The following is a 72,089-nucleotide window of genomic DNA, read 5'->3' as shown; positions in this document are numbered from 1 at the left end:
CCTCTCTCTCTCTCTCTCTCTCTCTCTCTCTCTCTCTCTCTCCACACACACACACACACACACACACACACACATATATATATATATGTATATATATATATATATATATATATATATATATATATATATATACATATATGGATATATATATATATATATATATATATTATATATATATATATATACATATATGGATATATATATATATGTTAAATATATATACTGTATATACACACACATATATATGCATATATATATATATATATATAAATATATATATATATATATATATATATATATATATATACAGTATACATTATGTATTTACATATACCATAGATATATATATATATATATATATGTATGTATATATATATACTATCTATCTATCTTACTATATATATATATATATATATATATATTCAAGTATACACATATACATTTATATATGTATATAGATGCAGGAGTGTGTGTGAGAGAGAGCGTCCGCGTTAATGAATGTGTTAAAATGAATTATCGACACTTTAATACCACAAACAAATTTTTTAATGAAAACAGGAGAGGTAGCGCCTAGGTCTTCCTAACAAACCAATCCTCAAAATAATTTCAAGTGTCAAGTATGACAACTCGTACACATGTGAGGTATGTTTTACGAGATGATTGTTATCAAGCATGTTTGTTTGTGGTACTGTGAACGGTATCCGGTTAGTACTCACAACTCATTCGGTTGAAATACTATTTATCTAAATCGATTTATATTAATTAGCTTATCTACAGTACCATTCATCTAAATGCAAATTGTGTGAAATACAATTTGTCTAAAACCCCTAATCAGTGTGATACAGAGATATTAATCTTTTATCATACATTATGGACTAAGTCAATATCGAAATTGTTATTGTTACTGGTGTACAATGTTTTTCCTAATATGGATTATTTTGGGGGGATGGATGACATTGAAGCAGATCAAACCCCCAATGAAAGATGTCTACAGAATTTATTGAATCAGGAAAATGTCGTAAAACGCTGAAAGTGTTTATTGGAAATGTGAAGTATCCTAACACTAAAAGTGGTGTCCGTTTAATTACTATGAACGGAGAAATTGTGAATATAAGTACGGGTTCAGCGGAAACGATAAGTGAAGAATCACATTGGAAAGAACATAAAGATAAAGTATTCTTTCATGTTTACGTAAGCAGTAGCAACCGCTTTGACTGACTCCGGATACGCTTAACTGATAAGATAGAGACGCCATTTAAATGTGGGTCGAAGGAAATACTGTGTTGCCTCAGCGTATCATCTTGGAATCATATCGCCGGGAAAATTATTCTTTGATCGTTTTCCCATGTCCACGAATCCATAATGCTACTGATATCCCCGCCACCAGGAGGCTTTATGTAATGTAGTCTTCCACTCGCTATCGTTTGCTAGCGAGGTTTTTAAAAAAGCTAAACTTCACGCCACTGTTTGTATTAGCAACCTCTCTCTCTCTCTCTCCTCTCTCTCCTCTCTCTCTCTCTCTCTCTCTCTCTCTCTCTCTCTCTCTCTCTCTCTCTCACAAAACAACATCAACAAATACAGCCATTTCTAGTCCACTGCAGGGACAAAGGCCTCAGAAGTGTCTTTACTCATGTCTTGGGTTTGGCCAGTTTTAGTCATTACAGTGGTCAGTGCGGATTGGTGATGGTGGAAGATTTTTGTTTGATCGCTCACAGCAAACTAACCTAGTATGGATGTCTCTGGCTGGTACAGCTTTACTGATCACAACGAAACACAAACCCTTTCACCACGTTAAGGCTTAAGGTATAACCACTCAAGATACTGTATACACCTTGGGGGGAACATTATTCCTCTAAGGTATATACAAGCATTAACACACACACACACACACACACATACACACACACACACATATATATATATATATTATATATATATATATATATATATATATATATATATATATACAGTATATATATATATATATGCAGATGATGCTACTCTCTTTACATCAATTCCATCTCCTGAATGTAGATCTGGGGTTGCTGAATCCTTTAATAGAGATCTAGCTAAAATATAGTACATGGTGCAAATTATGGGGTATGAAGTTGAATCCTAACAAAACTCAAAGTATGATTGTAAGCAGGTCAAGCACAAAGGCTCCTCATCATCCGGATCTCAGCATTGATAATATTTCTTCAACTTTGTATGACTTAGAATTTTAGGTGTGATTCTTGACAGCAAATTTACTTTTGAGAAACACATTAGGTCTGTGTCTTTTTCAATGGCAAAAAAAAATGGCTTATTGAGAAAGTTTTTTAAGATTATCGGTGATCAATTTATTCTGAAAAAGTGTTTTGATTATTTCATTCTACCTTGTTTCGAGTATTGTTCTCCTGTCTGGCCTTCCGCTGCTGATTCTCATCTTAATTTGTAGGACAGAAATTTACGTTCTATTAAATTTCTTATTCCTGATCTACATATTAATCTTTGGCGCTGTCGTTCAATTAGTTCATTATGCATGTTGCAAAAGATTTTTCATAATTCTGACCATCCTTTACATTCAGATCTTCCTGGACAGTTCCATCCTGTTCGTAATACTAGGCATGCAGTTGACACTAATAGTCAGGTTTTCTCCATCATGAGGCTCAATACTACACAGTGTTCTAGAAGTTTTATTCCAGCTGTGACCAAGTTGTGGAATGATCTTCCTAATCGGGTAGTTGAATCAATGGAACTTCAAAAGTTCAAATTTGCATCAGATGTTTTTAGGTTGCATAGGCCGACATATGTCTGTTTATAGTTTATATATAACATATCTGTTTTGATGTTACTGTTTCTAGAATAATTTATCGTAAAATTTTTCTCATCGCTTATTTATTTCTTTATTTTCTTTTCTCACTGGGCTATTTTTCCCTGTTGGAGCCCTTGGGCTTGGAGCATCTTGCTTTTCCAACTAGGGTTGTAGCTTGGCTAGGAATAATAATAATAATTTTATGTTTATATATATATATTATATATATATATATATATATATATATATATATATATATATACGTATATATATATATATATATATATATATATATATATATATATATATATATATATATATATATATCTCATGAAGCTGGTCTTCATAAGAAGAGAATATTTTATTCACATATTTTATTTGTGTATTTAAGAGGTGAGTTCTACTCACGTAGGATTAAGTAATGTATGTAAATGACATAAGACTTTCGTCATTTCCTTAGTTGTATTATCATTCAGTTTTGTATATGTAAATCTACGTTATTTTAAAGAATTAGATTTTTATTTCACGTAGTTTTGTTACCAAGTCTTATGTACACTTGTTAAAACGTATGCTGTATGATGCACACACTAGGGATTGCATCATGTTTCCACGTGGTTGGAAGTTGCGTGAAGGTTCTCGACTAGAATTTTTTCTTTTTTTTTTTTAATGTTACGAGAGGAGGTGGGCAGAGTAAGCTGAGAGAGAGTTGCCTCACAAGCAATGTTAGTACCCCTTCTTCAAATTGCTAAGTTGGCAATCCTATGCCACTAGAGCCATGCCCCCACGCTACGAGAATGATTTACTAGAAATTTCTAGATGAATTAAGTTAATATATATATATATAGAGCTTAGCAATGGATAGGAAGCAGAAGAGATCCAGCCTATCCCTTTGAAAGAGCCAACGTCTGCCAGCCCTCTCTCCAGCCACTACATAGTTCCTTTCAAGTGTGAATAGTGTTTTCCTCTCAAACGTGAATAATGTTTCTCTCCAACGTATACGGTGTATAGTGTTGTTCAAACGTTGGTGATATTATTGGGTGATTAATCAAAAGTTAAGTGTGTTAATGTAAGTACATTTTATAGTATAAGTTTTTGTAACTGGCCCTGCGAGATTTTGGTTGAATAGTGAAGTGTATTTATATTTGCTTGACCTTTCGATAATCTTGTGTAAGCCAAAGGACACGAGATTATCAGTAAAGTATACATAATCGTAATTCTGATTTATTTTCTATAAGTTTTAAAGTGTCATTTATTCATTAATTGTCAAAATTGAATATTTTCATAAATAAATTTCCAGTGAAACAAATGATTGTATAATTTTTCATAGAGTATATTTTTTTTTTTTTTTGTATTAATCTAAGGTTTAGTTCAGATTTAATATTTCAAGTGATTTAATTTTGGTGTTAATTTGGAATTGTTAATTTTTTATAGAATATATTTATTTTCGTAAAGTGTGTACTATTTCAATCATCAATACTTACTTTGCTCGTATCCCCTGACTAAGAACCGAAGTAAGAGGTTGATTTAAGAATAGTTCCCGTTGAAAGTAAATTAATAACCCAGTTTTGTTATGAGTGTAAAATAAAGAGACCTTTTAGATATTCATTGTTCATATATATTATTGTCTAGGAGTTTCGTATTATTCTCAGAGCTCGGAATTTTTCTATTGTGTATCAAATTATGTAATATAAGGAAGCAATTGAATAATTCTTAGCGATTCTATTGAATTCTATCATATCTAGTTTTACAAAGGATATGTATAAGCCATATTGTTGAGTTTTGGAGCTCGAGAATTTATGTAATTCGCTTGTCGTAATAGTATATATATATATATATATATATATATATATATATATATATATATATATATATATATATATATATATATATATATATATATATATATATATATACAGTATATATATATCATCATCATCATCATCTCCTACACCTATTGACGCAAAGGGTCTCGGTTAGATTTCGCTGGTCGTCTCTATCTTGAGCTTTTATTTCAATACTTCTCCATTCATCATCTACTTCGCGCTTCATAATCCTCAGCTATGTAGGCCTGGATCTTCCATCTCTTCTAGTGCCTTGTGGACCCCAGCTGAACGTTTAGTGAACTAATCTCCCGTGGGGAGTGCGATGAGCATACCCAAACCATCTCCATCTACTACTCCCCTATCATGATCTCATCCACATATGGCACTCGAGTAATCTCTCTTATAGTTTCATTTCTAATCCTGTCTTGCCATTCAACTCCCAATATCCTTCTGAGGGCTTTGTTCTCAAATCTACTAAATCTATTGGAGATTGCTTCATATATATATATATATATATATATATATATATATATATATATATATATGTGTGTGTGTGTGTGTGTGTGTGTATGTGTGTGTGTGTTTGTGTGTGTATGTGTGCCTGTATTTGTGTATGTGTGTATAATTATATATTTATATATATATATATATATATATATATATATATATATATATATATATATATATATATATATATATGTGTGTGTTGTGTGTGTTTGACTGATGTGTTTGACAATAAGCAGAGTAATGAGAAAATTTATCTTCCTCATTTCGGTTTTCCTGAGGCTAAACTAACTAGTTTAGCTTTTCGATCTCGTGAAATTAAAGCTATCTTGGTGGACCTTGATGCTTATGGAGGTATAGACCCAAATGGTATTTTTCCTTTGTTTTTTTTAAAAAGACTGCAGATTTCTTAGCTCCTAAATTATCTGTTATTTTGCGCAAGTTAGCAAGAAGAGGAGCTTCTAGCACTTGCTAGAGATTTGGTAATGTTACTCCTCTATGTAAATGTGTTTGTGGTAGCTCAAGCCCAACTGATTACCGCCCAATTTTTTACACCTCGCATATCATCTAAAGTTGTTGGCAAAACAAATTAATAGATTTGCTAAGGGTAATCATCTGTTCCCTAGATTGCAATTTAGTTTTCGTAAAGGCCTTGGAGCATGTGATGTCCTTCTTACAATCTCCAATGCTGTACATAAATCCTTTGATTGTGGTAAGGAAGTTCCTATGATTGACCTTGATATTAATGCTGCCTTTGACCGTGTTAACCATGAGGCCCTTGTTTTCAAACTCAAACAGTTGGGAGTGGGTGGGTCGTTTCTTAGCATTATTATTAATTCTTAAGTAATAAATCGCAAAGTTGTTGTAGATGGGCACCAAAGTGAGTATAGGAATGTGATATCTGGTGTTCCTCAGGGTAGTATTCTTGGCTCATTACTTTTCATACTATATACACATGGCATGTGGTTTGGCCTAGAAAACAAGCTTGTTGCAAAAGCAGATGATGCTACACTCTTTGCATCAATTTCATCTCCTGAATATAGACCTGTGGTTGCTGAATCCCTTAATAGAGATCTAGATGAAATTAGTGAATGGTGCAAATTATGGGGCATTAAGTTGAATCCTAAAAAACTTCAAAATATGGTTGTAAGTAGATTAAGGACAGTCGTTCCTCAACACCCAGACCTCAGCATTGATAATGTTTCTTTAACACTGTATGACTCTTATAAGATTTTAGGCCGGATTCTCGACAGCAAATTTACTTTTGAGAAACATATTAGGCTTGTGTCTTCTTCAATTGCATAAATATTTGGCTTATTGAGAAAGTCTTTTAAGATTTTCGGTGATCAATCTATTCTGAAGAAGTGTTTTAATTCTTTTATTCTATCTTGTTTGAAGTATTGTTCTCCTGTCTGGTCTTCAGCTGCTGATTCTCATCTCATTTTGTTGGACAGGAACTTACAGTCTATTAAATTTCTTATTCCTGATCTAAATATTAATCTCTAGCATCGTCGTTCAATTAATTCGTTATGCATGTTGCATAAGATTTTTCATAATTCTAATCATCCTTTTTATTTAGATCTTCTCGAATAATTCCATCGTGTTCGTAATATTAGGCATGCAGTTAATTCTAATAGTCAGGCCTTCTCCACCATGAGGCTCAATACTATACTGTATTCTAGAAGTTTTATTCCAGCAGTGACCAAGACGTGGAATGATCTTCCTATTCGGGTAGTTGAATCGGTAGAACTTCAAAAGTTCAAACTTACAGCAAATATTTTTTTGTTGAACAGGCTGACATAAGTATTTTTATAGTTTATAAATGAAATATCTGTTTTGACGTTCTTACTGTTTATAAAATATCTTATTTTGATTCTTCATTTATTTCTCATATCGTTTATTTATTTCCTTATTTCCTTTCCTCACTATGCTATTTTTCCCTGTTGGAGCCCTTGGGCTTATAGCCCCTTGCTTTTTCAACTAGGGTTGTAGCTTAGCTGATAATAATAATAATAATAATAATAATAATAATAATAATAATCCATTATTTAATTAACGATTAACTGTTTCCGTACTGCAACCAAACCTTGACTTGTAGGTTGGCCAGGGCACCAACTACCCGTTGAGATACTACCGCTAGAGAGTTATGGTGTCCTTTGACTAACCAGACAGTATTATATTGGATCCTTCTCCCTGGTTACTGTTCATTTTCCCTTTGCCTACACATACACAGAATAGTCTGGCCTATTCTTTGCATATTCTCCTCTGTCCACATAGCCTACACCTGACAACACTAAAATCACCAAACAATTTTTTCTCTGAAGGGATTAACTACTGCACTGTAATTGTTCAGTGGCCACTTCCCCCTTGGTAAGGGTAGAAGAGACTTTAACTATGTTAAGCAGCTCTTCTAGGAGAAGGACACTCCAATATCAAACGATTGTTCTCTAGTCTTGAATAGTGCCATAGCCTCTGTACCATGGCCTTCCACTGTATTGGGTTAGAGTTCTCTTGCTATGGGTACACTCGGGCACACTAGTCTACCTTATTTCTGTTCCTCTTGTTTTGTTAAAGTTTTTATAGTTTATATAGAAAATTTTTATTTTAATGTTGTTACTGTCCTTAAAATATTTTAGTTTTTCTTGTTTCCTTTCCTCACTGGGCTATTTTCCCTGTTGGAGCCCGTGGGTTTATAGCATCCTCCTTTTCCAACTATGGTTGTAGCCTAGCAAGTAATAATAATAATAATATTAATAATAATAATAATAATAATAATAATAATAATAATAATTGCTGCAGAATGTGACCCTCTCTCTCTCTCTCTCTCTCTCTCTCTCTCTCTCTCTCTCTCTCTCTCTCTCTCTCTCTCTCTCCCCGGAGGTAGGCCTTAGCCTCCTTTCTTTCTACCTTCTTTTTCCATATTTTCTTTAGGCGTAGTCTACGTTATGGTACCAAATTATCCGTCCTTCATCCACATAATAAATAACCTGTACGTGAATGCAACGGCGATCGCTCGAAAGTATTCGGAAAAAGAATAAAGGATTTTGACGCATAGAATCTTTCCAAAGCAATAAGCCAACTCCTATTAACGTAGATGAAACTCTACTGTATAGCTAAAATTCGAAGCATCGTGAATCGCCTTATAATTGTGTAAATGAATATCTAAATAGATAAAGGCTTCCCCTAAAAGTATATGCTAAACGTAAGAGTAGACGACCCTTGGCGATACAGTCAATTATGCACAGATTGCAATGCAGTGCAACAGCAGGTCACGTGGAAACGTGGCATTGCGTAGATTGATTTATTGATTATTGGCCTACACATTTCTCTGGCGTTACTACCGAGTCACGTGTGATTACCGCGTCTTTACTTTGAAGAATGTTTTCCTTGTCCAGTGACACAAAGAAATGCCCAGCGCACACAAGAACTTACTCTATTTATTACCATATAGCGTAATCTGCGTTAATTATCAAATCTACGTCATCGCAGAACTTCGTAAACAAGAGAGTCTTTAATTCCTTCTTGAAAGCCTTTATATCACCAGTTCTTCTGATCGCAAATAGAAGATCGTTTTATAATCTCGGGTGTGCATATTTAAAAGGTCTATAACTCACAGTCGAAGTGAATCTTAGTTCTTAAGAATTAAAACCATCCGGAACTATAATTTTGTGACGTCACGATTTGTTGGCGACTTGATATCAGTGTAGCATATCTCTTAAATATTTTGAACGTCCATTTCTGATAACTTGATGAGTAATTGCACATCTAGATTTGATACGTAGTGAACATCGTTCAATCAGTAAATGGGGTAATTCGTTCTCGGGATGTAACACCCGTTATCAATACAGGGTATTGCTCTTTGCAGCTAATTGTACTTTTGATAGAGATGTAGTAAGTAATTTTGATTATAACACAGTTAATCACGTGTTTCTTTAAAGAACATTCACATAGATATTTCTCTACCGAAGCTATTTTCCTTGCAACATTATCTATATGAGCAATGAGCTACAGATTACAGAGTAGCAACACATCTAGATAACGAATTTTCCTATTTATCAGGACTGACTTTCATTTGGATGTCACCAAGGTTTCTTGAATTGCATTTCTTTCCCAACTTTTTTTTTAATTTAGTCTTGAATGCTTAAAAAGTATCCATTCCATAGCACTAGTAAAGACGTTAAATAAGTTATCATTAAAGTAATATATGGTGAATTAAAATTATGTATCATCCGGAAATAGGTCTAACTTTACTCCATGTCTCTGTAATACTTTTTAATAGACCAATAGTATAAATACAAAGTAAGAATTGGCTACAGATCTCCCTCTACTTCTTAATGATGGATAATAATTTTCAATTCGTACTTAATAATTTCTGTCAACCAAGGGAATTTTTTGATACACAAAAGATTTACCATTACTAACGGATCATAAATAATTTAGTAGTAGTTCATGCACAACTGTGTCAAAAGTGGCACTAAGATTACAGTAGAAAAAAGATGCCCCATTTATTCTCATCCATTTTTTACAACAAATAATTTACAATTTACAACAGAACGTACAGCTGTCTCCGCAGAATATAATCGTTTGTTTGCGGACTGGTTATCCGGTAATTATTTGATTCTTTCCAAATGACAAACCAAACATTCGAGAATTACACATTCTAACACTTTTCGAAGCAGACCTGAATGAATCTAAGACCTGATATTCAATAGTACTTTCAGAATTAGTGTAACCACTTTCTCAGATTTAGGATACTCGCTTATACTACCAGTATTTTCGTTTTTTTTTATGTTCGTGAGATTTGACAAGTTTTCTACTCCTAATTACTTCATATATTGACATCGGATCAATCGCTCAATTTGTCCTTGCCCCGTAATAATCCTGATAACATCCTTTGTTACATTGCTAACTATCGTTAACTTATTTGTGCACATGATTCAGCACCCATCTGCCTGGATTTCAAAAAGAAAAAAAAAAGATCAAATTATATATTTTAGATTTTATTTCTAAAGAATTCCTGGAAGTTTTCAGCTAATTTTTGGTCGCTATAATTATATGCAAGATTTTTTCTTCTCATTTCCAAGTAAAACACTTCAAAGGTGATATGATCTATTCATGCATGTTGCCGCATCATGGATATTTTGCTCAAAGCAAACATTTTATTTTGTCCTTTCTAAACTATTGTAATGGCACAAAACTGTTGCCCTTTTAGTTTTTAACCTACACTTCCGTCAGGTAAATATTACCTCGCAACTTGGTTTGATCTGTGATGGTACGCAAGTAACGCTTCGACCGTCATGCGTTCAGGGTATCGATTTAAATGCAATGAACGAATGAAACTTCGGAGTGCGTCGGCATCTTTGGTCGAGAATCTTACTCCATATATACATATGTGTACACATATAGGAATATGGTGAGTTAGCCTACATAAGGAAATGTCTATTCAGTATTCATTTGTCTCTCTTAAACGCTTGAAGAAACGTTCTTACACGTATCACACACACACACCCAGACACACACACACACACACACACACATATATATATATATATATATATATATATATATATATATATATATATATATATATATATATATATATATATATATATATATATATATATGTATATATATATATATATATATATATATATATATATATATATATATATATATATATATATATATATATGTGTGTGTGTGTGTGTGTATGTGTGTGTGTATACAGAGAGAGAGAGAGAGAGAGAGAGAGAGAGAGATGAGTTTGCTAATAAATTATATGCTTATAGGTCAATAATGAAAAGCTTGTGTATAGAAGCCAAAGCTACAAAACTTTAGTGTAGCATCTCTCTCTCTCTCTCTCTCTCTCTCTCTCTCTCTCTCTCTCTCTCTCTCTCTCTCTCTCTCATACACACACACACACACACACACACACACACACACACACACATATATATATATATATATATATATATATATATATATATATATATATATATATATATATGTGTGTGTGTGTGTGTGTGTGTGTGTGTGTAAACATATTGATACCATTAAATAATGGATATTATGGAAACCTGGATAATGATAATTAGAAAATTGTGCTCTGATAAAGAAAAATAACTTGTCGCTCTTTGTGCGGACTGTGAAACTTAATGTCTCATCTTTTCTGTTAGATTCATCTGGTTATTGTTGAATTGGGTTGGTTGTATGTCCCCCAAATGTTCTTGCTTTTATGTGCAACCCTATAAAACAAATGTTTCTAAAATGTTCTCTCTCTCTCTCTCTCTCTCTCTCTCTCTCTCTCTCTCTCTCTCTCTCTCTCTCTCTCTCTCTCTCTCTCAAGAGCCAGTGCATCCAAGGTAACGTACGTGTATTAGCCAAAAACGTGTTCTCATTTGTTATTCCCTCTGGGCATTCCTTTTCAGGATCTATGGAATGCAATTCCAAGTGAATAAAGTATGTAAAAATATATCTGTTAACAGAAAACAGACGCTCTGTACAAATATTGGTATGAACATCTGACATCAGTTTAATTCTGAAGTGCAAAGGATTTCTATTGAAAATGCATTGAAGCGAAGCATTGCCCTCGATAGCCTTTTTGTGCTCAATCACGCCTATCTCATCCGGTGCTGAAACAAAATGTGGCTCATTTTGATTTAGCCTACTCTTGTATCATCGTTATTTTCAAAGTCAGTAGCTTATTAGGCGGATGAAAAAAAATACGGAACACCTTCAATAGGCAATATGAGAATCTTATGAATAAAATCATCTATTCAGTATTTTCCTCTTACTTGGATTACGATTTTAAAAAAGAAAATACAATAATCCCAGATTAATCCTACGCTACTCAAAATGATCTTTTACGTTCAACTTTACAATTCACAGTCATGAGGAATCTATTGAAATATCCCTTTCTTCTATGATATTATGAGATTACAAATAACGCGTACAATGTTATGCAAAATGAAAAGAGGAAGAGGAGAAAAAGATCGAATGGTAATGTAGTAACTCAGTGCTGCGAGTGGGATCTTTGTCAATCAATTCACAAATACTTTTTTTTTTTCTTTTCATTTTGAAGATTCAAATAATGAACACGATACAGCGTGACTATAAACGTTTTTAAAGCTGCAATCGGTAAAGGAAAGTCACATGCATGAAAGTGGAATAGCTAAGTAAAGTTTAAGAATTTAAAGGAAAAGGTGTAGGTTACGTGATTTATCCTGTATTTAATGAATAACACGCATGCTTAGCAAACACATAACAAAATACTTGTAGGTATACGTACCAATTGTACATAATTATAATTACGAGAGATAAATTTTGTCATGGATTTATTTGGATTTCTTCAAGTTATAAAACTAGGTAATGAACTGTAGTCTTTTATGACGGCTGTAGATCATTTAGAATTAAAGGTAAGCCTAATAGGCCTAATTAATAGAATCATAATTGAAGTAACACGTTTCTTACCTTCAACTATGTATGAAAATTGTCCATGTAACATTCAGCATTGGGTCATGTCATTAACTTCTCCTTCGTATAAATGCGTTGATAGGTAAACATAATGAGAAGCAGGATTAAAGGGATCTGCACTCAGTGTGATGAACTTTGAAGAAAAAAAGTTGTTTCCAGTTTGCGTAGATGACGCAACATACCTTTCTTTTGATACACACTGCGAAATAACTGATATTAGTTCCAATCGATACCTATGGAATTTTTCTTTCGGTAATAAAGATTACCAAATATACCTACGGGATTCTGGGGGAATATCCCATTTCGACATAACCTCGACTTAATAATTCATTGACTTTACGGTTGTGCACTTGACACTTGCAACTTTCTAAAATGTTCCAAGAAAAAATGAGTAAAATTGTCTATATAACGTGCTCAAATTATCTAGCTGAGATCTTGCCATTTCATTTACTTATTTGAGTACATAAAATTTATATAACCTAATAAAGATTAACAAATTACATTCGAAAATTATATTGTTATCATTATCAAAAGAAATGTCCGATCAATGAGAAATCTGACAGAGGCTGCTCAGTTGGCAGGCCGCCTAACCGCTATTTTCCTCCGCGAACACACCAATTGCTCGAAAGTGTGACAACTTGACTTAAAACTGTGATAATTGAAATACATATAAGTTCATGTATTTTTCAAATGTACAATATTTACATATTATTGACAATTGTGTTCATTTATAGCAAAATAGGGGTAGGCGGAGTGATACACTGAAGGAACTAGCTGCACTTGTCACGGACATATTGGATAGTGTCGGTGTGGCTGCGAACTAATCTGGATGGGTCCAATAACAGGAAAATAACCCCTTGAACCTACGGTTTTTTTCGCCTCTTTACCCCTTTTGCCACCCATCATTCCAGCAAGATGTCTCAAGTATTACCAATACGGTTCCAGGAGCATTTGCAGGTATGTGAAAATAAGTAAACGATCTCCTACCCCGGGTCTGTGAACGCCCACTGGGCCGTCATATGATCAAGTTGTGAATGACATTTCCTTTACATTTCCCGACATCTTGTGCTTCTAATCGGTAATATTATACGTGCCCTGTGCCTAGAGAGTGAGTTGTAATCGTGAGTGACCTTAGGAACCATCTTTTAGGGGCTCAAATATTGTAAAAATTACACCGAAAATAGGAAGTCTATTGAATCGGGTCACCAGGTGGCCCTTTTCAAGACATGTTTACGTTCGAAGAAATTAAGATTTTGTAAGTGAACTGTTGCTGTGGTTATTTGCTTATGCCTATAGTATGTGGAAGCAATCTCCTGGTAAAAGTAATAAGCTTCTATTTGTGAAGAGGAATAGAATTCTGCGAAAACCCCTTAATCCTGGGTTGCAGCACAGGCGACAAGGCGTTCGGTGAAAGCTAATGACGACCCCTGACGAGATAGCATACACTCTGCCATGTTTCATAACATTATTGGAAAGCTTTCTCTATAAATTCCACAGAAGTAAAATTTTGAGGAGAAAGGGAAATTCAGTGTCCAAAAATTGTCCACTTTTGCCGATGACAGCCGGATGTTGGGGGAGACGGTTGCCAGTTAATGCTTTTCCTGTGAATTTAATAGCCATAGGCACACCCATCACATTATCTTAATTTGATAAACCCCTACTTTCAGGGCTTAGATTGTTTAAATGATAGCGTTGATGAGGTTTTAGGCCTGAGTTTTAGACCAGATATGTCCGAATTTGTAATATACTACCGGTACAAAGATTTGTTATTAAAAGGATGATGAGTATAAGGGTAATCATAACCTTTTATTAAATAACTGGCCCATCCTACGGGACTAGCTGGTTTGTTGTTCATAAAGGCTGGAATGAATGTTAGGCCTACTGATCATGTTTGAGGAAAAGATAGCAGGTGGCAAAATTTATACTAGGTCATATTTTGAGATAAACTAGCTGAGTGGAGTCCAGCTGAAAAATAGTCTAGCCTTCAATTTATTTTGTAGTTTTAGTTTTTGTCTATGCCAAGGAAGTTTTTCACACTGGAAATGTTATAATATACAGTATATATATGGCTAGTGAAGTTCCCAGATCTTGATCAGGTTAACACATCTTATATTAATTCCTAGCAAAACTGAAATTCGCTGAAAGAAATTTATCCTTGCTGGCTACCTTGACGTTTGTCACTATGATTAAAATGTGAATACTATTTGAGACTCCATTGTTTGCTGCACATGCATTGGTTTCAGTTGTTTTGAGGAACTTTGACAAAAATTGTTAATCTGTTTTAACCAATTAAGACAACAAATATTTATCTACAAGTTCCTGGAATTTTTTTTGTAACAGCCAATTTTTTCCCCACCCTTCCCTTCAATTTCAGCATAAGTACAGTGACAAGAAGTCATTGAAACTAAGTACGGTAGAATCTAATTTCATGTATTTCGTCAAGTGTTCTTGTTATAAATTATCTCTATTCAGTAAGAAGTTATTGTTGTTCATCTGAAAGTGAAAAATTCCCAGAGAATATGACCCATGTGATTGGCATGCGCAGCTCATTCATGTACCGTCTGTCAGACCAAAACTGTTAAATTGTTTATTTTGCTAGTGATGCGAACCAGGTTGGAGCAAAAATGACTAGAGGATTGAGATGAATTACAGTATTGGTTACTTATGGTACTCAAGTGACTCGCCAGGACGTCGTCTGCAGCAAATCCATGTACTGCTTAATAGTGACCCACGGGGTGGTGTACACAACACATCTATGTAATGCCTTTAATTATGACCCACAGGGATTGCGTGCTCAACACATCCATGTTCCCTCTCAATAGTGACCCAAGGGGATGGCTGCATAGCACATATAGCCTATATTCCACTTGTCAAAACAGACAAGTGAAATTGGTTATATTGCGAGTGGAGTGAGCCATGTCTGATCAAAAACTCAGCTGATATGAAATATAGGTATTATTCTTTAATTTCAAGCCACTTCCATGAACCCTGTAATTTTTCAATTGATTACCGGTATCTTCATTATCCATTTCTGATCATTATTATTTCTGCAAATCACTGGTTTCACACTGTGATCCCCGGTACTGTAATAGTTTTCATAAGGCAGGTTAGGAAAACTTGTGAAGGGGTGATTTGGCTCAATATTCATTGTCAGAAATTAATAAACTGTAAAATAGCGGTAATTCTATACAATAGGTCTGCCAACAATTTATCAAATTTAAGTATATACTTTCATTAAAAAGAGGCAAGTCCAAGGTTTTGTTAGATATATAAATTCAAGCTGCGCTAGGTCTAGAAGTGGTCTGAAAATCAAAATTAAATTTGACCCACCTAAGAAAAAACCTTGAGTCCCTGGAATTCATAACTCGCAAATTCCTCGTCAGACTGAGCTTTCATTTTTTCGTGGGTACGTTAAAAACATATATTATGTCATTATTACATTGACTGTATTCTACATAGCAAGACATCAACCAAACGTCATAGTTTTTAACCAATGATGATTATCCCCATTTTACTTGGGACTAGAGTTTTAACAAAACTAGAATCACATGACTTGAATACCCAATAAGGTGACAGTTTTACTAGGAAACTGAAAACTTCTAGACAATTTTCATATAATTTCCACCGCTAATTTTTCAGTCTTATGAAAGCCATGGAAGAGTGTGAACCTTCAATTTCTGGTGTGGTTTCTCATTTACCATCTACTTTGGCATCAATTTCTGTGGATTTTCTCCCAAGTTCGTCTCAATTATTTAAATTACAAAGATTTTGTTTTGCATTACTGTGGTAACAATAATAATTAAGTACTGCCAAGATCACCGTGTTGTTAAAAGTGAAAATGACACTATTTGCCCCAACTGCAGTTCTAAGTGCCTACTTGATATTAACAAAAAAGCATTTTGGTGTGCAGAAGGCATGTTTTGTTGAAAACAAGAAAATAAATAAAAAGGTAGTTTTCACGTATCCATTTTTAAGGGAACTTGGTTTGAAAAGTCTTTTAGATATAGAATCTAATATGTTACTTGCGAATAATTATAGTGGTGTTAAATTTAGTTATAAATTTTTTGAAAATGAATTGAGAATTCTCAACTATAAATGATTGGCTCATTCATTCCTAAGGTTATTGTGCACTGGGTATAGAGTCGGAAAGGTGCAGCTCACCTTAACCCTCCAACCTAAGTACACATAGGATTTTAGGTGTTTTATATTGAACATGGCTGTGTAAGGGGTGTGGTCGCAGCCTCCCTCCCGCTAGGTAAGGATACGGCTACAAGGTTAGGTTAGGTAGTTTGTTTACGTTAGTTATGTTTAGGGGAGTTGGTGGCCTTATTTATTGCTAATTTTTCATGTGCTATTATTCATATTTTTAAACAGGTTCTTCAATTCATTCTCCACCCAAAACCCCCAGTTTCCTGCTGGGGTCCCCCCTTATTGGAAAAGTTAACAAATAGGGTAACAATACTGTTCCTCCTAAAAAAAAAAAAAAAACAAGTCACCTTTAGATAAAGCACTAAGTAATTCATCAGAAAAAGAAAAATATCAAATTTAGTAGTGGTGGAGCTATTGTATAGAATTACCAAAATAGCTAGTGGGAAAACTATATGGTTTGTGTATTTGGCTACAAATTGAACTTGGTATCATATATTTACCAATTTTTTTTTATAGGAAAAATGTTGTTTTATCTTTGTCTGAAATAATTATGAAGCTAGTTTTACAATTTATAAAATATTAGGATTTAGTGTTACCTTGCCAAGAGTGGTTAGTTGAGTAGCAAAAAACAGGGTTGAGACTTAGTCTTTAGACAAGCTAAAGATACAGCTGTCTAAAGCGGGGTTTACACGGGCGAGCAGCTCGTCAAGCCTGGCTCGACAACCCTGTGTTTGAATTGATGTTCGAGCGTGTAATCGGGCTATTTGGTTGTCGAGCGCGCTCGTCGAACGGCTCGATGAAAGTCAGGCTCATCTTGACTTTTGTGGGCGGAGCTACAGTACATTGTTTGACGAGCGGTGTGAACGGGTGTCGAGCATCGAACCTCAGTTGTTATTCAAACCTGCTAGAGGAAACATCCTCAAAGAAATGAATAATGGCTGCCATTAATGAAAGCACGAATGAGAAGGAAGTCGTACTTTGATTTTATACATACAAATCGGGCTCATCCAGCTTTATGGAAAGTTAAATCCAAAGACTATTCCAATAAAGTGGCCAGAAACAAAGGAATAGCGGCTCTGCATGAAATATTGAAAAAACTAATTTCAAAGCCTTAATTTTGAAGCAATAAGCAAGTTGGTGTATGAAAATTTCTCTTATTATATTGAATTATATTGTAATTTAACATAAAAATTCATCCTATCAGCATAACTTGACAAGAGGCACAAAAAAAACCATATCTCTGAAATCTTATAAATTGGTTAGTTATAGAAATAGGAAATATGTATCTCAAATGAAGGTACTTGCGGCCACGGAAATTTGAAGGGCTAAAGTAGACTTGTCTCAACTTTCAAAATTTATTCTGTGAATTGGTATGATTACTTGAATTCTTTCAAAGATTGTCATTTTAAAAGAGCTGTTTGTTTGTATTTCTACTAGATAATTATTTTCTATTTGCCATTATCTGCAATACAGAAGGTAGATGAACAGATGCCTTAATATGAAATTCTTTATGCTATAGGCCATTTTTTTAGTTGCATTAGTTTGTATTGGCAGGCCTATTGCCAATTTGGCATCTTGGTACTGTACTTTGTTCTGGTTAATATAGAATACTGTACTCTAGTTTCAAGCAAAACTGAAATTTGCTATAGGAAACGGATAAATGTTGGCTCTTTTGGCCTTTTTCTCTAATGGAGTCTGAGGCATAGTGAATAATGTATAAATTAACTAAAATGTGGACATGATTTGATTTTCTAAGTTTGTCGCTTACTAATAGAGGTTAATTTTGGGTTATTGTGTATGCGTTGTTTTCATTCACTTATGCCAGCTTTCAAATATTTATGATCAAGTTTCTGGATGTTTTTTACCCATCTGCATCAGTTCCCGCATCACTACTATCCCAAGAAGAAGTCTTCCACTGGGGAATTCAATCTATTTCAAAATTTAGTGTATTTGCACGTACAGTATTATGGTCGTTGATTATATTTAAAATACACTATGCAGTTTATACTGATAGTTGCTGATGTTAGAGTAAAAAATATCCTTGAAATTAGGACCCACAGGATTGGCCTGTGCACCTCATCCATGTAACGCTTCCCAGAACATGGGTAGCATCGAGATAATGTTTATTTGCCACATCTAATCAGAGACCATTTAAGGGATTTGATATAGATTATAGATATGTTTTAATAGCGATCCACATGGATGTCGTGCGCAGCTCATGCACGTACCGCTTGCTAGAACAGAGCTGTAGTGAGATAATGTATTGTATGCAGTGTTTAGGAGCAAACCATTTGAAGGTCATTGTGTATCATGGGTTAAGATACTTTGATTTTATGCCATTGACACTACTAAATGTTTTTCTAACTGGTTATCTTGCATTTATTATGCATTTCTGACCATTACTGGTGAAATTACTTTTTTGGTATTTCATAACCGTAAACTTTCTACTTTCCATCTACATGAATGTAATTGATATTAGCAGCTTTACAGTGCACTTCTGAGTTTGTGCCTATTGTTGACTTCTCTTGTTTATCCTGTGTTGTTGGAAATCATGACTGCACTCCGGATAAGTTGCCTGTGTCCTGCCAATTTCTACCAATGGGTGTGCAAATCCTGCTGCATGGAAATTTTGTTCTCGTTTGATAAACCTTGGAAAAAGATTGCCAAAACATGCCACCAATTAAAGCTATATACAGGGGAAAATACAAACTCCAGATTTGTTTATGAAGTTCCTTTAAAGAATTACCTGTAATAGACAAAGTAAATTCTGTAACCGCAGGGACTGTCCTGTCCTTACAATATTCTTATTGCCATGAAGGGACCTGGCAAGGGGAACCATACTTACTTAAATCTCATCCAACATTGATGTGCCTTCTTATGACCACCCATAATGTCTCGCATCTCTACAGGAACCCCCTTATCTTTTGTCCATTGATGATGCCATTTATAGCAACAACTCACCCCTAAACCACTTAATAACACGCCCTCACAACGTACTCTTCTCCTGAAGTGCCTGACACCTCATCCCAACTTCAATTCCCATTTTCCATTGTCTGATTGTAGACTCAAACTTCTCAACCTCCTCAATGTCTCCAACACACACTCAACAGACCGATCCAAAGCATAGCCATTCCTACCACCATTATAGTAATGATAATACTGTAGTACTGTATTCAGTGCTGGTACAGTATGTGGTCTACCACCTTCATTCTTGGATGTCTTCCCTCACTAGAATATAGGGATTGATTTAATAATTGAAATATTGCTAAAATATTCGCCTATGCGGCTTAATCTTGTGGTGCAACATGTACCGTTTGCCAGAACAAGAGCAAGGAGATAATGTTAAATGTGAGCGAAACAAACCAATTGAACCTAGTGATTGATTAGATAATTAAAATATATCACTGTGATTCCAAAATACTATTGAGTTATTTAATTTGTCATTGTCACTTAGCTGGTTATCGAATAGGGAGCAATCAGTAGTCGTATTTTTGGGCAGGCCACTTATACCAGGCCATTGACTGAATATTGTAGGTCATGTTCAAAAGGTGGGTCACATTCTGTACTGGCCCCTAATGTTAAAAGTAATTATAATATTAATAACAATAACAAAGAAATTTATAGGTTTCTGAAGGGAGAAAATTGTCAGTATGGAATGTCGGTGAGGAATAAAGGGAATTGTCGTCATTATCGGCCGACTGAAATTTTCTAGATGTGATACCATATCTCTGTATGGGTATGTAATAGATTAAATGATTATCCTCTAATAGATACTACCTGCCATTTTACTTTCAACAGTCAATCAATGTCATGTTGTGCAATATTAGAAATTTTCAACATGTTCATGGATTTTGCACAAAAACTTTCATCTCTCTCCCTGTCTCCTCCACCCCTTACCAAACCCACTGCTTTCCCATCCCTCGGCTTGTCTTCCCCTACGCATAATCTTCCTCTCCAACTCTTACCCCATTCTCCACCCGGTACTTTCCCTTCGTTTTTCTCTCTCTTCCTCATAGTTCTGTAGTAGTAGTAGTAGAACAGCATCTTAGTATAACTGCAAGTGAACAACAATACTCCTAAAATGCCACCACAAACTCTTCTGGCATCACCCAAAGCAGAACCATCTTCCTCTACCATCATCAGCAACAAACCGTTCACAATTTTTCACCATTCAATCTCAAACTGATCCCACTTTCCCCTGCTTTTCCACTTTCACATCATAAACCCTCCTACCACCTTCCAACACACTCCTCCACATGTCTTAAGTTCATGGCACTGCTATAACATTTCTTAATAAGGATAATAGCTACCACAAGACACTAATCTGTAAAGCCTTTCTTTCTATTTGCAAACATTGGAGGTTTAGTGTCATAGAAGGGAAGAGTTGCAAAAATCCCAGTTCTATGAGAAATTTTGTGAAAGCAATTTTTTTTTCTCCTGCACTAAGAGGTATTGCACATAAAGGATTTAGAATAGGCAAGTAATTCATGCTTTTTCTAGAAATTCATGTAAATGAGCTAGACCCCACCATCATACTAGCATATCGAGAAGTCTGTTCTCGCCTCATGTCAGAACCTTGTCGACTTGAGGATGAGCATACACAGTCCAAGGCAGAGTTTCATATCACAGGACAGGCTACAGAGGTTGAGGAAGTCTCAGTGGACTTCTTGATATTTATTCAAATCCCCAGATCCTGACAAAACTCGAAGAGGTCCCTGTGGAGCAGAATCGGGGACTTTGACTCCGCTAGCTAGAGCCAATCATAGAGATATCGGAGGTCTTATTCCCATCACGCGAGCCCAGGTTGAAACCACCTCGTTCCCAAGACAAGCCAGTGGATTGGAGTTTGGAAAATGTTGTCCTTCAGGTCTATGACCAGTAAGATGATGTTCTGTCTTATTGCCTGGAGGACCATGGTGGGTCTCCATCTTGAACCCTTTCAGAATAAGGTCTTTCAGATGGGACAGGTTAATGACTGGTTTCCAACCTCCTGGCAGATTCTGTACAAGGAACAGGTTGCTGTAATAACCTGTAGACAGGAGAGGTCTTTGACGGATCCCCTCGAATACAACAAACCGCTCATTGCTACTGGAGTGAGAGTTAGTGAACAGGAGGCTGTATCAAATGCAAAGGACCTCTATTTTCCAATGTTTTGGAGAAGGCCAGGTCCTCTCCTTCCATCATGATGTCTGTGGTTTAAAGGGCTGGCCCTGCTTAGTCTTTATCCTGTATTGAGGTGGTTTGTTGTCAGTCTGCCTCGCTCTTGGAGGCCAGTTCTTCTGTTTAGCAGGCATTGTAGTAGGCTGCTTGAAAGTGGCAGTGCTCTTGAAAAAGGAAGCTTGACTAGCCTTTTCCCACTTTTCTACCCCCTAATGCCTCCACTTGTCAGGTGGAAAGAGGGAGGGACTATGTCAGTTGGGTGAACTTGTTGACCACTGCATCTCGTCCTTTTAGTTCCCAGTTGCTCTACTGATAGGCACACTGTTTTATCAAAATCTCCACCACCTATGCACGTGACAAGATGAGCTCCTTATATTGTTTGTGTATCTTAGGATCTGCAAGATTCTAAAATACCAAACCAGTGGTCGTTCTAAGCGGAAGCCTGTAAAGCTGAAATTGCTGCTGCCTCCATGTTCATGGCCACTGAGCATGAAAACTGATGTTTTTTGTAAGATGTAGGAGTCATTATCTTCGACTGAGTTAAGCCCACATTGAAATAACACCAGCAAATTGTTGCAGTCAGTATGAATACTGAGGACATTTTTGAAATGTTGTATTACCGTCATACTCTCACTTTAGATGGGGCTGATGAGGCCCTTTGTAGGTTACTGTTTCCAGAATCCAGCTAACTAATGTTCAGTACAGGGAAATGCAAACTGTTTCACAATATACAAACAATTTGCACAATCTTCCCTACTTTGATATCCTAAATACAAGGAGACGCGGTAGTGTCCAGCTGGTGTTGATACAGTAGTATGCCTTGTATTATTTTGTATCGTAACCCAGGTGAAATTACACATGCTTAAACCTTTGATCTTATAGCCTCTAATCTATGGAACACTTCTCAGTTCATCTGTACCATCACAAATCAGCCAGTCTATGTACTAAGATGCATACTATACATATACAAGGTCTTGGTTATTTACCTTGTGAACCAAGATGTAATACTACTGGCCATTTCGCAACCCTAACGAACAGCACAATTTGAACTCAATCTGGCTACTTGTTTTGAAGTCTGTAGTCACATCTAATATCAAGTATTATGATAGCTATGATAGTAGTCTCTCTCTCTCTCTCTCTCTCTCTCTCTCTCTCTCTCTCTCTCTCTCTCTCTCTCTCTCTCTCTCTCTTTCTCTCTTTCTCTTTCTCTCTTTCTCTTTCTCTCTTTCTCTTTCTTTCTCTTTCTCTCTTTCTCTCTTTCTCTTTCTTTCTCTTTCTTTCTCTTTCTCTCTTTCTCTCTTTCTCTCTCTCTCTCTCTCTTTCTCTCTTTCTCTCTCTCTCTCTCTCTTTCTCTCTCTCTTTCTCTCTTTCTCTTTCTTTTACTGAGATGCATACTAGACAAGGTCTTGGTTATATACTCTGTGAACCAGTATGTAATACCACTGGCCATTTTGCAACCCTAATAAACAGTACAATTTGAACTCAATCTGGTAACTTGTATTGAATTCTATAGTCACAGGTAATATCAATTATTGTGATGGTAGTATATTAGGGTAGAGAGGGGGGAGTCCCATCAAAGTAATCCCCCGCTCTGTATGTGTGGAACCGATCAGCGAATTGCTCTCTTTCTTCATATTTATAAATTTTACTGAACTTGCTTTAGTTTCTTAACTTTGGATACAAATCCTTTATGATCTTTGAAGTTTGCAAATGTGGTTAGTTGTTGCCTTATTTGATCAATGAATAATTTCAAATTTTTTTTTTTTAATGAAAACTTGGAGTTACTTTGGTATGCTACAGTTTTCACTTGTACAAAATGTAATTTTAACAATAAAAATTGGGGCTCTTGAGTTTATGCAACTTGGGGTTTGGAAGTTTAGTGGCCTGCCCTGCATGCTAGAATTTAGAGATGCCTTTGACATTTATGAGCAATGATTTAACTTTCACAAGGTTTTTGTTAAAAGATATTCACAACTTAGTGGTGTAGCACATTTTTTTTTTCTAATTTTGCTTAAAGTTTTCTGGTGTTTTTTTTTTTTTTTATCCATACATTTCTTGGTAATTTGTCAATGACTTCCCATATTATCCATTATTATTACTTATTTTTCCCTAATAATTTGGTGTGTAAATCCTGGAACACTAAAAGGTATAGTCTGGGTGGTGAGTTTTAGTTTTTTTTATAACAGCCCAAATGTGTAGTTGATACAAAGGATATTTTTCTCTTAAGTTAGTGTGTAATAGAGACCATATTAACCTTCTGTGATTCCCTCTGTTACAAAATCAAAGACGGGTCTCAACTCTTGGCCTGGGAGCAATGACGTCATGTGTCAAACCTACTTGTGATGACTTTTGTAGCATAACTAGCAAAGGAATAACACTATTAAGAAACTAAGTGGCAATAGAAAGTTGATTAGATTTTCATTGGGTTAATAATATATAGCATTGTAAACATTACAAACTTATATGCTTGATGGAATATTGCATATTTTTTCTCTTCTTTTATTAGAAATATAGTATGGTAAAATCCTTCTTGGTTCAATGTAAATGATTATATGGTAGTTAAATTCTTAAATTTCTTGGTTGCTGGAACAGTTCTTATTGATTATGGAACGTTGGATTTTAGAATTTATAATAATGTAAAGTACTGTGTATTGTCCTTTAAAATAATTTGCATATAAATGATTTTTATGTAGAAAACTAGGACCAATTTTGCCATTCTCCTAAATACAATTTATAGTTGTATGCATACCTGTTTGCGATGATGATATGCAGTGTGTAACCCATGATATAGGGTCATTGACTGGTCATAATGAGAGAAAATCTCATGTATTTTAATGGTGGTTACATTTTACCTTATTGAATTTTTAGAAAATACATGTGCAATAATTCCAGTAATTTTTAGAGGGTGTTAAGTCATCTTTCGTGTGGAAAGATTTGAGGTACTGTTGATATTTCTGGGTAGAGAAGCATATTGCTATCATATATAGAAAACAGAGTTTGTAGTTATGTAAATGGACTAGAAATAAGGTTTTCTTCATTTCATTAATAAATCTTTCTTTGAATACTTGATGTATGTTTTATATATGCTTAGTACTTTATTCATGGGTTTTATTTTGCAGCTCACAAATGTCGGGATCCAGACTTCAAATATCGGGTTTAATACCCTCACTATGGAAAGTGACAAGTTTATTTGCGTCAGGGAGAAGGTCGGAGAGTCAGCCCAGGTGGTCATCATCGATATGGGCGATCCAACAAACCCCATCAGGCGACCCATTTCTGGTGATTCTGCTATCATGAATCCTGCATCTAAAGTCATAGCTCTGAAAGGTGGGTCTTCGTCTTCCCTATTCATACATTATTGATGCCATAGTCTCTCATAGTGATGGACGACTTCAAGGAAGAACTGTTTGAGCATCGGTTGCCTTGTAGGAATAAAGTTCCATTATGAAAGTCATGGATTTGGTGGGAAACATTTTAGAATACCTTTCTTGACCTATAAGAAAGGTTTCAGTAGCTGCTTATGACTGAATTAATTTCTTTAGGTTTTAAATTTCCGGTGAAAAAGGCTTTTGGTTTCTACTTTCTGGTGAACAAGTCCATTTTTTGTATTCTATGAGTCCGTATTTTTTTTTTATTAGAATTATAACTCTATCCCAGTTGCCAAATCTGAATGCTTTAAACCTAAGTTTCATTAAGTAAAGCACACCAATATGGGAAATTTTTTTATAATACCGACCGTGAATTAGAAGAGAGAAAAACAATTGGTACACTATAGCAGTTCTTTAATTTTAGAATGAGTGCTCATCAGGAAAGATTTTGCATCCAGTTTTTTTTTTCAACTTGTTTCAAACATGTTATTGAATAGTAAAATAAGTTATCACTGAATGGCCTCTCTGATTCGTGGTGCTGGGCCATATTGCCCTGAGTAGTAAATACAAATCCAATTACTTGAAATTGAACGTGAATAGTCATACTTAAACAAACCTTATTAATATAATTAATCAATTTGGCTTTAAAATTATAGTTAGTATAGTACTTTAACAGCCTTTTTTATTCTCTTATTTGGGTGTTTAACTTGGCAAGATATTTCTTCTGCTGCTATGGTATTGGTGGCAACATAAGTTTCTATATTTTGATGTCGCAGAAAGGATTAAATACTACTTCTTACCAACATACAGCATGTAGTTATGAATTAGTTCTATGTTCTTATGGACAGTGTGGTTATTATTGAAGTTTTTTTAATACAATAAGGGATTGTTTCCTTTTTTAGAAATTGCCATCCCAACCATATTTTGTTAAGGGTTCTGATTTATATATGACTTGACAGTTTTTGTTTTCTTTCAAATCATAGAATACTGGATGTCTACTAATATTTTTTCATACCTAATTACCTTTCATTATTGGAGTTTTATTTTTTCTTTGCAGCTCAAAAAACTTTGCAAATTTTCAACATTGAAATGAAGACCAAAATTAAAGGTTAGTATTTTTTATTCATTACTCTTTATAAGAGTAGGTTTTATGATAGTTTTGCCTATAACATACTTTCATGAATTCCATAACATAATACTTTACAATTACAGTATACCTAGATGATAAAATTTCGTAGTTATATATCACAAGTGAAAATTAGAATATTGGTACATATTTTGAGATGGCATTTTAATGATGTATTGAACTTTTATGTTACAGCACATACAATGGATACAGAAATTCAGTTTTGGAAATGGATCACCACTAACAAGTTAGCATTGGTTACAGAAACTGCTGTGTACCATTGGAGTATGGATGGTAAGGAATTTTTTCTTTGTCTATGTAAGCATTTATCCAGTAATGGCAAGTAATTTCTGAGCAGTTCTTATACAAAGTAACTTTGACATGCCTTAATTGATGTCAATATCTTGAAATTCTTAAAAGAAAATTCTCAAAACAGTTCATGTGCAGTGTTATGGTTTCATTCAAGCAATTACTGTACAGTATTAGTATATGCAAATGTTAGTTATCTAAGGTTGTCTGGTGTTTTTTCACAAATTTAGTATTGGCATTCAAATGTAGGTCTTCAAGGTCCAAAATCCAAGATTTTTCATTTGTGTTTTATGCATTGTTACCTTTTATCCTTTCAACTATTTGCAATATTTTTACAGGTGATGCTCAGCCACTGAAGATGTTTGATCGTCACAGTAGTTTGAATGGTTGTCAGATCATCAACTACAGGACAGATACCAAACAGAACTGGCTATTACTGATTGGTATCTCAGCACAGCAGAACAGAGTTGTGGGCTTCATGCAGCTTTATAGCATGGAGCGCAAAGCTAGTCAGCCAATTGAAGGTCATGCTGCTGGCTTTACTACTTTCAAGGTTAGTATGATTTAAAGGTTTCAAATTCTGCTTAATCTTTTGAGGGTAGCTTTGAAAATTATTGTTCTGAATATGAATAGTTTTATTATAAAAGAATTAAAATGTTTTTGTTGGGTTAACTTTTCTTGTACTAATTTAATCAAGGATAACTTTTAAATTTTCAATCACTATTATAGTACCTTGGGTTATGAGTAACTGTTAATACGAGCATCCAAATTGGATTTGGTTTATTAGTATTGCCTTGGTCTGTAAGCATATAATTATTACCATATGTGCACTTTTTAGTGGACAATTACTAAAGAGACCGGCATGTGATGCTTCAAAATCATTTGCGTGGTGCTTATACGCCACTGGGAATACGAGCTTTCTAATTGGATTTGGGTGAGAGTTTTGCATTGGCCTGCAAGCAAATAATTTTCACCATATGCGAACTTTTAAAGTGTACAATTGCTAATGAGAACTGAATGTGACTTGCAGAAATCATTCACACGGTGCTTATACACCACTTGTGTAGTGTTCACGGGCTTTTTACCCCCTTTTGTTTTGTGCTTCATAGGAACTTTATTGCACAGTTGTGATAATGTGTTCTTCCTTGAGTTGTGGTTGTTCATTATTGACATTTTGTGCTGCGTTGTAAAGTTAACAGTATCATGACAATGGCCCCTAAGGTGATGGAGAGACGGTAAGGAGCAGGAAATATTACCGTAGAATTGAAAAAAGAAACTATAGGCCTGTACTATAACATCCACAGTTGGTACTGTTTTTCCAGACCATGTATAGGAATCATTTGTTATTCAGTTTTATATGCAAACAAAAGTGATATACTATACTTGGAGTTATTTCATTACCTTGGAAAGGGCTGATGCATTTGGAAATTACTGGTGTTATTTTTATTTGCTTGTGATGAAATTTCTGATATTTTTAAATATTAAAGCAATTCAACTTGACCTGAGCCAAATGTTGAGATTTGTTAGCTTGACCTATAGGATTCAAGTTTGAGTGAAGGCTTAAAGTTGAAGTGCCACAAAGTTGAAATTTTGATTGCCAGTTAGGGAGAAAGTAAAGTAGGATATAAGGTACCAGTCCGGGAGGTAAGGTTACTGTAAGGAATTTTAGCTGTTATTGAAGGATTTTAAGCAAATCGCAAGGTGTACATTTGAATTCACTCTTAATTGGGATTCTTATTTGACAGTGATATGTTCCCAAGCTTATATCTTTTGGCAATAGTATTTTACAATATTTGTTTTTCTCGATTACAGATGGAAGGTAACCCAGACCCGTCAACACTGTTCTGCTTTGCAGTACGCAATGCTCAGGGAGGAAAGTTACACATCATTGAAGTGGGTGCACCTGCAGCTGGTAACCAGCCTTTTGCTAAGAAGAATGTAGACGTTTTCTTCCCACCTGAAGCACAGAATGATTTCCCTGTTGCTATGCAGGTAAACAAATAGTTTATGAATACCATAAGAATTAATCAAATTCTTTAGGTATAGGCCTGAACTTTTATGTAAATTTTTTTTTTTTTTTTTTTTTTTTTTTTTTTTTTTTTTTATCTTGGGTTTATTACCTGACTTTGTAGCTTTTATGTAGCATTTTGATTTTAGTATCATTGATGAAAATAAATGCCAGATAATTGGGTTTTTAACCCTTTCACCCCCAAAGGACGTACCGGTACGTTCTTGCAAAACACTGTTAATTACATATTTTTTCATTTTTTTTTATAATTTTACGAGAAACTTCAGGCATTTTCCAAAAGAATGAGACCAACCTGACCTTTCTAGGACAAAAATTAAGCTTGTTAGAGCAATTTTAAAAAATTATTTAGCAAAATGTGCTCGAAATTTAACCTTATGGTGGGGGTAAAAGGGTTAAAATCGCAATGTATTGAAAGTGGTGGAATGTTGTGTAATTTTGGGTAATTAGGATAAGTGTTTTGAGGCTTTAATTCTAATCCTTAGTGAAAAAGCACAGCATACTATGTAGGCTACTTAGCAATTTAAAGATTGTACCTTAAGAAGCCTTGTAATGGGACTACTGTAGTTGCAAAATAATTTCTTCATTTGGTGAAAATTATTACTGTAATCATTTCTCCATATATTTATAAATTTGAAGGTTTTTTCATTTTTTGTATATGGGTAGGTGTTTAAATGAAATGAGAGGTACATGAAAAAAGTTTAAATGGGTAACAAAGAGGCCATACTGGGTACGATAAGAAATCTGCACTATCATGAAAGAATTGGTGATATAGATTGACATTGATGTTTACATTAGTACTTTTTATTTTGTTATTCAACTGTGTAAAAAAAGGCTAGCATAGAGACCTGTGCTCTTCTGACTCAAGTCATCTAATTTTTTTTTTTTTTTTTAAACCTTTGTTTATTCATGCATATGTACAGATGTTAGGAAGATAGAATGTTAATGACAGCCCAAAGGTTAGTAAATTTTTGCCCAAGTCTACTAGACATTTTTATTTTTTTTTTATAAATAATTTTGTAGAATGTTCATTTACAGTTTTTGCAGAAATATTTCTCTCCTTCCTGAAAATGAAATAGCAGCACCATCCTACTAACTGTTACTGTCGTCTGTGGGCATAGTAAAATGCACATCACAGTTTTACAGTATTATCCCTCATGCAATAGTGAGTCCTTTATGTACTGCCAATTCTGGCATGCATTGCACTTATTTGACAGCTTTTCTTATCCTTGTTGGATTCAAATTAAAATTACTGGATGTGTGAAAGTTATGTTTTTAGGAATAAATTAATGCTAAAAATGATAGCTAAATAGATAAATTGTATGTGGTTTTTGTGTAATCTAGTTTAAAGTGGGCTATGTTATAGTGGAATATACAGTATTGGATTTTACTTGAAGTATTTGCTTAAAGAGCCTTAATTTTATAAAAGGATTTTTATATACTGTACAGTATTCAATTCAGACTTGACGAGCCGAAGTAATTGGCTGTTTCAGAACACAATGTTACGTATGGAGAAAAGGATGTGGTAATGGAGTTGCTTATAGAATGACTCATTTCAACATCTGTGGGCTTTAACAGCTAGCACAGCATTTTTTCTTGACATAATTTTGGTTGGTTAGTGTTCTTGAATTTAAGGGCCTACCTCAAACTTTTTAAGTAAATTCTAAGAAGTTCATAACTTGAGGCTTTTTGGTTAGTTACTCATTTTGAATAACTTTCAAATAATCAAGTCTGATGCTATGATGTAAGATTGGTATGTACTAATATTTTATTTTTTATTTTTGCAGGTCAGTTCAAAGCATGATGTGATATACCTTATCACCAAGTATGGTTATGTACACTTGTATGACATTGAAAGTGGTACCTGCATCTTCATGAACCGCATCAGTGGTGACACTATATTTGTCACTGCACCCCATGAGTCGTCTAGTGGCATCATTGGCGTTAATCGCAAAGGACAGGTAAGCCCACTAAAGATGAATTTTAACGAGGCACTTGATTGTTCATTATGAATGGGTCAATCCAGTTGTTTCTTATTTTGGTTACTGGGAAAGTCATAGTAGAAACATAAAACATAACCAGTAGGTCACTCATTTTAAAGTCTTGAAAAATTTTGCAGGTTCATTGGCTTATTGGTTTGAGAAAATAAATATTTTCGGTAAATTTGTTCCTTGGTAACATATTAATTAAATTTTTGAAAACCAATTTTAACATGGCCTTTTGATGTTAGATATAAAGTAAATAAGCATAAAGCTTGTGGTTTTATATTTGGTATTTTAAAAAAAATTTGTTGTAGATTTATGACTTCACTAGCATGTGACTGGATACTCTGTCATAGGATATGAGATCTAAAATTTATATGTATCAATATTGGTCTTAAGCATTTTCATGGACGCTGTTAATATATTTGCTTTGTTGTGGATTATACACTGTAGTTTCTCTGCCATGCACAAACCTAAATTTTGTCTAGTGTGGTTGTTTTATTCCGGCTTTTAGAAACAATGAGTTTTGCGAGATTAAATTTTTTTTTATTTTTCACCCATGATACTCTAGATACGTACGCGGGCTAGTGATTTATTTCAAAATAAGGGGTTAATAGCCTAGTTCATATGAAAACCTGCATTGATTATTCATGCATGAGCACTTGTTGCACTTGTAGTGGAAAACTAATTCAACACTTTAATTTGGTGTTGAAACTGTAGCTTCAATTAGAATTGTATAATGTCCTGTATAAGATAATGCACCTATTATTATTAACCCAAATTAGATTAAATTGAAGCTTTTGGTAATTAGTTTTAATAGATGAATGCAACTCTGTACATGTCACTCAGAGCAATTTAGTTCAAAGGCTTTTAATATTTTTTGCCATGAAGTCTTTTTTTTCCAATCTAAAATTTTCCTTTTAAGTCAATCTGTTGGTTTTCAAATTACTGTTAGATATATGGGAAATAGAGATGAGCTTATTGAAGATTGAATAGTGACTTTTGGATAGTTTTTGATATGCAAAGTCTTTGGAGATGAAGTTTTTGATGTTTAGTGCCTTTACAAAGTTGCTCTTGGTTAGGAGTATCCTTGGAGGGACTAAAAGTTGTCATGGTCATTATAAGTAATTAGGGTTTGATAAGTGTATATTAGACAGGGCCTTTTGATAGTTTGCTGTTGGTTGGAGATGACGTTTAGTTGATTTTTGGTTGATAAAAGGTCCAGAGAAACTTAACTTTGTGGAGGGGCCCCTTGAGAATGTTGATTATTGGTATATAAGGGACTGGAAAAAGTTCTGATGGTTCAAGAGCGCCTTGAGGAAATGTGGTTTCGGTCAATAAGGACTAAGTTATTTGTTACAGGAGACGGAGTGAAGGGCAAGGTTTGGTTGAAAAGGATATTGAGAAGGTTGAAGAGGGCCTTGAAAAAGTTATTGGTTAAGGACCTTTAGAAAGTAGAGTATTGGGTAGAAAGGGCCTTGATAAAGTGTTCTTGGTTGAAGAGGGCCTTGACAAGTAGTGTTGGTTGAAGTGTCATGAGAAAGTAGTGTTGGTTGAAGTGTCATGAGAAAGTAGTGTTGGTTGAAGTGTCATGAGAAAGTAGTGTTGGTTGAAGTGTCATGAGAAAGTAGTGTTGGTTGAAGTGTCATGAGAAAGTAGTGTTGGTTGAAGTGTCATGAGAAAGTAGTGTTGGTTGAAGTGTCATGAGAAAGAAGTGTTGGTTGAAGTGTGCCTTGAGAAAGTAGTGTTGGTTGAAGTGTGCCTTGAGAAAGTAGTGTTAGTTGAAGCGTGCCTGGAGAAAGTAGTGTTGGTTGAAGCGTACCTGGAGAAAGTAGTGTTGGTTGAAGCGTGCCTTGAGAAAGTAGTGTTGGTTGAAGCGTGCCTTGAGAAAGTAGTGTTGGTTGAAGTTTGCATTGAGAAAGTAGTGTTGGTTGAAGTGTGCCTCGAAAGCAGTATTGGTTGAAGCATGCCTTGAGAAAGTAGTGTTAGTTGAAGTGTGCCTTGAGAAAGTAGTTAGTTGAAGCGTGCCTTGAGAAAGTAGTGTTAGTTGAAGCGTGCCTTGAGAAAGTAGTTGGTTGAAGGTTGCCTTGAGGAAGTAGTGTTCTTTGAAGGGTGCCTTGAGGAAGTAGTGTTGGTTGAAGCTTGCCTTGAAAGTAGTATTGGTTGAAGAGTTCCCCAAGGTAGAAGCATTGGTTGAAGCGTGCCTCGAGGAAGTAGCGTTGGTTGAAGCGTGAGGTGAGGAAGTAGTGTTGGTTGAAGCGTGCCTCGAGGAAGTAGCTTTGGTTGAAGCATGCCTCGATGAAAGTAGCTTTGGTTGAAGCGTGCCTCTAAAAAGCAGCATTGGTCGAAGCGTGCCTCGAAGAAGTAGCGTTGGTCGAAGCGTGCCTCGAAGAAGTAGCGTAGGTCGAAGCGTGCCTCAAAGTAGTGTGGGTTGAAGTGTGCCTCGAAAAAGTAGCGTTGGTAGAAGCATGCCTCGAAGAAGTAGCGTTGGTTGAAGCGTACCTCGCAGAAGTAGCGATGGTTGAAGCGTACCACGCAGAAGTACCGTTGGTTGAAGCGTACCTTGCTGAAGAAGTGTTGGTTGAAGCGTACCTCGCTAAAGAAGCGTTGGTTGAAGCGTACCTCGCTAAAGAAGCGTTAGTTGAAGCGTACCTCGCTAAAGAAGCGTTGGTTGAAGCGTACCTTGCAAAAGTAGCGTTGGTTGAAGCTTGCCTCGCAGAAGTAGCTTTGGTTGAAGCTTGCCTCGAAGAAGTAGCGTTGGTTGAAGCGTGCCTCGAAGAAGTAGCGTTGGTTGAAGCGTGCCGCGAAGTAGCAGCTTTGGTTGAAGCGTGCCGCGAAGTAGCAGCTTTGGTTGAAGCGTGCCGCGAAGTAGCAGCTTTGGTTGAAGCGTGCCGCGAAGTAGCAGCTTTGGTTGAAGCGTGCCACGAAGTAGCAGCTTTGGTTGAAGCGTGCCTCGAAGAAGTCACGTCGGTTGAGGCGTGCCTCGAAGAAGTCACGTCGGTTGAGGCGTGCCTCGAAGAGGTCACGTGGGTTGAGGGGTGCCTCGAAGAAGTCTCGTCGGTTGAGGGGTGCCTCAAAGAAGTCACGTTCGTTGAGGGGTGCCTCGAAGTAGTGGTGTTGGTCGAGGGGTGCCTCAAAGAAGTCACGTTGGTTGAGGGGTGCCTCGAAGAAGTAGTGTTGGTTGAGGCGTGTCTCGAGAAAGTAGCGTTGGTTGAGGCGTCTCGAAAAAGTAGCTTTGTTTGATGCATGCCCCAAAAAAGTAGTGTTGGTTGAAGGGTGCCTTGAGAATGTAGTGTTGGTTGAAGGGTGCCTTGAGAATGTAGTGTTGGTTGAAGGGTGCCTTGAGAATGTAGTGTTGGTTGAAGGGTGCCTTGAGAATGTAGTGTTGGTTGAAGGGTGCCTTGAGAATGTAGTGTTGGTTGAAGGGTGCCTTGAGAATGTAGTGTTGGTTGAAGGGTGCCTTGAGAATGTAGTGTTGGTTGAAGGGTGCCTTGAGAATGTAGTGTTGGTTGAAGGGTGCCTTGAGAATGTAGTGTTGGTTGAAGGGTGCCTTGAGAATGTAGTGTGGGTTGAAGGGTGCCTTGAGAATGTAGTGTGGGTTGAAGGGTGCCTTGAGAATGTAGTGTTGGTTGAAGGGTGCCTTGAGAATGTAGTGTGGGTTGAAGGGTGCCTTGAGAATGTAGTGTGGGTTGAAGGGTGCCTTGAGAATGTAGTGTGGGTTGAAGGGTGCCTTGAGAATGTAGTGTGGGTTGAAGGGTGCCTTCAGAATGTAGTGTGGGTTGAAAGGTGCCTTCAGAATGTAGTGTGGGTTGAAGGGTGTCTTGAGAATGTAGTTAGTTTAAGCAGGCTTTGTGAAAGATAGTGTTGGGTGAGGTGGTTTTGAGAAATTTGATTTTTGGTTGAGGAGGAGCTTGATGAAATTGTTTGGTTGAATGGCTGGATGGGTCCGTTTTTTGTCAACCCCCTTAATTGTTATTAATACAGTAATCTGTAATTTTAAAGGTGTCCCCTTATCTAAATGTATTATACTGTATAAAGCTTTTTACTATATGCCCAGTCTTGAGGTAATTTGCCGGTTTTTCTTGCTAGAAGGGAATTAGATAAAACATGAAGTACAGATTTCTGAATATTCCACTGGCGCTTGCTTTGACACTTGATCAGTGTGGTTAGATATATTGGTATTTAGTGTGTGAGAGAAGACTAAAGGAAAACTGGCAGGAAAGACCTTGCAAATAGTGAAGTTAGGGTTTTCATGAAAATATAAGCTTTTGAATTTTCAATTATTCATGTAAACCCTGTCAAAAATAGTGTTCTCTTTGTATTGTGGATAAGTGATGCTTTTTCATCAGTCTCCTCTTACGCCTATTGACTTGAAGGGCCACGGTTAGATTTCACCTGTCGTCTGTCTTGATCTTTTAAATCAATACTCCTCCATTCATCTCCTACTTCATGTTTCATAGTCCTCGGCCATGTAGGCCCAAGTCTTCCAACTCTTCTAGTGCCTTGTGGAGTCCAGTTGAAAGTTTGGTTAACTAATCTATCTCACTCGCGGAGTGCAAAGAGCATGCCCAAACCATCTCCATCTACCCCTCACAATGATTTCATCTACATATGGTAATCTCTTGTAGTTTCATTACTAATGTTGTTCTGGCATTTAACTCCCGTTATTCTTCTGAGGACTTTGGTCTCAAAGCTACTAAATCTGATGGATATAGTTTCATTGTCATGCCACGACTTGTGTCCATACAGTAACACTGATCTCACTAAACTGATGTTTAGCCTAATTTTTGTGCAATTTAAGATTTTATTTTCAAATTTTACTTAACACAGCCATTGTCTGATTTGACTTCTTCAATTTCATTAAACACATTCTAAAGATCCTGTATTAAGGGGGGCATTTCCTTCACACCCAAAGTTCTCGATACTCCATCTAGTTGCTCCTCATCTTATACAGTATAACCGTTGGCATTCATGGATTGCTAAAATATACCGCCTAGCACTTTTCTATATTTACTTTTGTTTGTTGATGAATAGAGTGCATTAGATACTCATTTTAGTGTAGCTAAGAAACTTTATATAACTAAAGGATATTTTTTATTTTTTACAGGTGCTAAGTGTTAGTGTGGATGAAGAAAACATTATTCCATACATCACAAACGTCCTACAAAATCCAGATTTAGCCTTAAGAATTGCCACCAGAAATAATCTTGCTGGAGCTGAGGATCTTTTTGTACGGAAGTTCAACACTTTATTCCAGGTTAGTTGAATATATTAATTATTTTGTGAAAGGTAATAAAGTATAATTTGAATTTTTTTTTTTCTTATAAGGGAGGTAATAACCTTATGTGGACAACTATTGAATATTTTGTCTTACTCTTATGATTACTTAGGCAGCGTTATATTTACATAGGCATCAGACATTTGTTTATAGAAATCTTTAACTTTAGGAAATTTAAGAAATATAAATGTCCCCAATTGTAAATATGAAATTTTTATGCTCGTTAAAACGGTAATGGTTTAGCTTTAAAATTTATATCTTAGAATATATGTTTTGGAATAAATAACAAAATTTATTTTATATTTGTAAATTTTCAGAATGGTCAGTACAGTGAAGCAGCCAAAGTTGCAGCAAATGCTCCGAAAGGTGTCCTACGTACCCCACAAACTATTCAGAGGTTCCAGCAGGTTACTGCTCAACAAGGCCAAACATCCCCTCTTCTCCAATATTTTGGAATTCTTTTAGATCAGTCCCATCTCAATAAATTTGAATCATTAGAGTTGTGTAGACCTGTGCTGGCACAGGGTCGTAAAAATTTGCTTGAGAAGTGGTTAAAGGAGGATAAATTGGAGTGTTCAGAGGAGCTTGGAGATTTAGTGAAACAAGCCGACCCAACTCTAGCCCTTTCTGTTTACTTGAGAGCTAATGTACCAAATAAAGTGATTCAGTGTTTTGCTGAGACTGGACAGTTCCAGAAAATAGTTTTGTATGCCAAGAAAGTAGGTTACACACCAGACTACGTTTTCTTGTTGCGCAATGTCATGCGTGTAAATCCAGAGCAAGGTCTGGCATTTGCACAGATGCTGGTGCAAGATGATGAACCAATGGCTGATGTAAATCAGATTGTAGACATTTTCCTAGAAAGTAATTTGATTCAACAATGTACAGCCTTTTTGTTAGATGCCCTCAAAAATAACCGCCCTACAGAAGGACCCCTGCAAACCCGCTTGTTGGAAATGAACCTAATGTCTGCCCCACAAGTAGCTGATGCTATCTTGGGTAATCAGATGTTCACTCATTATGATCGTGCACACATTGCTCAGCTCTGTGAAAAGGCAGGATTGTTGCAGCGTGCCTTGGAACACTACACTGACATGTACGACATCAAGCGTGCAGTTGTACACACCCAGTTACTAAACCCTGAGTGGTTAGTCAATTATTTTGGATCATTATCTGTGGAAGATTCCTTGGAGTGCTTGAAAGCCATGCTCACTGCAAACCTCAGACAGAATCTCCAAATTGTTGTTCAGGTGAGGTACTGTAGTGGGTTGACAACAGATTTGAAATAATTGTATGCATATCAGATTATCTTATGGTTGTTAGTGATGACTTATTCAAAAGTTCTCATTTTTGAGTTCAGGTAGTTTCATTATGTTAAGTAACATCAAGTATTGAAAGTTTGGTTTTACCCTTGTTTTAATTTCTCTTGTAGTAAAGCGTAAATTCAAGAGTGAATGTTTTAATCTTGATAATCATTTTAATTATATCCTCATGGAAAGATGGTCTTGTTTATAGTGAAATTAATAACTTGGAAGTTGTGAAATTTTTAATGGACCAAGTTCTAACATGTATGCGTGACACTGTAATTTTTCCATTTCAGATTGCAACCAAGTACCATGAGCAATTAACTACAAATGCTCTGATAGACTTGTTTGAATCATTCAAGTCTTTTGAGGGTCTGTTTTACTTCTTGGGATCTATTGTCAACTTTTCGCAAGAACCTGAAGTTCATTTCAAGTATATTCAAGCTGCCTGCAAAACTGGACAAATAAAGGAGGTAATGTTTTATGTTGCATGGGAAAAATTAGGAATTTATTTTGGTTAAAGTTTGACCTTCAAATCTTGTTTGCCATTTATATTCAAGGGTTTTTGAAAGTTTGAAAATCGGTACATTTCCACTGTAGAAAATTATTTCCAGGTTTACTATTGGTAATATGTTATTTAATGATAGGAAAAATTAAAATTATCTATTTGCAATAAAATATTTTAGATATGGCATCTTTGAGGTATTAATATATTGTTAATAATATTGTATGATTACAGTATGTTGTTGAATATTGCTTTAATTCCCGTAAGCTTTAAGAAAAAACAAAATTCCACCTCCACCATATATCACCACTCATAAATTACAAACACAAAAACTTAACTAACTTTATACATTTACTGAGTTCATTCACAACTTGGCTCGATGAACGGTCAGGTGAACGTATGGTTTTGATGTAATGGTGGCTGATGCAGTACTGTATTGCCTAACATCAATTTGGAAATAGCAATGAGCTTTGAACTGTTCCTTTTGTTTCTTCTATATCTGTGTTTTCAATATTTTACTTTATTTTTCGTGCTCCTTACCCAGTTTTCTCATAGTTCTCGATGAGGTTAAAGCTCCTTGCCATCAAAATTTTCATAAGTTGAAGATCAGCTAATTCGGTGTAATTGTATTTCCCCAATTAGAGTTTACGACCCCCTTTTAGCGACAGCATATCAATGCCAGGTCTTTTATATGCTCCTTAAGGCCTCTACACTTAACTTTAGAGCACTTAACTTTGGAGCAGTGTATATTTAACGCAAATCAATGCCAGGTTTTTTCTTGCTCCTTTCCAAGGCCTCTCTCTACTTTCCACTAGAGCAGTGCATGTGGGGAAAGTTGTAAAGCCCCAGGTGTGCCTATTGATTCTTCTTGTATACCGAAGATTTGGTGCCTGTTTCTTTTTCCAGTGTACTGTACTTGTTTGTTGACTTGGGCACTGCATACTGTTACAATCTTTGAAGGGGTGTAACTATGCAAGCTCTTTCACAAAAATATTACGTATTGGCTAAGAAGTATTGATCATGTTTTTGTAATAGGAAAAGTCAGGTGATACAAGTAAAATATTGTTTTAAAAAAGATACCTTTATTGCTCATTGCTCATGTTCTTTTGGTTAATGCCATCTTGTGTTTTCTTGCTGTGCATTCTTTGGTAGATGTCAAGCTTGTTTGCATTTGGTCCTTCTATCACCAAGTGTTTGAACTTGATCCTTCAGGGGTCGTTGGATGGATTTTGTGTCCTGTCTATTTCCACTCCTTCAGCACCAGTGGATGTCAAATTACCACTTTTTTTTCCATTAAATGCATATAAAAAATTTATATAACACGTTTAAGTGTATAACAATAGAAAAGAAATTTATTCAGCTATATAGGGAAAAAACTGCTAAGTTCTATCTCAAAATAATTTTTTTTGCTGGAATGAGTCAAGTGAATGTAACCAAGAAGTGCCTGTGGCTTGAGTTCCAATTGGTTTTTGGCATGTGTGGTGCTCAAAGGGTTAATGGACATTTATGCACCAACTCCTCTAACTGCTGCTGGGACTTCTCCTGCGCCTACCCTTAATTCTTTTGTCAGGTTAGTCTTTCACGTCTGCAATTGTATGCATATGGATCTTGTCCTTACTCCTGCTCCTCCCCCCTTTTTTTCTCTTTCTGTTCAAGAGGTGGAAGAATCTTGTCTTTGTCCTGTTCAGATTTATTTACAAGAAATATCCGTCTATGCCGTTTTGAACTGTTCCCAAAGTTATCCCAAGGATGGCGAGGTACTACCTAACCTAGATATATCAAATTTAACCCTTGCATCTGTGCCAGCAGCCCATGCTGCCCTCCCTTCATGAGAGATTCCTCCCTCTCTGAGGTAGATGTCGTCCAAGCACTGTAATTCTGGATGTTCTCAAATGAAGACTTTTAACTTCTAGCCTTATTCCTTTAAAGACCAAGTAAGGAACTCATTGGCCCAACCTTTTCTTGTAAGCAAGATTTAAGAGTTTGAATCTCAGACCATATGAAAATGGCCAAAACAACAGAATAACATTATTGCAATTTGTCATAAGTAGCCATTTTAACTAACCTTCCCTTGACTTGAGTTAGCCATTTCCATTAAGAAGTTTGAAAATGTTTTGGACATATTTTGGACTTGATTCCAGTATGAGTAGACCTTTTCTCTCTGTCCTCATCCCCTTTGCTTGCCTTTCGCCATTAATGCTCGAAGGGCTCTTTCCTTTACTTAAGGGACATTCTTCCTTTGACTCGCTTTTTTGACCAATTCTTCCTTCACATATCTGTTAGGCTTTGGAGGGCAATAGGGTCAGGGATCTTTACCGAGAAAACCTTCAGACGCCCTTTTGACCTGCGTAGCTATAGCTGCCTTATTTAGAGTTATTGAGGTTTCTTTTGCAGATTCCCCTTTAAGAGGTATTACCATTGTCTTGCCTGCCATCTTTTCTCAAAAGTTTACTATTCTAAGGTACAGTATTAGTTTTTAATATGTTGCTAGATAGCCCTTTATAAAATGGCACCAGTGGATGTATTAACATCTTTTAAAATTCTGAAAAAAAAGGTAATTTCGGGAAGTATTCAGAAATTAAAAGAAATTACCAGCTTACAGTTCCACCTCTGAGTCCTTTGTTAGACTATTCCAGTGTATGTCGTTTGCACAAGGGCTTCAGGTCCTGTTCTGAAAGCCAAGCAAACAACTCTTAAAACTCTTGAAAGTGTTCTTTCCTCTGCCATTTCACCCTAACAATAAAGATTTGGCTTAACAATAGAAGGTTGGGTTTGAAGATGTGCTCGCAGCAAGGAATCCCAAAAAACTACCAGGCCTTCAAGTTTAAGTGCAAAGCAGGCTTTTCCTGTTTCTATCCCACTGTCTTTGTTGGGGGCAGAACCTTTGAATAATTCAGTATTTAGTGGCATTAATTCTGTATAAATAGGTGCACACACACATTAGCAGTCAAAATCTGCTGGATAAACAGAAATAAAAAGAACTTTGTTTAATGTTAGAATCTGATGGATAAACATTAGAAATAAAAAGAACTTTAACTGATTAATTTTAAAATGTATCCAAACTAGTGGAGAAAAATTACTAGGTTGAAGGAAAATTAATTTTTTTTTTTAATACAGTATACAGCAAAACTGGTAATACCTGAATTCAGTGATTTTCATTCGAAAGTCACTAACTGGCAACTCTCACATGATTCACATTTCTAATGAGACTAGTTTAACGGGATTAAGTATTTTGAAACTCTGTTCAAAAAAAATATTCAGTTCATTTAGGCATTATTTAAAGAATTTAAGCTATATTTTTTATCAAAATATCAGCCAGATCATTATGGAAAAATTAACCCAATAATCTTTAATTATGATAAGAAAAAAAAATTATTAGTGACCTTTTAGCCACCATAATCATGTATTTAACGTACAGAACGTATCGGAGATGTAGTTGTCGGCGGTGTCTAACCGGACATCAACTGGCAGTCTCACGGTGGCAGTCTTACTTCAAAATCATTTGTGAAATAAGGCTAGAGCTACCCAACAGCTATTGGTTAACTCTAACTTTAGTTAAGCTTATTTACCGGGCTACTTATAAAAATCGTCTGAACATTAATGAAATAACTGTTTTAGATGGATAAATGATGCAATTGAGAAAAATTGAGAAGCCATCGTAAGAGGCAAGAGACACCGCTGCTGCACAACCGCAGAAGAGAACGAAAAGTTATAAAGCCAGTAGCATAGGCCTAAACTCTAAAGCCATCCTATCATCATCATTGTCATCACCATTATTATTATTATAATTTAAGATACATTGTTATTGTCTTTCAGTAAAATCTGCACTTAACACGTGTGGTTGAATATGTCTGACCTGATTATAGTCTTCTGTGCATAAAGTAAAAGTAGAATAAGAGAAAGTTAGAATTAATTGTATTTCTAATCGCAAAGATAACTCACCACCTCGCTTATTTGTTTTTCCTCAAACAGAAAAAAACTCATTAAGAGACTAGAATTATATAAATAGCATTGGCTATAGTCTTAAACTATAACTTGTAATAATTTATCGGAATTTTTGCAATCACGATGCTAACTAACGTTAGTTTTATACACAAAACGACATAAGCAAGAAATAACTTTGAAGTAATATCCCAAATGCATAAATTGTTTTAGACACTAGCACTGCTTAAGCTGTTCTCCATATAGATGCCCTCTTTCCCAGTTTGAATACTTCTATCCAGACAGAAAGCTCAGACTAGTCTCACTGACTCTCCCGGAGCCACGTTGACGAAGGGATTCGTGCTACAGTAACGTATTCAATTTTTGTTTTGAAGTATCGTTTTAGCATGAAATGGTTCTTTAACAATAACCTTATTCAATGATAGAATTATCCATAACAAGTGACCAATGTTGCCTCATACATACATGTTTACAAAGTAAAATATAAGATTTAATACCAAGTTACAACGTAAGAACGCTTTTCTGCAGCAAAAATGAAAAAGTATCACCAGTTTTGCTGCTTACTGTACATATACAATATATATCTTGAATTGAGTGAGCTTTTCCTCTTAGATATAATTTTTTTCAATCATTAGTATCACTACTAGCTAAGTTAAAATTTATATCTATGTGGAAATGAACTTCAGAGTCATTTATATAGGGTTTACTCCTATGTCGATTGAGTTAATGTTTTTTTATGTAAACAGTAGTTGCTAATTTTATTTGAAGTAATACCTGAAGTTTATTAGTAGATTTTAAGAATACTCATATTTAGCTAATGTTGATTTTGTAGTTCATTATGTATTTATAGATGCACAATTTTATGAAGTGATGTGCAGTATTATTATTACTTGCTAAGCTACAACCCTAGTTGGGAAAGTAGGATGCTATAAGCCCAAGGGCTCCAATAGGGAAAATAGCCCAGTGAGGAAAGGAAAAACAGAAAAATAAAATATTTTACGAGCAGTAATATTTAAATATTTCTTATATAAACTATAAAAACTATTAAAACAAGAAGCGAAATAAGATAAATGTGTCAGTGTGTACCCTCAAGCAAGAGAACTCTAACCCAAGACAGTGGAAGACCATGGTACAGAGGCTATGGGACTACCCAAGACAGTGGAAGATCATGGTACAGAGGCTATGGCACTACCCAAGACTAGAGAACAATGGTTTGATTTTGGAGTGTCCTTCTCCTAGAAGACCTGCTTATTTTAGCTAAAGTCTCTCTTCTACCCTTACCAAGATGAAAGTAGCCATTGTATATTTATTCTTTACAGGTCGAGAGAATATGCCGAGAGTCGAATTGCTACAACCCAGAGCGGGTGAAAAACTTCCTGAAGGAGGCCAAGTTGACTGACCAGTTGCCCCTGATAATTGTTTGTGATCGATTTGATTTTGTTCACGATTTGGTTCTTTACCTTTACAGAAATAATCTTCAAAAATATATTGAAATTTATGTACAAAAGGTAAGTAGCATACAGTATTATAACGTTTGTAATAATGTTCATATTTGTAACTTGGGATTATTGGCATTGAAAATGTGGAGTTTTGTCCAAAGAATTTCTTTAGGTAATGTTTACTGAATATTTGTTTTAAATAAAATGCCAAATGAGACAAATTGAAAGTTGTGATGTGGAAATTTACTCTGTCAAATATTTACAGGTCAATCCATCACGTTTACCTGTTGTGGTTGGAGGCCTCTTGGATGTTGATTGTGCTGAGGATGTCATTAAGCAATTGATCATGGTTGTACGTGGCCAGTTCTCCACTGATGAGCTTGTGGAAGAAGTAAGTGATGGATTAGTACCATGAATATACTGTATAATAGTAAATATTTTTTCTGTAATTGGAAATTTAATTGGAATTGTCCACTTTTTCAGGTTGAGAAACGTAATAGGTTGAAACTGTTACTGTCATGGTTGGAGTCCCGTATCCATGAAGGAGTGTCAGAACCTGCCACCCACAATGCTATTGCAAAAATATACATCGATTCTAACAATAATCCGGAGCGGTTCTTGCGTGAGAATCCAAATTATGACAGCAAAGTTGTTGGTAAGTAATGAGTCTCTAGTTACTTAATTTAGGGTTAAACTTGTATGAATCTCCCTGATGTTCTCTTCATTTCATTAATGTCAGGAGCTTGGTATGTCAAGTCAGCTGGAAGAGACAGGATGTGTAAGCCAGGTGGTTTTTTCTTTTTTTTTTTTTTTTTTTTTCGTGGGTGTGTACGGGCGCACACCTGCCTGCCTTACTGTTTTGTCTTAGAAGTATGGTTCATGGGTACTTATGAAGTTTAAGTTGAAAGCATAAAGATAGTTTTATTGTTCATTGTGTGATCTGGGGAAGACCAGTATAGTTGATTTTAAAGGGAAGAAATATCATTCAAGCCTTTGACTTGGCTACAAATATATAGTTTTAAGCTTGTAATGATTTTAATATTAGCTCCAAATTTGGAAGCTCAGAAGATTATAAGTCTGTTTAAGGGTTATTAGGTTCTACATAAATTCAAACCCTCGTTCTTTGATAGGATTATGATTTTAGCAAAGCTGGAACAATGCTATAGTATTTTTAACGAGGAGCTGATAGTTACTAGTGTTGGATAGGGAATTCCCACCTGCTCTGTGTACACGAAATAGCCACTTTGACTTGAGCAGTACGAACATACCCTTAGTGCCAAATTGGCATTAATTTCTAATAAAATAATTTTTTCTCTTCATTTTTTCTCTTCTGTTTACTAAACATTGTCTTGCATAGTGCTGTCACGATTGTAGGGCTTTAAAGCGTATAGTGATGGCAGGGAGTGTGATCTAATAGCATGGGAAATTGATTAATTTGGTAGATTATATTTTGGAGTTGTGGTCTTGTAACCTTTTGAATTCAATTGGTTGGTTTTTGAATAAATGTGTGTAGTTCCACTGTGATCAAGTTTATGCAAATGAACAAAGTGATTAAGAAATTTTTAGAAAGGTATATCTGGAATTTAAGTACCTGAAACCTTAGACTAATGGTAATAGGATATTTTAATTGATTATGGGAAACTAAATATCCCTCTGTTTACTTCTCTGGGTACCCACTACTAATAGAGGTAGGGAGTTGGCAAAATAAACATCAAGGTAGGTTCATAGGAATTAATGGAATTTTTGATAAAATTTATTTTTATATTCTTGATCCTCATATACATGCTCACCCTCTTCCCCGTTGATTAGTGGCATAAAGATGATTTGGAATTAGTTTGAGTGTGAGATTGAATTGTAGAACCATTAAGGCATTAGCAGCATGTTATTGGTAATTCTCATGGTTTTACTAGAGGTATTAGTTTATTGGAAAGAAAGAAAATAGGAAACTTTTCTATTTTTATGGGGTACCACTGGCAAATTAAGCATTATTAACGAAAGCAATATGAACGTCGGGAGAGGAGAGAGAAAACAAATTTTTGATAAAAATTTTTGTTGGAAAGGTGGCACTGCTATACAAGTATTAGTGATATATTTCAATGTACGGAAAGTTTCTTGAACCTCCAGGGAAGGGGAGTGAAGAATAGTCTATAGATTAGTTTAATTTTGGCATTTTTTTTTCTTAAACGATTAGTGTAACTTTTCAAATGTGCCATTATCAGGTAACTTTAAAAAGAATATTATGCAGATTATGATTCTGGAATTCTTTTAATTCTCCATTTTTTCACCCCCCACAGGAAAGTACTGTGAAAAACGAGATCCACACCTAGCTTGTATTGCTTATGAACGAGGACAATGTGATCGAGAGTTGATAAATGTATGTAATGAGAACTCTCTCTTTAAATCTGAAGCTCGTTATTTAGTAAGGAGGCGAGATCCTGAACTCTGGGCTGAGGTCCTGCAGGAGACAAATCAGTACAGGCGACAATTAATTGATCAGGTTAGTTTCATAAACTATTTCTTTTCAGAAATAATAGTGGATTATATTGTAATAAATTATTTTTGTAGATTATCTTCCAATAATTGGCTAACAGACTGCATATTTTATGCTGCTTTCAACCTAGCAAGGGGAAAGGGTATGAAAATGTCGAAATTTAAAGCACTGCTTTGCATTTAAGTGTTACAGAAGAAAGCACTTGCCTTTTTTACAAGTCACCCATTTAATTGCATGCCTCAATAACTCTTATCTTTGTGTGTATCCCATTACTTGAGATATGGAAGTGCTAAAGTCTTATGATTTCTTACAGGTTGTACAGACTGCCCTGTCAGAAACTCAAGACCCAGAGGACATTTCTGTTACTGTTAAAGCCTTCATGACTGCAGACCTGCCAAATGAGCTTATAGAGCTTTTAGAGAAGATTGTTCTTGATAATTCTGCTTTCAGTGACCATAGGCAAGTAGTTCATTCCTATTACTTTCCAGGATATTTATTGGGTGATACTGGTTAGGCAATTACTGTGAAGTAAAGATACATTTTTCTGTCATTGTTTTAGACTTACTAAATTGATTGGGTATGGATGGTTTGCCAATTAACGAGAAATAGAAAATGTTTCTTTATCAATGCTCCCTACATTATCTTCTCAACTGTTAATATTCAAGTCTCAAAACACATCAAGAGAATTTGGTTTGGTGTTGCATATTAGTTATGCTATTTTTTTTTATAGACTACTGTACAATTAGTTTCTATTGTTCAGCGTCAAGGTTACACAATAAACAGCATTGCACTGTGAAAAGTATTTAAGGAGCACAACTTGGCCCCATTATAACAATGTTGATCTGGTGTTACTTCAAGCTTTCCCCTTTTTTTTGTTTTCTAATGATTTCTTTCAATAAAAAGTACAATATTCAAAAGATAATTGTACATGCTAAAATTAAGAACGTGAATTTTATTAGCATTTTCATTTTTTATTAATTTATAGAATATACTTTCAATTGACTTTTTCATGTGGAAGTTTCCCCTTTTTTCGAAGTGATTTTCCAGAATGTAGGCTTTAAATTCCCTATCATTTCATATTTGAAATACAAAAATTGGTTGGTAATAGAGAAGTAAGTGCATATTTTCTCCAAGGATTTCATATTTAGTAAATCAGGCTGAAAAGGGTTGTTGAGATTGATGGAATGGACTTTAGAATGTATAATATGGGCTTTCAGTGGTAATTTTCCTTACTACAGTGGATCATAGGGACAACATCATTATAGTTCAGGGTTATTTACTAACCAGTGGTAAACCCTTCCTTTCAAATGCAAAAATATTGCACCCCAAAACGCACACGCGTTACAATTACCAAGTGTGCACATGAGCAATATTGGCTAACGTGATACAGTATATTCTTGTCTGTAATTTTCTGGTCTAATTTCTCAAAGTAGAAGCTGCAGAAGAAAATTTTTTTAACTTTTACTGAAGCTTTCATGAATGTTCATTATAATTTTAAAACCCTAATGTCCATGAAATAGGTTAGAATTTTTAAAGATCAATCTTTAAAATACTGCAGAAGTGTGGAAAAGATAGCTTAGTAGTAGCTTCCCTCAATTTAGTATTTTAACAGCACTTTCTCCCTTTAGGAACCTTCAGAACTTGTTAATTTTAACTGCAATTAAGGCTGATCACACCAGAGTCATGGATTACATAACTCGATTGGATAACTATGATGCCCCAGATATTGCCAACATTGCTATCGGAAATCAGCTGTATGAAGAAGCCTTTGCAATCTTCAAGAAGTTTGATGTCAACACATCTGCAATTCAGGTATATTTTGAGTGAAAGTTATATTTACAAATAAATGACAAGAAACTTTTAATGGATATAGTAGTATTCATGAAACTTAATGTTGATAATGTATGGCATATACAGTATAGGAAATCTGTTAGCTTAAGGTACCGCAAAAAAATTTTGAAATCACTAACCTGTAACTATTATTAGAATGGTTTTTTTTATAAATGCTATTGCAATCGTATCTTTTGATCTGTAATGTTTTTACTTTTATTTTATAGGTACTAATCGAACACATAACTAACTTGGATCGTGCATATGAATTTGCCGAGCGTTGTAATGAGAGCGCTGTGTGGAGTCAATTGGCTAAGGCTCAGCTTCAGCAGTCTCTCGTGAAGGAGGCCATAGATTCTTTCATCAAAGCAGATGATCCAACTGCCTACATTGATGTTGTAGATACAGCGCATAGAACAGGTTAGTCATTTTTGTTTTGTCATTTGTTAGTAAATCAATACATTGGTTTATCAATACTATACAGTGAAAACTCCTTAACTGCAATTTCAACCTCTCAGGCCACTACGCTGTTGAACAATGGATACCATTGTAAAAGAAAGTTGAAAATGTACTTAAACATGGCTGCCAAACTGAGAAGCCCTTGGAAAAAATACTGTTTGCCATTACATTACCACTCGGCAGAGTATGCTGCTAGAATATTATGTGGGTGATGGCCCTACCCTTTGCTATTCTCTCAATATCTGATTCATGGCCCTTCCCTCTCTTATTTTGTCTATCTGGTCAATGAGCTTACCCTCACCTTTTCTCTAACTAATGGTCCCTCCCTCCTCTATTCTGTCCATGTCTGATGGATGGCCATACCTTCACCATCCATCTTATACAGGCACTTCTAACCTTCACTTTAGTGTAGCTGCACGCTTTTCCCCTAGTGGCACCTTGTCACTGAGTGAATTCACCATGTAGCTTAAACTTTGAACACAATCATGGTGTCAACCAGTGGAGATTTGGAAAGTGTTATCCTGTCCACTGGTCTGTGGAAATACATAAATAAGCTTTCTAGTGCATGACTCCATTTGTCATTTGTAGTTGGGCTTAATTGAACTAGGCGATTTGAAGAGGTGCCTTTTTATTTGTGAGCAGTTTATTTTTTCAACCAAAAGAGCCTTGATTTGGACATGTATCAATAGTCTTGAAGACGATGCTGGTCCTGACAATATTTGTACGTTATTTGCATGCTTTTGAAGAAGGTCAACATTGTGTCTCCTGACCTGGTAAAAGTTTTTGAAGTAATCACAGGTCTTCAGGTATCCCAGTCTTCATGCTGATTGTGGTTTTTTTGCAGTTGTTGACCCAAATGATGGGTTGCCTAGACTATCCCGGCACTTTTTGCCATTTCTTCAACATTGAAGAAACTTTGGTTGAAGTTTAAAGTGAGACAGAACTGGTTTAGAACCCTCTCATTTCACTCGCTTTGTTATTTTAGTATTTCATTAAGGACATCAGTGATAGTTACACGATTGAATTTTAAGTTGTGGTAAGTATTTCTGATATTTCCAGTATTTGAAGTTTAGTTAAAATCTGTTCTCTTGGGCTTTTTACAGCTCACAGGGACCTAGTATGCTTTGTTATCCATTTTTCTTTTCGCTTGCTAGTTGGTTTGTTTTTCACTTTCTAGTTTGTTGAGTGTAGTTGGAAAAGTGTATGGTAGAGTAATGATTAATAGGATTAAGGGTAAAACAGAGAATGCAATCTTAGAAGTACAGGGTGGTTTTAGAAGAGGTAGGGGTTGTATGAATCAGATTTTTACAGTTAGGCAGTTATGCGAGAAATATTTAGCAAAAGGTAAGAAGGTGTATGTCGCGTTCATGGATCTGGAGAAAGCGTATGATAGAGTTGATAGGGAAGCAATGTGGAATGTGATGAGGTTATATGGAGTTGGTGGAAGGTTGTTGCAAGCAGTGAAAAGTTTCTACAAAGGTAGTAAAGCATGTGTTAGAATAGGAAATGAAGTGAGTGATTGGTTTCCGGTGAGAGTGGGGCTGAGACAGGGATGTGTGATGTCGCCGTGGTTGTTTAACTTGTATGTTGATGGAGTGGTGAGAGAGGTGAATGCTCGAGTGCTTGGACGAGGATTAAAACTGGTAGACAAGAATGACCATGAATGGGAGGTAAATCAGTTGTTGTTTGCAGATGATACTGTACTGGTTGCAGACACGGAAGAGAAGCTTGACCGACTAGTGACAGAATTTGGAAGGGTGTGTGAGGGAAGGAAGTTAAGAGTTAATGTGGGTAAGAGTAAAGTTACGAGATGTACGAGAAGGGAAGGTGGTGCAAGGTTGAATGTCATGTTGAATGGAGAGTTACTTGAGGTGGTGGATCAGTTTAAGTATTTGGGGTCTGTTGTTGCAGCAAATGGTGGAGTGGAAGCAGATGTACGTCAGAGATTGAATGAAGGTTGCAAAGTGTTGGGGGGCAGTTAAGGGAGTAGTAAAAAATAGAGGGTTGGGCTTGAATGTAAAGAGAGTTCTATATGAGAAAGTGATTGTACCAACTGTGATGTATGGATTGGAGTTGTGGGGAATGAAAGTGACGGAGAGACAGAAACTGAATGTGTTTGAGATTAAGTGTCTAAGGAGTATGGCTGGTGTATCTCGAGTAGATAGGGTTAGGAACGAAGTGGTGGGGGTGAGGACGGGTGTAAGAAATGAGTTAGCAGCTAGAGTGGATATGAATGTGTTGAGGTGGTTTGGCCATGTTGAGAGAATGGAAAATGGCTGTGTACTAAAGAAGGTGATGAATGCAAGAGTTGATGGGAGAAGTACAAGAGGAAGGCCAAGGTTTGGGTGGATGGATGGAGCGAAGAAAGCTATGGGTGATAGGAGGATAGATGTGAGAGAGGCAAGAGAGCGTGGTAGAAATAGGAATGAATGGCGAGCGATTGTGACGCAGTATGTATGTATGTAGTTAGTATAAAATTAAATATGAATGCCTTAGGGATTTATTTATTTTAGCCTAAAGTTTCCAAGAACCTTTCACCATATAAAACACATTGCTTGCTTGAGGCCTAAATTTGATAATCTATCCCATCATATAAAAGTAGTAAGAAAAAAATTTCATTAACAATGCTCAATTGCTCACTTCTCAACATTGCTGACCTCGCTGGATTTCTTATTGATCACATACTTGAAGGTCAAGGTTGGGCTTAGTTGTATTTGGGTGCTTTTAATTTTTTGGAAAAAAAACTGCTCCTCTTGTTATCTCTGTGGATGTTATATAAAAAAAAAAAATCTGTGGGTACTATTTCCTCACAGCGAGTTGGAAAGTGTTCATTGCATGGCGTGTTGTAGGCAGTACTAAAGGTTCCTTCAAGAGGCCGGTATATTGTCTATTGGGGTTTTAAGTCGCATTTGATTTTTTTGTTGTGCCTATTGTTTTCATTCGTGTTATACAAAAATGTAAGGTTACACTTCGCATTACCCTCTTGTCTTCTAAAGTTTTTGTATTAAAGTACTCTATTGCAATACTGTTACTAAATATTAAAATATGGATTTTATTAATACATTTTTTTTTTAATTAGGATTTTTACTAATACATCTTTGTTTTTGTAGGTCACTGGGAAGATTTAGTTAGATACCTAGCCATGGCTAGGAAAAAAGCACGAGAGTCATATGTTGAAAGTGAACTCTGCTATGCATATGCTAAAACAAACAGGTTAGCTGACTTGGAGGAGTTCATTGCAGCTCCAAATCATGCTGATATACAAAAGGTATGGCATCATTTCTTTTTTTATTACTTATGAAAAGTATTTAACATAATTAAATAGGAGTGAGTTTGGCTTGGTTTCCTGTATTGGCATTATTCTTTTACATTGTAACTTGAAGTTGGCAAAATAAAGTATTTACTGGCTGTAGCTTGCATTTTTTTTAATGAACGATGCAATTCTGACATTAAGAAATATTTGGTTCCACATCTTTATCTTATTCATATCTTTGGGTGCCTTATTTTATTAAGTTAATAACTACCTTTTGTACTATTGAGTAATAAGAATTTATGTGCTGACTAGATAATACCCTGAAAACTTTGTACAGATTCGTGAAAATAGAATGGTATTAAGTAGGCTTATTACTTTTGACCGACACACATTTGTGATTTATGTATTGCTTTTGAATTTTCTCCAGATTGGTGACCGTTGCTTTGATGATGGTATGTATGATGCAGCCAAGCTCTTGTACAATAATGTTAGTAACTTTGCAAGATTGGCCATCACGCTCGTCCACCTTAAAGAATTCCAGGGTGCTGTAGAATCTGCCCGTAAAGCCAACAGGTAATGAGTCGATCATATGTACTAATTTCTTGTAATTAGGTTCCCACAAGTTGAGATTAAGTTTTTGGACTTTTCAAGAAGTATTTCTTTCAGTATAAAATGCAGAATACACTAGAATATGTAATACCACACATTGTTTAATAGAAGGTAATATTTTCCTTTACAGTACAAGAACGTGGAAAGAGGTTTGCTTTGCCTGTGTTGATAACGAACAGTTCCGTCTTGCTCAGAACTGTGGCCTTCACATAGTTGTTCATGCTGATGAATTAGAAGACCTTATTAATTACTATCAGGATCGTGGGTATTTTGATGAACTTATTAATTTACTAGAGGCTGCCCTAGGACTAGAGAGAGCACATATGGGCATGTTTACGGAACTAGCCATTCTTTATTCTAAGTACAAGCCTGAGAAGATGAGGGAGCACCTTGAACTCTTCTGGTCCAGAGTTAACATTCCAAAGGTGAGATTTAATGAATCAGATGGTATTAAGTGCTGAAATTTTGTTGTAATTAACTTCATGTATTTTGATTTTGCACCACTAATACAATGCTTCTACTGTTGAAAGGTTTTACGAGCAGCAGAGCATGCACATCTATGGGCTGAGCTGGTGTTCTTGTACGATAAATACGAAGAATACGATAATGCTGTCTTGACAATGATGGCGCATCCAACAGAAGCATGGAGGGAATCACATTTCAAAGATGTTATTACTAAAGTAAGTTTTTTTCTAGCTGTATTGCTGATGTTTATGATGGTAGCTAAGTGTGACATTAGTTTGTAGCTATCACGAGTTAAATGGATTGAAACATAATTCTAAGATTTTTATAAATTTTCTTATAATTTTTTACAGGTTGCCAATATCGAATTATACTATAAAGCCATCCAGTTTTATTTGGATTTCAAACCCATGCTCTTGAACGACTTATTGATGGTTCTATCACCAAGAATGGACCATACTAGAGCTGTGAATTTCTTCTCTAAGGTAATGTTGAAGTAGTTTCTTGGGCATAATTGAAATAGTTCCATAAAAAGTGCATTTGACAGTTTACATGAATAAAGATTTTTATAGTGAGTAGTTTAGTGCTTATACTTATTTGGCTGGTTGCATTTTTTTGCAAGATGCTTTTGATGCAGATTTTCTAAGTACTCTTTAATTTTATTTCAGGTTAATCACTTGAAATTGGTCAAAGGTTACTTAAGGTCAGTGCAATCCTTAAACAACAAGGCTATCAATGAGGCTCTGAATTCCTTACTTATAGAAGAGGAGGATTATACAGGCTTAAGAACTTCAATTGATGCATTTGACCATTTCGACAACATAGCACTTGCACAGTCTTTAGAGAAGCACGATTTAATTGAATTCCGCCGCATTGCAGCATACTTGTACAAAGGCAACAATAGATGGAAGCAGTCCGTGGAATTATGCAAGAAAGATAAACTGTTTAAGGTAATTTTCTTTCTTTCTTAAGGTTAAGTAAAACTACGGATTTGTGACCTCGAGACACCTACAATGTGTCAAATGAGGTACTGAGGGTAGTATGCCCTTCCTTTTTTTTTTTTTTTGTGCCCTTTGTCATACTGTAGTTGCTTTTTTATAAATATTTCTCAATTGTTCACTTTCATACACATTTATTTTTCTTTCCACTGCCTTTACAGCCAGAGATACATTTTATTTTTCATCTTTTGCAACCTCCTAATTTTATTTTCATCTCATTTTTATTGTATTTTCTATATTTTTGCTCTCTCTGATCAAGTTTGAGAATTGGTAAAACACTCATTGGTAAAGTTCAAGTAAATGATAAAAATTTTTTTTAAGATATACAGTTACGCAGTTCTTTAAGTTGAACCAGTTCTAACAGCAAGTTTTCTTACTCTTTTGTGTAGGTACATGAAATTGGAATCCTACTCCCATAGGACTGCATGTATAATTGCTATATCACACACTAATACCAGTGAACATCAAGCAATTTTGATACTGCTACTGTTTACATGAAGGAATTTTCGATATCATAACACATTGAATTATTAAGCACTAACTTGTGTACTGCTGGATTAATTGTCTAATTTTATTGCCTTTTTCATTCTCTATTTTCATTAAGAAAGGTTACATATATTTGATTATACTATAACATGATGCATATTGAAGCTATACTTTTATCTGTAATCCTCTAAAAGATTTTAATTTTAGTCCCATTAGTGTATGAAGAAACTCGTATCATAATAGAATTCATTAGAATCTTGGATGCAATAATTTCAGTATTTTGACGACTGCTGATCACTGTTAAGTTACTAGTCTATTTATAGAAAATTCCACATTCTAAAATTATTTCTTTTAAATCTTTATTTGTTCTGCTTAAAAAACTGAAGTTTGATGAAAAGTATTAGTTTCAAGTCTTGAAAGACAATACTTTTTCTAAAGTTGCTTTTCTTTTCATAATGGTGAAGCAACCACAGTTCATTTAATGAAGGGACTATTATACATTTCTTTAAATCTAATGAATTGTCATAGCAAAGATCATAGATGGAAATGAAAAATTTAAGTTAGAGGATAGAGTTTATACTTGGATATTGTTTACAGTTTCATTCTAGTTTGCAAGTTTTCTGCCCAAAACAAACTTGAATGTATGTACAATTTATATCGTATATTGCATTTTGGTTTTGGTTAATTCTTAACAAAATACCTTTTCATTGAGACATGAATTTAATTTTTTAAGAGTAGGTGGAACAAAACAGTAAAATTATGGATACAGGAGTTTAGTTTTTGTTTAGATATGGTCTTGATATTCACAAAGTTATGAAATGTGTAACTGAATAAGGAAAGTCATGTCAAAATTAAAGTTGAAATCCTACCTAGGGTTGGTGTTGCACTTGAGTTACTTAATACACATTTTGCTCAAACCTCCTTAGATACACTGAAATTTTGTACAAATTCGTTCATCTGCGTTGTTCAAGTCAAATTTAGTTCAGTACTGAGAAATTTTTTTAATAAAGAACTAAAATAAACGGCGAGGTTCTTTTAACATACTGGATTTCAAGATGTAAAGAAAGGGATGTCAAGCTGCATTACGTTTTGTGAGAATGAAATACACAAAAAAAAAAAGTTTAGCCTTACAGTAGTTTTAGGGTAGGAATAACTACCGAGTGTTCGCTTGATTTTTAGTGATAAAATATACAATCATACTGTATATTTTTTTCATTTTTAAATACAGTATGTACATTTCTGACTAAATACATGGTTATTAATTTTGGATACTTAGAATTTTACAGTACTTCAAACAAATGAATTTAGCTTGTTCCAAGTTACTTGGTCTAAATTTTTATTGTTTTAACAGGATGCCATGGAATATGCCGCAGAGAGCAAGAACTCTGACACAGCCGAAGAACTCATCGCTTGGTTCCTGGAGAATGGCAACTTTGACTGTTTTGCAGCTTCTCTCTTCCATTGCTATGATCTCCTGCATCCTGATGTTATTTTGGAGTTGTCTTGGCGTCATAACATTATGGACTTTGCTATGCCATATTTAATTAATGTTATGAGGGAATATGTCACAAAAGTTAATAAATTAGAAGAAGTCGAGAGAAATAGAAGTGAAAATGAAACTCATGAAAGCAAACCTATGAATATGATTGGTGAGTAAATACTTTACACTGGCCGTTTTAATTTTATACTTCTTTGCTCTATTGCTTGATAGTCACCCTCCTTTTTTTTTTTTTTAATTGGTAAATTTTTTTGTGAGTGTTCATGCAGTTTTTTCTTCATGTTTCCTCTTCAGATTAATTTACTTTTAATTTTTCATTTCACATGTAAAAGTGTAACTTAGTACTACACACTCCTTGACTAAAGTCATATTTCTTGTACTTATCTTGTACTTCCATGTTAAGAATGTTTTTTTTTTCTTTTTTTTTTTGTGTGTAGCATGAATGCATTTCTTCTGTCACTACTTTTAAACATTTTACACATATTGCCAATGCTCCAAAGGTGTGTGTCCCTTGCAGGTGAGCCCCAGCTTATGATCACAGCTGGCCCGGGCATGATGGGACCAGGCTACCCCAACGCTGGATACGCTAACAATATTAACTACGGTGCTGGCATGCCCTCGTACCAAGGCTACAGCATGTAAGCAAATATCACCGCCATTCCCACGCCAGTGTAAAGTTTTCAGGTTTGTTTTCGTAAGAAGAAAGTGCAGTAGAGTTATTAGTAGGGCAAATGCTGCATCTAAAAACTGTTTATGCCAGTCATTTTTTTTCATAAAAGGTTGGTTTCACAATAAGTGTTAACTTGTTTCCTCAAAACTGCAGGCTTGACTAATAATGAGCCTCATAGACTAATGTAAGTTACACAAATATTGTAAAAAGGAAGTTGACTTATCCGCATGGATATGTGTCCAAATTCTACATAGAGGAATCTGTAAGTTTACAAGTGTAAATGTCAAGAGTTGTTTGGTAAAGAGCAAAGAAATAAGCTTATAGTGTGTGATAGTGAAAGAGCGAGTGAGTGAGATTTATGAGGCATTCGGGTATAAAGACCTGGCTGCTGCTATTCTACAGATTGTCCTGTTTATTCAGTAATGTCAATTAGCAGGACTATTTTTTTTTCTTTTATGAAATTTGTGGAGGTGTGGGGAAGACATGCTGCCTCACATGGTTATTTTTTTTTTATGTTAAGGAAGTTGTCTGAATGTGGAGGTATATGCCCATGTAAATGCTTTTTCATTGTATATAGTTTTTCTTGTGGCGATTCCTGCTGAATGTGATGTAGCATTTTTTGCCTATTCCTCTTCTGAGTTATAATTGGTTTTCAGGTGTAGACATGTTAATTCTGTAAGAATTACAAAGCTGAATTACAGTATGTATATATAGATTCAAATATAAGACATAATAAGTTATAAAAGAGTTTTTGATTTTTTCTTTGACTAGAGGATGAGATACTGAATTGCTTTATCGAACCATTCCTAAACTTATGTGATGGGCAAGTTCCTAGAATCTCATCTTCAAGCCTGAACAAACTGGGATTGAAAGTGGAAAAAAGCTTTGTCCATTGTGTGCCTTCAGACAGGAAAATAGAAGGCAGCTGCTTTACAGTCTACATCATGATTGTTAATCAGTGAGGTGATACTTTCCAAAGGCCACTAGAATGTGTTCAAAATAACTAATGGTTGTTCATTAGAGAATAGATTGTCACCAAATTGGTATGGGTGGAGCAGCTTTATATTTATAGACAAACCTTTGGATGAGTAAAACCTTGTTGACAAAGTAAAAATATTGTTGCTAGTTATCAAGAACTCATAATGCCATGATGCTTGCTTGAAGCACATGGTTATTTTTAGTTTTGAGATATTTTACACCCCCCTCCATTTATGATGTGAATTATGGATTATTGATAGCTGGCACTAAGGTAGGTATTGGGAGGAGAAGGAAATTTTTGTAGAACAGAAATTGGATGGTTAACTAGTTTATCATTGAAAAGTTAATTTTGACTATTTCCATTGTTTTGGTGGTCAAATTCAGGGATTGGCTGACTTTGTCAGTTCCTCTAATCTGTTGTATGACATTTTTTTTCCGTACAGCACTTATTCCGTGGTATGACTCCATGGCTTACGTATGACTGTTTGAGTTCTGGTACTGAACTATGCATTCTTCTCTATCACCTCCACTCATTTTGTTAGTCCGAAAGTACCATGGAAATGTTGGATTATTTTTCTTTAATATTTAATAATAGGATCATTTGCCCTCTGGGCAGTATTTAAAAACTGCTGATATAGATATTCATTGTATTTTATTAATTGTTATTGAGGATAGTAATTTTATTTTTAAGTTAGGATTTGAGAGTTTTAATGTATTTCTTTGTAAGAAATAGCATGTACATTTCCTTGGTGATGGAGCCAGCAAGTGCCATCTTCATCAGGCTTCAGGAGACAACTGTTGACTCCCCAGTGGCTGATGCCTCTAACTTAGAGCAGATGTACTGTGGCTACATGTCAAATTTAAATAAACACCTCCCACATGATTGCACTTTTATTGGATCCTTTGGGAAGAGAATGAACATTATAGATATTTCATTTGCTGATTTTAGTAAAGGAACATTATTAATGGTACAGTATTTGCCACTTACCTCTAGAGAACAGGTTTGATGCTTATATAAGGTTTGCATGAAACATTTGAATTTGCATGTTTGCATGGTTTTTTTTCTCATTTACAGTACTAGATAGAAAAATAAGTAAAACTTCTAGGTGTCGAACTAAGATGCTATAAGTGGCACTACAGGTGGTTATAATAATTCAGCTATTGTTGGAATAGTGGCACATAAGAGAAATACCCGCGTCCACGGCACCAACCATAAAAGATGAACTACACTGCCTGACATACTGAGGCTGACAATGCCCGGTATCCTGCCATTCTCTTTGCAACTGGTCTCAAAAAGCCTTTCTTTGCTAAGAATTGTTGGATAACCTCCAGTTATGAAAACAAAGCGATGGAATCATTTGATAGATCATCGCCAGTGTGGTTGCCTAAGTAGATTGGGCAGTGGAGGAAGCTCTCTGTGCCTTCTGTGAGCAAATGCCAAAGGTCCTGGAACCATTCTGCATGTTGCCACAACGGAGCTACTAAGGTCAATGAGAAATCTTGCAATGCCATGACTTTTAGATGCTTCCTTACTAGGCAGAAGGGGTGAATGCGTAGATCTCTTATTCTGTCCCACGGATGTTGGAAGGCATCATGCCAGACTGCCTGGGATCCAGTACTGGAGAGTAGTACACCAGCAACCAGCAAACGCCACAAAGTCAAAACTTTGTTGGCTGTGTTGTTTCTATGACCAATCGTAGCCTACTATCTGAGCCCTCTTGCATCGATTGTCCACCAGCACTTCTTGCTTGTGATGAAACGGGTTGAAAGCGCTACTGTGTAATCTTCTGTCCAGCTGAGGATTCCCACTGCTAGCTGTCAAAGGTGCTATGAAAAGTATCTCCTCCTTTGTTTGTGATATCACCATAGTGTTGTCGCTCCTGAGTACTACAGGAGTGCCCTGAAAGGAGCTGTTGTAATTGTTTGAGGGTAAGAAAGGCTGCCCACATTTCCTGAAAGTTTATGGACTATGCTTGGATCCAGACCAAAACCCAGATGCCGTGAGGTGCAACAGTTGAACCGCCCACCCTTCTTATGATGCATCTATGAAGAGCAACAAATCTGGGGGAAGAGAGAGGTCTTTTCCCCTGAGCAGGTTGGTGTCTGACACCCACTACTTGGGGTATCTTTTCTACTCTTCTAGACCTACTGGCACAAAGGTGTTCAATGGGTCGAGGTGCTGAGACCAAAAGGTCTTCAGCTGCCACTGTAGAGAACAAATGCATAGATGGTCTTTGGGAACCAACTTCTCTAGAGAAGTTAGGTGTCCCAGCAGCCTTTGCCAAAGTCCTGCTGGCAACTTATCCTATGAGAGAAGAGAGAGGGGGTTGAGCTACCCCTCTCTCTTTGTTCCTCGGACAGGAAAACTTTACCTAGTTTGGTCATGATTTTCATCCCTAGATATACCATCTCATGAGAGGGTTGCAGGTGCCACTTCTCATAATTTACCACGATCCCCAGATCCTGGCAAAAGGCGAGAAGCCTGTCAAGGTGGTGGAGAAGGGTCTCCCTCGAGTCAATGGTCTAGATAACGAAAGAGAGGAATGACAATCTTGTGAGCCCAGGTGTATCTTAGGGTAATGACCCAAGTGAAAACCTGAGGTGCTATGGACAGGCTGAAGCATAGCACCTTGAACTGGTATACAGTATCTATCTGCTTAATGTGAATCCTGGGTACTTAATAGGGGATGGATGAACGGGGATCTGGAAGTACGTATCTTTGATCTTAACGATACCACGAAGTCCTCTGGTCTGCCTACCGGATGGACCGTCTGAGCTGTCTCCATCTTGAATGGAGTTTGTTGGACAAACTCCTTCATGGCCGAGACGCCTTTCTGCAAGAAATCACCGACTGTATATGCCTGGAGGCACGTCCGGAACCCCCTTGGAGAGCATCCTTCCCTAACGTGTTCTGGACTTCGCCCAAAAGCCACGTTCCTCTGCAGATCCCTGCGCGTAGGAATCTGACATTGTTGGATGTCGAGTCAGGAGGGCTAGAGTGTGTGTGAACGGAACGATGTATCCCTCTTTGAGCATGGAGACTGATCAAGGGTTGTCCCCGTGGAGTAACTACCTCTGCCATTAAAATGTCAAGCGACCTAGATCGCATGCAGACCTCAGTTAGACAGAAGAGCTCACCCACTCACCTTCCTAGTGGTCGGGGAATGGGTGCACAAGACTCCTTCACGATACTCGTTTCTGTGCTCACGCCCAAGTGGAATAGACCAGAGTACTCTTGTACCACCTGCCTCCCGCAGAAGCGTGGTGGGTAGCGTTATGCACTCCTGCAGGAGGCATTCGCTCATAAAAGGCAAGTAAGGCTACGGGGAGACGCGTGATACCAGTAACCTATCAGGGAGGAAATAGTTTTCCCTTCCGACTTATCAGAAACTTGGACGAGCTCTAGGCTACCTGGTCAGCCAACTACCTAGTAGGGTAATCAACACCTCCCTGGTATTGTGTCTGTTGCCCCACCCCCGAAGGATTGGCAAGTTCAATTGAAAGGAACAAGGAACCTTGACTCTTCAGTGAAAGGTTAATTCTCATTGGTTGCTCCCAAGGAGACAAGAGATTGCCTAGTAAGTAGACATCTTAAGTCGATTGCTGTAAAGTCGTGCAATCAGTTTCAAGCAACTATTCTGTAGGGGGAACTGTCGTCCAACTGCCTTCAATCTAATGGGAATTGATTGTGCATCGGATCGTAACACCAGAGTAGCCAGTACTCTAGAAGAAAATGGTATTGCAGCGAATCTCCTCACCGATTGCTGTTGAGCAAGAGATTGGTCTGTAATGATCGATCACATGCAACTACAGGTAGTCGCCGACTTAGGCCGGAGATAGGGACCGAGAGATGCGTCGTAAGTCGAGTTCGTCGTCTATCGAACTAGAAAAGTGAAGTTTCCGTGGATTTATTTTGATACGTTATGATTCGGCAATCATCTGGGTCATATTTTGTCAATATTTTCTTACTGTCAATCATTATTCCATTTTCTTGTTTCAATGCATTTTTGTATTCTATCAATCAATTTTGGAAGCATTTTACAATAGAGTACTGAAAATTTTGTTTACCTTTGGTTTTGATCAGCTGATCTGTAAGTGCCGCTACCTACCGTATCAAAATATGGCGTACATACGTATGGCATATTTTTTTATAATTTCTTAACTTATTAGAAATATCTTCATGAGGAATATTACATGAATGCCAATATGTTACAGGAAATCAATTTCCATACAGTTCGTCTAATCATTAGGTATACAGTAATGCGAAATCCTTGTAGCTCTCTCTTCGTGCGTGTGTGTATGCTCGCAATCGCATACGGGTAGTTCATTTTTAAAGCTTCATACAGTATTCTAGTTCAATATTAAGCCTTTATATTTCATTAGACATTACTGTGTTTAATTGTGGTTTATTAGAGCACGTTTATATTTTATTTTTCAATTTCATGAGTACTGTATATCGATAATCAACAAATGCTTTTGATTTACTTTCGGTTGGCGTCAGCTGATCTCAAGGTCACGCTGCCATATTACTATTATGCGCACATATAGTGTGAATAACACTGATTTATATAATTTTCTTGACATTCGAAATTTCTTCATAATGAATATTACGTCAGCGCCAATATGTTATAGGGTATCACATTTTCCATACAGTTCGTTTATAGACCTTATTAGTTATACTGTAAAAGGAATACGCACCTCTCTCTCTCTCTCTCTCTCCGTATTTTGATTTTTAATTCAGTTGTATCTAAATATTTTTTTGAAAATTATTAAAAAATTCTATATATCATTATTCGATGTTTCGATTATGGGAATAGTAACGCATCGGAAGGAAATCACTTTATTTGCCTCTCGCCTTCTGCCAGAAATATAACGTCATCAGACTTTTTTTCTTAAAATTACGGTAAGTTGTACTAATCTTATAACTAATGATACAGACCACTAAAACAATTGATATCGTTACTCAGTGTTTCGATGATGGGAATGCTGTAATAAGATTACTCGGTAACAATGAAAGGAAATCATTCGGTTTGTCAGCGCACTTCCGCTAGATACATGACGTCACAAGACACGTGATGTACAGTAAACTCTACGAAGAATGACTTGCAAAATATGTAAATTCAGTTTCTTTTTTTCTCGCAAGAAATGAAAAGAAAATACTTGTAACTTACAAAGCAAAAGTATTTCATTTTTATAATGTAAAAGGAAATATATTATTTTCAAGAAACTATTTGTCCTATTTTTTAGATAAATATCGATCTATTATCAGAGATTAAATAAAACTAGCGTACAGTCAAATTTACGCAATGTAATACTTGTCACAACCGATACAGACCCACAAAACACTGTATTGTTATATACTTATTGTTTCGATAATGGGATCATAACACTAATCGTTAGCCTAGTGGAAGGAAATCAATATATTTCCTGGTCGCTTTCCGCTGTGATATGACGTCACCAGACAAATAATATGAACTCAGTAGATATTAAAACTTTTCTTGTTTTTTTACCGAAAATAGAAGTGAACCCTCGTTTATCGCGGTAGATAGGTTCCAGACCCGGCCGCGATAGGTGAAAATCTGCGAAGTAGTGACATCATATTTACCTATTTATTTAACATGTATATTCGGACTTTTAAAACCTTCCCTTGTACGTAGTACTGTTAACAAACTACCCTTTAATGTACAGAACACTTAATGCATGTACTACAGCACCCTAAACTAAAACAGGCACAAATATTAAAGGCGATATTATATCATGCGTTTCCTAAACACCTAAAAAGCACGATAAAAAATGGCAACCAATGTTTTGTTTACGTTCATTTCTGATCATAATGAAGAAACAAACTCATTTAGTGTACACATATATGTATAGGTTAGTTTTTGCATCGATTATATTGATTATACAGTATGTTGATTTTTTTATTACCAATGTTTTACTTAATTTTTCTTAGGACTTCCAAATGAAATGTTTTTCTTTATGACGCCGCCTGAAACGACGGCGTCATAAAGTAATGTACGCTCAGTAAACAACCACGCTCAGAACAAAGAAGGCATTTAACGCGCATGATGAAAGTGATAAATAATGATATTTACAGTAAAAGCATTTACAAAATGTTATTAGTACAAATATAATTTACCGTATCTATATAAAATCATACAGTACATACTGTACGTAGCAAAGCAGGAAAACAATTTACGAGAGAGAGAGAGAGAGATTGTTTTACGTACGTAAATGTAAATTTTAAACAAAAAAATATGATAGGTTACAACATGTAGACTTTTAAAACCTTCCCTTTAACTTAATGCATACAGTACTAAACTATAAAACAGGCACAAATATTAGAATGTTAGAATATTAAAGTAAAAAAATAAAGATTGTTACTGTACTCACCACGAAAGAAGTTCAAGAAAAACTTGAATGATGATGGCGATGAATTTGCTGCACAGTAGAAATAATGATGATGAAGCTGATGATGTGTTCTACTGTGCAGCCAGGTAGTATTTTACGTCTCTTCAGACGGAGGTGTCTTTTCCTGGGACACCCCTTCAACTTCTTCAATTTCTTCCGAAGGCGTAGTAGCAGGAGGAACTGGCTCTTTTTTGCGAGGCTAGAAGAACATTGTGATCGGAAGTTGTTGCCGCTGCTTCTTTTTTCGATCTAAGAGCATCTTGTAGGGAGTCATTATGTCATCAACCTTGTTGCAGAATTGCATCGACCGAACCATATCCTCGTCCCACTCTTGCAACATTTCTTTCACCTCCTTTATATGGTTGCAGACCTTGGCAAGCCGTTCTAGTGTTAAGCCCGTTTCTTCGACATTTTCTTGGGTCTCTTCCTGGGTTTCACTCTCTTCTTCGCTTGCCGATTTCGTCAGGTATTCGAGGTCTGCGTCAGTTAGGGGCTGGGAATGGCAGTCCAACAACTCGTCGACGTCTTCAGTCATCATGTCGCCAAACCCGTCACCTCCAATTATGGCAGCCGACTGCACAGATTTGCATACTGCAGAGTGTTGGATTTCAGCAGGTGTAAATCCCTCGTCGTCGTAAACAATCTCGGGCCACAACTTCTTCCAGCTCGCATTCACAGTTGCAGGTTTCATCTCTTGAAGTGCCTTCTGAATATTCTTCAGGCACGTGGCTATGGTGTACTGCCGCCAGTACGCCTTCAAGTTAAAATCTTCATCCTCATCCTCTTGGGCAGCATCCACACACGCAAGAGGTCCGCCAAGGTATTCTTCGTGTAGAGGGCCTTGAACGCCCTGATAACCCCCTGGTCCATCGGTTGAATTAATGACGTGGTGTTGGGTGGCAGGAACTCAACCTGAACGCCCTCACGCGACAGGTCAGTTGTGTGTCCACCAGCGTTATCCATAAGGAGAAGGATCTTGAATGGCAAGCCCTTCTCTACGAGATATTCACTGACTTGCGGGATGAAACACTGGTGGAACCAGTTGGAGGTCAGCATCTTCGTAATCCATGCTTTTGGATTATGCATCCAATACACGGGAAGGAGATTCTTGTTTTTATTTTTCAAAGCGCGAGGATTTTTCGACTTATAAATAAGCCCCGGCTTTAGCAAAAATCCAGCAGCATTGCCACACATCACGAGGGTAACGCGATCCTTGAAGGCTTTAAAGCCAGAGGCTTTGGCTTCCTCTTTGAACAGGAAAGTTCGCTACGGCATTCTCTTCCAAAACAAGCCGGTCTCATCCATATTAAAGACTTGTTCCGGCTTGTATCCACCTTCGGCGATAATATTCTTGAACGTCTGGTTCACGTAAGTTTCAGCAGCGGCAGTGTCAGCCGAAGCAGCCTCGCCATGCAGGGAAACGCTTTTCAGGGCGAAGCGTTTCTGAAACTTCGCGAACCATCCTTTGCTGGCGGAAAAACGTTGTTTCTGAGGCTTGGAATCAGTGGATGTCCCTGGTTGAGGATCATCTGCATCATCATCTTCTTCAGCATGGTTGCCGTCGTCGTCTTGAGGTTCCTTTGCAGCAAAATTCTCATACAAGCTCAAAGCCTTTGTTCGGATGGTGTTCGTATCCAAGGCTATGTTCTTCTTCCGGCAGTCGGCAATCCACACAGCTAAAGCACCTTCCATGCGTACGATCGTTTTATTACGCGTTGTAACGACTCGCTTCGCTGATCTGCTAAAGGTGATTGCAGCCGTCTTTCTAATGTTCGCCTCGTCCTTCTTGATATAGCGAACGGTGGATTCGTTGATTCCAAAATGGCGGGCTGCGGCCGCGTAACTTCTACCGTCTTTTAACATATCGAGAAGCGTAACCTTCTCAGCAATCGTCATCATCCTTCGGTGGCGTTTAGGCTCACTACCAGCCTTAGTAGAAGCAGAATGCTTGGGAGGCATTGTACAGTAGGATTTAACAAAAAGTTCAACTTAAAACAGTCGCACACAGCACAGATAAAACTTCACAAACTTAAGAACGTCTACTCAGCGATACGCCGTAAGAGAAAGTGGACGACCCGGGCCCCGCGAGAACCCAGATGCTGCGGGTTGGAGATGAGGGCAAAACACCAATCACAGGCTAGATAACAAAACTTGAGTTCTGATTCGTCATCTATCAGCGCTTGAACCAATCACAACCCGTCTTACAGTATATGATGCGTAGGTTACCAACTCAAAGTACAAGATACCGTACGTACAGTATTAATAATAATAATAATAAATAATGATAATAATACTGTACAGTAATAATAATAATAATAATGATAATAATAATAACAATAATAATTTTATTAGCAACAACAACAATAATACTGTAATAATAATAACAATAATAATAATAGCTTTACGTATGTTATTTTATTCTTTTGTAGGATGTGTCTCTCTCTCTCTCTCTCTCTCTCTCTCTTCTCTCTCTCTCTCTTCTCTCTCTCTCTCTCTCTCTCTCTCGTACGCTTATTCGAAATGTGATTTTTGCAACAAAGAATATCATTGGATGCAGTACTACGTACGTATACATACAAAAGAATCATGGAAAAGATGCACATCCATTACATTTGTAGTACAGTAGTAGCCATCAGCAGCCTTACACCATTCTAATATGGTATGACTGCATCTGATTTGCATTTCATGTTCGATTTAATTTTACTACGTACTGTATACAGTACTGTATTATCGTATGATCACATTCTCTTTTCGTGTTTTATTTCTTTCTGTGCTGAATTATATATATTTAATGCAATGAACAATCAGTAAGAGCAGATATTACTAATTACAGTATTAATGGAATTACAGGTAACGAAATATCGTATTTGGGGGTCTTCAGATTTCGGGGTATTTTCGAAATTTCCGGAAAATCCGCGATATGTATATATATATGGGTTATGGAAAAAACCCGCGAAGTGGTGAATCCGCGATGGTCGAACCGCGAAGTAGCGAGGGTTCACTGTACTGTATATCAACAATAAAAGAAAATAATAATTTACCAAGATAAATCAGTTTATTTTCATACTAGAAAATAGATTATTTTCAAGGAAATATTCGTCTTATTTCCGATAGACTTGTGACGTCATCACCCTGAAAAAATCGTAAAGTCGAATCGTCGTAAGTAGCATAGGTCGTAAGTCGAGCACTACCTGTACTTCTGAAAGGCAAGATTTAGATGTATCTTCAATCCATTGTCAGACAGGTAATTGTATTATTATTATTTACTAAGCTACAACCCTAGTTGGAAAAGCAGGATGCTATAAGCCCAGGGGTTCCAACAGGGAAAATAGCACAGTGATGAAAGGAAATGAGGAAACTACAAGAAAAGTAATTAATAATTAAAATAAAATTTGTTCCAACACTAAGTACTTACCTCGAACTACTTTCTTACGAGTATCTGGGATCATCATCTATCCGACCAGAGTTTTGTGTAGTTTACCCTAAACCCATTTTCTATGAGGGGTAACCTCAGGTGGAGTGATACCCGCCCTGAGGCTAACCCCGGGTCAGAGAGAATGCCTGCTCAGGTCTCGACCTCCAGTAAGTTCTCTGGTCGTGTCGCAATATCATCTCGCCGCTCTCCTTAATTCCAGTGTGATTTTGTGTCCCACGCAGTACCCTCGTGGTCCCTTTGCGCTTTCTCTTTGTGCTTTCCCTGTGCACGCTTGTGTCTCGTAGTGCTTCTCCTTTATCAGGGAGCACTTGCCGTTGTCCTGGGCCTATGGCCGGAAAATCGTGTGGAGCGTTCCTCTCGAAACACGAAGTTGACCCGCACTCCTTGTGTTCCTCGTGCAGGGGCAGCGTGTGTTCCCCTTCCGCCACGTGTCCGGAGTGCGAGTCGTGGAATGAGGTGCGGTTTAGCACCAAAAACAAGGCGGCGACGAAGAAGTCGCCTAAGAAGCCCAGCGTCCCTTCCTCCCTTGCTTCGCCGGGCGTCTCGTCGGTCCAAGCTTCTCTTCCAACCTCCCCTACCCAGAGTAGGGGACGAGGTAAGTCCGTTGCGGGGAAGAGGCCCGCGGCCCTTCCCCAAGAGTCTGACCTTCAAGATGGTGGTGTTGTGGCGTCGTTCCAGGCAAGTGAGGGGCCTGAGGGAGGGGCGGGAGTGTTTTCGGGAGACGGTGGCCTGGTGCCTGCAGGTCACGTCTCCTCAGATGACCCCATGTGGGGGAAAAATGTTACTAATTCCTCTCCAGCCTCTTGGGCGTGTTTTTCAGGCGGTTCAGCAGCCGAGGACGACGTCGAGAAGGAGCTTTCCTCGCCGTCGCCCCCTAAGACGCCCTTCAGGTCTCCGATGAGGATGGAGGAAGACTTCGGGACCTGGTCTCCCACGGGAGAGCCTCTGCGCTCCCCCCAGCGCCGTCGGCCGTTTTCCCAGAGGTATTTTTGCAGGCGTCGTCTTCCATGGAGCGTCGCAGGAATCCTCCTACACCAGCAAGGGAGGTGAGGTCTTCGAAGAGGGCCTATAAGTCGTTGGTCTCCTCAGTGGAGGAGCTTTCCTGCTCTTCGGAGGACGAGGTGCTGAGGAAGCTCAGGAGACGAAGGGAGAAGTCCTGCAAGAAGTTGTCGCGCTCTCGCTCCCCCTCGAGGTCGCGCCACGATAGTCGGTGCCCAGGATCCCCCAAGAGCAGTGAGTGGGTGATGGTCCACCGCGACAGGCTGCTGGAGCTAGCTGCGGCGCCGGGCCCTTCAAGTTGGCGTTCGAGGACGAGCTCCTCGGATAGATACTCCTCCGGCAGCAGCGGCACCCGACGGAGGGACTCATCATGGCAGGTTCCAGTCGACAGGCGTAAGACCGCGAAGGTTCCGGCTCCATCCGCCTAGCGGAGAGAGTCGCCCCTTCGGTCTGGCAGCCGAGTCCTGACCTCCAAAGGTAACCTAGCTCATTACGAGCGCAGCCCTCGGCTTTCCTCGACGGGCAGGCCCGCAGAGACGAGAACCTCTGGAAGAGATGTTGGACCCAGGGCAGAGGCCCCCGTCCCAACGGCGGTGCCTGTCCTTCGACGTGAACCCCCGCGAGAGTGTCGGTCCAGGACTCCCCCACGTGCGAGGTCCTCCGTCGGAGTACCCCCGTCACATGTGTCAGCGCGCCTGTCGGAGGATCTCGACGACCAGGGAGAGGGGTCGGCAGCGGAGGTATCGGCCTATCGGAGGGTGATAGGCCTCATCAGAGGCCACCACAGGCTGGACGTCCCGGAACCCTCCTCCGAAGATGCATGGCGTTCCAGCCTCAACAGGATAGTGGACGCCCCGGTCCAGCAGCGCCCCTCTTTGGCTCTTCCTTTAGCGAGGGACGTTAAGTTGGGAAGAGCCCACGTGGACAGGATCGTGGCCAACCACGCCGAGGCGCCCAAGAGCCAGAGCGCTTCCAAGCTGCTCCAGGGCCTGAAGTCCCAGAGCAAGTTCTACCTCCCAGAGGGACAGCGAGCGGGCGCCTGTGCACTGGAGCCAGCACTCACCGTGTTGGGGCAGGGAGCCTCAGAAGAAAGGGCGTCCACGGATCCGATCTGCTTCTCTCCTTCGGAGGCGGTCATGATGGAGGAGATCTCGAAGGACCTAGTCAACGTCTCCTCCTGGCTGGACTGGTGGGCCTCCACCCTGGTGGGCGTACAGTCATCCTACGACCTGACCGTACCGGAAACCCAGGCCTTACTCAAGGAATTTTATCAGTTCGGGAGGTAATGCCCTGAAATTCCTATCCTACCAGTCGCTAGCCCTGTCTGCCAACTGGGTCCTACGAAGGAGGGACACCGTCTTAACCCTGGATAGGTACGGTGGGTCGTTTGCGACCCCGAGCGTCAAAAAAAAACAGGTTTTTCTCACGTGACTCACCCCTGTGACTGAATTTGTGGGTGATCGACCTGCAGGAGGTGTCTCCCCTACACGCTCTAGTAGTGTCCAGATGTGCATTGCTGTAGCTGTACTCCTTCCCCGATTTCTGAGACGCGTCGGGGTCGTTCGCGTCCGAGTTTACCCTTCTGAGGTAGTTTGCATAATTATCAAAGTTATTACGTATTATGAAATTGTCGTAGAATGGTGCAACTTGTATAGGTTATCAGTTGTGGAAAGTCTTGGTGGATTGTTTGGCTACCATGTGCATGTTTTTTTTTTTAGTTAAAATGTCGTTCATCACCACGAGGACCATTTTACCGCAAGTGCCCTTTTTTCATTTTTTTTCATTTTTTTGCCAAGTCATTTTTCCGTAAGATATTGCCAAATAGTGTCGTAAAACTTTTGCTTGTTTAGTGTTGGAAAGTGTGTCTAGATGATCTGGCTACCCATGCATGACTTTGTTTTTGTCAGATACGACGTAGTTATTGGTATATTGGGTATTTAACTGCGGTTACCAATTTCTGTTTTTTTTTCAATATTTGTAAAAATTACTACGTAGTAAGGAATTGCCGTATATTATTCATTTTTTTTTCATGTTTATGTGTTAGAAAGTGTGCCTTGATGGTTGGGCTAACACGTGCATGTCTTTTTTTTTATCTGAGATGTCGTATATTAGAATGTCGGGCATTTTACCGCGAGTGTCCCTTTTTAATTTTTTTAAATTTTTTTGCCAAGTCATTTTTCCGTAAGATATTGCGAAATAGTGTCGTAAAACTTTTGCTTTTTTAATGTTGGAAAGTGTGTCTAGATGATCTGGCTACCCATGCGTGATTTTGTTTTTGTCAGATACGACGTAGTTATTGGTATATTGGGTATTTAACTGCGGTTACCAATTTCTGTTTTTTTTTCAATATTTGCAAAAATTTACTACGTAGTAAGGAATTGCCGTATATTATTGATTTTTTTTTCATGTTTATGTGTTAGAAAGTGTGCCTTGATGGTTGGGCTAACACGTGCATGTCTTTTTTTTTTATCTGAGATGCCGTATATTAGAATGTTGGGCATTTTTCCGCGAATGCCCCTTTTTATTTGTTTTGCATTTTTTTGCTTAGTCATGTTACCGTAAGGAATTGGCAAGTAGTGTCGCAAAACTTATATTTTTATAGTGTTGGAAAGTGTTTCTAGATGATCTGGCTGCCCATGCCTATTTTTTTTTTAGCCAGATATGGCGTATATATAAGTATGTGTTCGATTTTCCTGTGATTGCCATTTTTTCGTTTTTTCCCATTTCTTTCAAAATTACTACGTACTAAGGAACTATCACAGAGTAATATTTCATTTATATGTTTATTTGTCGGAAAATATGCCTTGATGGTTTGCCTAGCACGTGGCTGAAATTTTTTTTTTCTGAAATGCCGTATATTAGAATGGCCATTTTTCCACGAGTGCCCCTTTTTATTTGTTTTGCATTTTTTTGCTTAGTCATGTTACCGTAAGGAATTGGCAAGTAGTGTCGCAAAACTTATATTTTTATAGTGTTGGAAAGTGTTTCTAGATGATCTGGCTACCCATGCCTATCTTTTTTTTAGCCAGATATGGCGTATATATAGGTATGTGTTCGATTTTCCGGTGATTGCCATTTTTTCGTTTTTTCCCAATTCTTTCAAAATTACTACGTACTAAGGAACTATCACAGAGTAATGATTCTTCTAGATGTTTATTTGTCGGAAAATTTTGTTTACTTTTTTTTTGATTGAATATCATCAAATTTTTTTAGCTAAAATATTGTTTTACATTTTTTTTTTCGATTTTATTTCCCTTCAAAAAAATTTTTTGGGTCAGAATTTTAATTTTATAACGTAAAATAATCGACAATTATCCAGCAACCCACCATACAATTTTTATGCATATCCAATAATAATTAGATTAGTAAATAACACCTTGAAATTGACATACCCTTCCTACATTTCAAGTGGCAGATTAGGGAGTCTGAGTCAGTGTGGTTGGCGGCCATTTTGTGGACATATCCGAAGCGTAAGCTGCCCTATCTATATATATTCTTGTTCCCTATAGAATTTGTGATATTTTGGTATATTTTTACCTGCATAAATATCATATATATTAAATATATGTATTTTTTTACGAAATTTCCAAGTACTCAAAAAATTACCTTTAGATATGGCCCCTGATATAAATGTAATTTACAAAATAATGAAGATTTTTTTACATATTTCTATTTTAGGATAACATATGTTTATTCCCTAAAAAAATTAGCCACTTCCTATTTCATTTGGGTACCCAAAAAAATTCATGAAATTTGGACAATTTTTTTTGGCCAAAAAAAGTTACCCTTTTTTCTCATTTCAGATCTTCACCTCCATGGGTCTGACTTCATCCAAAATACATCAAGATGTGTCCTAAACATTCAAGAATCAATTCCTAAAAGGATTTGTGTATATATGTATAAACTTTTTTTTTATGAATTTTTATGTCAGGTCTTTTTTTTTTTCTACTTAATTTTTTAAAATATTTATAATAAATAGTTTTTCTGCAGATGAGTAGTATTTATCTTTACAGTTGTTTTAAGCATTCATTGAAGTTTTTTTTGGCAAAAGAAAAAAGGAGGTTACTGCAAAAACTGATTTTTCAAGAATTTTTTTTGGCGTCGGGGTCGTTCGCGTCCGAGTATACCCTTAAAGGGGTGTCCGAGGACCGTACCTATCCAGGGTTAAGCAAGCTGACTAGGAGGCTTCCGGACAGAGAGGCCAGATCTCTGAGGAACCTGACCCTGTGGGACGACGCGATCTTTCCCCCGAAGGGAGCGGAGGAATCGATGGAGAGAGTTCGGAGGGGAGGCTGAAGGAACCGTTCGAGACCAGGCCCCACCCGGT

At 36.8% G+C, this 72,089-nt stretch overlaps 1 protein-coding gene across 1 annotated transcript; it reads left to right on the top strand.

Moving 5' to 3' along the window:
* The first annotated feature begins 13,367 nt into the window (after positions 1-13,367).
* On the top strand, positions 13,368-57,799 carry Chc (clathrin heavy chain). The gene is made up of 25 exons (XM_068388339.1): positions 13,368-13,551; positions 25,023-25,230; positions 26,329-26,379; positions 26,593-26,691; positions 27,045-27,259; positions 28,519-28,698; positions 30,520-30,693; positions 35,822-35,971; positions 36,310-37,242; positions 37,593-37,769; positions 43,063-43,251; positions 43,448-43,573; positions 43,666-43,837; positions 45,477-45,679; positions 45,987-46,132; positions 47,302-47,485; positions 47,731-47,923; positions 51,073-51,230; positions 51,643-51,788; positions 51,955-52,249; positions 52,355-52,504; positions 52,640-52,771; positions 52,955-53,236; positions 55,122-55,419; positions 55,786-57,799. The coding sequence occupies exons 1-25, from the start codon at positions 13,510-13,512 to the stop codon at positions 55,908-55,910; spliced, it is 5,028 nt and encodes a 1,675-aa protein (XP_068244440.1). The 5' UTR covers positions 13,368-13,509; the 3' UTR covers positions 55,911-57,799.
* Positions 57,800-72,089: the final 14,290 nt, after the last annotated feature.

The sequence above is a fragment of the Palaemon carinicauda genome, chromosome 15 (assembly GCF_036898095.1).
Source record: "Palaemon carinicauda isolate YSFRI2023 chromosome 15, ASM3689809v2, whole genome shotgun sequence".
Classification (NCBI taxonomy): Eukaryota; Metazoa; Arthropoda; class Malacostraca; order Decapoda; family Palaemonidae; genus Palaemon; species Palaemon carinicauda.
The sequence above is the reverse complement of the archived record's forward strand: the minus strand, read 5'-3'. Positions and strand labels throughout refer to the sequence as shown.

What these genes read in the sequence shown, in the direction of transcription:
- Chc (XM_068388339.1), top strand. Translation starts at nt 13,510, where the DNA reads ATGTCTCAAGTATTACCAATACGGTTCCAGGAGCATTTGCAG. An exon ending in ATTTCCCTGTTGCTATGCAG is followed by an intron (nt 28,699 to 30,519) that starts GTAAACAAATAG and finishes TTATTTTTGCAG; the next exon opens with GTCAGTTCAAAGCATGATGT. An exon ending in TTATGACAGCAAAGTTGTTG is followed by an intron (nt 43,838 to 45,476) that starts GTAAGTAATGAG and finishes CACCCCCCACAG; the next exon opens with GAAAGTACTGTGAAAAACGA.